Source organism: Ambystoma mexicanum, chromosome 3q, assembly GCF_040938575.1.
Source record: "Ambystoma mexicanum isolate Mex_15411 chromosome 3q, UKY_AmexF1_1, whole genome shotgun sequence".
NCBI lineage: Eukaryota > Metazoa > Chordata > Amphibia > Caudata > Ambystomatidae > Ambystoma > Ambystoma mexicanum.
The window spans coordinates 1,038,475,143-1,038,547,231 of NC_090926.1; positions in this window are offsets into that span (position 1 = coordinate 1,038,475,143).

Consider the following 72,089-nt stretch of genomic DNA (forward strand, 5'->3'; position numbering starts at 1 on the left):
TAATAAATAAATAGGGCCAGCTGGTGGCAAGTGCAAGGTAAGTGCAGACAAGTGCTGGGGGGGGGGCTGTAGTGATACAGAGACAGTCCCGCAGTGCAGGGGTTGCCAGGGAGGCAGTGCAAGTGAAGAGTGACTGGGCCCAGGACCGAGGTCGGTGAGAGTGGCCCAGTTGCAGAATCAGTGCAGTATTGGTGAAGAATTTAGCAGGGGAGAGGGAGAGAGAAAGCAGAAGTGAAGAGGAAGGTTTTGAGGTGCTTCCGGAACCGGAGATGGTTCTCCTCAAGTTTCAGGGAGGCAGGAAGGCTGTTCCAGAGGGAGGCCCCTGCCGCGGAGAGAGATCTACCCCCAGCTCGTTGCTTCGAGAAGCGGCTGACCCTGAGGGAGTTGGAGACGGATGAGCGTAGGGCTCGGGAAGGAAGATATTTAGGAAGAGAGAGTTGAAGGTATTTAGGCCCCAGGCCCCAGAAGGCCTTGTGGACAATGCAGAGGGTTTTGAACTTAATCCTCACAGCCACTGGGAGCCAGTGTAGAGATTTCAGTCCTGGAGAGATACGGTCCCTGGGCTTGAGGCCAAGGACAAGTCTCGCAGTTCTGTTCTGGATGAGTTGCAGAGGGCGGAGAGTGGAGGCAGGCAGATTAAGATAGAGGCTGTTACAGTAGCCAGCTTCGAGAGAACCAGGGCTCGGGAGACAGTGAGCTTCTGGGGGAAGGAGAGGAAGGGAAGAATACCTCTGAGGAGGTGCAGCTGGTAATGTGACTTCTTAGAGACGTCAGATATATGAGGAGAGAAGGAGAGTGTGGAGTCGAAGATGACCCCGAGGTTTTTTGCCTTGCAGGTAGGAGCAGGAAGAGGGCCAAGAGAGGCCAGCCAGAGAGCTGCAGGGAAGAAGGGAGTGGGTGTGCCGATGAGTAGGATCTCAGTCTTACTAGCATTAAGGCAGAGGTCATTGGCAGCACACCGTTCCTGGATAGCAGACAGACAGTCAGAGATGAGGGAGGGAGAGGAGGAGGCCGAGGGTAGCCTGAAAATGAGCTGGGTATCGTCCGCATAGCACTGAAAGTTGGGGCAGAGGGCGGCGATGCGGTGGGCAAGGAGTGCCAGATACTGGTTGAACAGCCAGGGAGAGAGATTAGATCCCTGGGGAATGCCACAGGTGGAGAAAAAGATGTCAGAGAGGAAGGACCCAAGTTGGACCTGGGAGGGTTGATTGGAAAGGAAAGAGGTCAGCCACGCCAGAGCCTGACCAGTGATACCCAGGTTATCACGGAGACGGTTGAGCAGGATGGCATGGTTGACAGTGTCAAAGGCAGAAGAGAGATCGAGCAGAATGAGAACACACGGAGTGTTGGAGTCGAGGTTCAAGAGCAGGTCCTCACGGATGTTCAGGAGAGCAGTTTCCGTGCTTCTGGCCGCTCTGAAGCCAGATTGATGGTCATGGAGACTATCAACAGCTTCAGCATGGAGGTTAAGCTGGGAGATGGCCAGTTTCTCCAGGAGCTTGCCCAGGAAGGGAGTGATGGAGATTGGGCGATAGTTAGCCGGACAGGAGGGGTCGGCAGAGGGTTTCTTAAGGAGAGGGTGCACAAGGGAGTGCTTGAGGGGGGATGGGAAGACTCCAGAGGTGAAGGAGTGGTTGTAAAAGTCAGCCAGGGCAGAAGCCAGGGAGTCGATGTGGTCCTTGATAATTTTGGAGGAACAGGGGTGAATCTGTTTAGACGAGACTTCCATAGATCGGACTTGTCTGGAAACCTCGTCAGCAGAAAAAAGGGGAAAGGCAGAGAAGGAGGGAGGAGGGGTGGCTGCAGAAGGGCCAGAGGAAGAGCAGGGAAGAGGGGGGGGAGGTAATAGGAGGAGAGTGAGGACAGGATGTCCTGAGTTTTAGAGATGAAGTGGGAGGCCAGTGCAGTGCAGAGGGCCTGGGAGGGGACAGGAGAGGTAGAGACTGCAGCAAGGACTGCTTTTCGAATCCTTGAAAGTAGTATAACCCATTATGCCGGATCTCAAGTTGTCCTATGCCTGGTGTGAAATAATCAACCAGCCTCGGCTTTTAGGGTCACATCCTATTACATGTTGCTAGTTACAGACGTGTATTTGCAAACAGTACATGCATTCGAAATGGCCTGTCCTACAGTGCTAGGATCTAAAGAACATGATTTGGGAGCACTGTCTCAGCATATTTCTATGACACAAGAGTGTGAATGATGTAGATGATACGCGTTTTATAGTTTTAGAATGTTTACAGCTAGCTGCTATTTTTCATCGAGATTACTGCTGTCTGGCAAAAGAGAAAACGTTTACTTATGTATGTTTGTTTGTTTGTTTGTTTATTTATTTTATATAGCGCTCCAGACCCACGGGTAAATGGGCGCTTAAGGACAGGTTACATAGGTACAATATTTATAGATTATGCAGTTATACAATTGCAGAGGAAATATGCAATATACAGTATATACAGGTAGGGTAGTTAGATCATGCGGTTAAACATGTCTAGATATGTACAGTATATACAGTTTGTAGTGCCTTTAGTCTATCTTAGGGTTGGCTTCTCTAGAAGCCAACTAATGACTAATTTCCTAAACAGATGGAAGGAATTGGTCGATTTGATGTTCAGTGGCAGGGTGTTCCAGAGTTGAGGAGGATCTAGTGATTCTCGTGCAAGGTTTCAAAGTGAGTTTGTTGGTGAGATAAGGGGGGGCTAAGTAGTTAAGGGCTTTGTAGGTAAGGCAAAGGGTTTTCAAGTCCATTATTTGTTGAATGGATAGCCATTTGCAAGATATTCTTATGTGGGAGATGTGCTCTCTTCTGGGAATATTTAGTGCTACTCGCAGCGCATTGTTTTGTAGGATCTGAAGTTTATTAATTATATCTTGGTTGGCACCTAGGTAGAGGCTGTTGCAATAGTCGAGATTCGATTGTATGAAGGCCCTGGCCAAAGTGAGGCAGCTGTTCATAGATCGGAAAGGTCTGCAGGCCCTAATTAGTTTTCCAGTGTAGGCGGTGGCAGAGGCGGTCATGTTGACTTGTTTGGAGAGGTAGGTGTTAGCGTCAAGGTAGAAGCCTAAGGTTTCCAAGTTTTTAACGACTGGGATGATGTTGCCATCTATGATGAAATTGGAATACGCAGGGCTAAGTTTCTGGAGGTTGTGAGGGGATCTCACTAGGAGGAGCTCAGTCTTCTCATCATTTAGGCAGAGGCCATGTGTGGCCATCCATGCCTGAATGATGGAGAAGATTTCGTTAATCCTAGTGGTGTCTGTACTGTAGTTGCCAGTAATGGTGAGGAGTATCTGGGTGTCATCTGCGTAGTTAGTGTAGGTGACACCCAGATGGTCCAACTTATCAAAGAGGGGTTTTGTAAAGATATTATAGAGGGTAGGGGAGACGCAGGACCCTTGTGGGACACCACATGTGATGGGGATGGGGTCTGCTGCAGCCACAGGTGAGAAACCCTCATGGTTCTGTTTTCACAGGACAGCAGAGGGGGAGAAGTGGGCAGCAGATGAGAGGTAGTTGCAGAGTATTTTGTAGTCAACCAGGTCGAAGGCTGCTGAGAGGTCTAGGAGGAGTAGGATAGCTGGTAAAAGAGGTAAAAGAGGTAAAAGGAGCACTATACAAATAAGGGGGAGAAACAAGAGGAAGAATGGAAGATCAATTATAAGGCTTGGTAGTGATGTGGCAGGACTGTTATGCTATGGTAAACTACATTATGCTCTTTCATACATTTAGGACTCAGATCCTCCATTGTGCCTTTGCCTGGGGTCTCCCTCTGCACTCAGCTCCTCTGATATGCCCACACCTCGTCTGGAGCAGATTAGACCAAGACCTTGTAACAAGGCAGAGGGACACGCCAGACCTTCTCTTCCATTTGCTCGCTACAAGTGTAGCATCAGCACCACCATATACGCGAGATAACAGTAGTGTTCCTGCAAATGCCGCTTATCCATATTACAACACAATGTAACAGCAAGGCTTCATCACAAGGTCACATTTCTGATGCTGACAGTTATTGCCAAATATCTGTCATGTCAAGTAACAACCCATTGTGAATGTGCTATAATATTTTATTGATTTGCTTATGATATGCTATATATTCTGTTCTCTAAGGGCCGTCCCTTTAGAGCTGAGAGTGACGACTGCCCGACACTTGTCCTTCTGTATTTCCCTGCTTATCAGCTGATAATTTCTCTTTATGATGTTTATTTTCTATCTAATACAAGCAGCATGTTTGATCCATCAGTCCGGTATCTAGTTCCTTATTTCTGCAAGCTGAGACTGGGTCACCAGCTGCCTTTCTTGGTACCTTTTGAAGAGATGGTGTCTACGGCGCCATTGTTTACTACATCACGCACGTCCGTGCATACCTCAGCAGTCTAGTTTTTTCAATTTCCCATCAGCGCTAGCCTACATAATCGCAGAGCGACTTTCCAGCGGTGCGCTGCAACCCGCTTCATTCTACTTTGGGTAAGACGCTGTTTCTGCCGTGTGCACTTCGCCCTCTCTCCCTTGTTTTTTCTGTGCTCTGCTGGCCCTCACGCCTACTTGCTTTCCTTTGGACTCCTGCATTGTGCTTTGCTGGCCCTCGCACCTGCTTGCTTTCCTTTGGCCTCCCGAATTGTGCTCTGCTGGCGCTTGTGACTGCTTACTTTCCTTTGGACTCCCGCTTTGTGCTCCACTGGCCCTCGCGCCTGCTTGCTTTCATTTGGACTCCCTCATCCTCGTGCTCCTGTTCCCCTTTTACTTGGGTTCGATTTGTTTTCTCTTGCTTCCCGCTGGCCTCCCTTTATCCTGCTGGTTATTGCAATTGCCTCTCTTTTTCTTCATTTTGGTGGGAACTTTTTCCTGTTACTGACCTACCTTTGGATATCAGTTGGAATGCTCCTCCTTTTCTTATTGTTCCTACTGTCATCCACTGTGACTGTGAGAACCTTAAAGTATCAAGCAACTACAATCCATGTCCAGGATTCTGCTGCTATTCTCCAAGAAAACACATTGCTTTGGAGAAGGTTTCTTTTTTTGCAAGCCTTTCCGTCTTTTTTCCCTTCAAAGTCCTTTCTGGCAGGAGTCTGTTGCTCGGGCTATAGCCATACAGGCATAGTGGCTTCTTCCCGAGATAGGCCCGACCTCTTCGAGGACTGGGAGACTTCAAGAAAAAAAGAAACCCCACAACCATTGGAAAAGACTGTCTTGCAACTGAGTTCAGATGAATCAGGTGAGGAGGAGGGTTGGCTCTGACACTATTGACAGTTTGCAATGCCAACAACCTACTAACGCCATGGCATCGGCAGAACAGGTCCAGGGACCGCTATCTGCTGTACAGGGGCTGTCCCTTGAAGTCAAGGGATTAAAAGCCAAAAACGCAGCTCTCAAATAGATTGTTTCAGCCAAAGATGAATGTTCTCCAGATCTTCCTCAATCTGGTCTTGTCTGATGGCTCACAAAGGAAGGTAAGGGAATTCATCGATGCCTGCATCGTTCACTTCACCTTTTGTCCTGCTACCTTTGCTACAGAACAAGCCAGTGTTGGCTTTATGATAACAAATATGGTGGGCAATGCATTGGCCTGGGCTACTCCCTTGGTTACCACTGCCAATTCCATCCTTCGGGACTTCAATGCCTTTGTCACTCTTCTCAAACAAAACTTTGAGAGACCTGAAGTGACCTACAAAGCATGCAAAGATCTCCTGGATATCCGCCAAGGATCTTCTGGTCTACCCACCTACACCAGCAACTTTAAGAGGACTGCATCTAAAGCTGGATGGCCTGAGGAAGCTCAGTTCTCCATCTTTAGGAGAGGTTTACATGAAGATATTAAAGATGAACTGGCATGGACCACACACCCCTCTTCTCTAGTTGATGTTATGTCTCTAGTTCTCCATGTAGGGTTCCGCTTAAAGGAGAGAAGATCTGAAGGAAGAAGGCAAGCCAAGAACACAGGATTCTCTCTTCCTAGCCACAACTAACCTCCTCCTCTTCCTAATAAAAATCGCAAGGAAGAACCTATTCAGATTGAGGCTGCCTGAGGACCTTTGTCGTCAGCTGAATGGAAGAGAAGAAAGAATCTAGGCTTGTGCATGTATTGTGAATCTGACAACTATCTACTTCGCGATTGCCCGGAGGTCGAGCAGATGAGGTTGGGAATCAACTGACCCCGACCCTAGCTTGGACCTCGGGTCGGGGTACCCAACACGGTCCTTTGAACTCTACTTTTACCAACGTAACTTAATCTGATACGCGCTTGATGGTGGTCAGGGTAGAGTTACAGATTGCCAAGAGGTCTATCGAAGCTTTAGCCCTTATTGACAGTGGAGCTGCAGCAAACTTCATGGATTTTGTATGGGCAAGGAAGAAATACATCCCCCTACAAATGTGCTGCGAGAATCAATCAGTTGACAGGATTGATGGCAACCCTCTTAGTTCTGGTCCCATAACCCACTGTTGGGGTCCAGTTGAGCTTTCTGTATTTCGCCACAAGGAAACCCTTTGTTTTGATCTGATAAGGGCAGCCCATTTCCCAGTAATCCTGTGTATTCCATGGTTGTGAACCCATAATCCTTGCATTGACTGGGCCGACAACACTCTTCGGTTTGATTCAGACTACTGTCTTGGAAGTTGTTTACAGCCTTCTGTCCAATCATCTTCTGTAACTGGATGTTCCGAAAGAAAGGTCTTCTGTCGCAGGGGTCCTCCGTTTTCCCACGCACTATCACAGGTTCAAGGAGGTATTTGAAGACAGGATTCCCAAATAACTACCAACACACCGGCTGCAGGACTGCGCCATAGAAGTGGAACCCAACGCATTAGTGCCCTTTGGCCTGAAAAGAAGGCACTGAGATTATATTTGGATGAAAATCCTGAGAACAGATTCATACGACCATCCAGATCTCCAGCTGGGCTTCGCTTTTTTTAATCCCTAAATAGGATTCACGACCCTGCATCGATTACAGAGGCCTCAATAAGGTTACTGTAAGAGATAGATACCCCATGCCCCTCATAAGAGATATTATCAAAGCAGTGGAAGGGGCTGTAATATTTTCCAAACTCGAACTTAGAGGAGCATATCACCTCCTGCGCATCCGAGCTAGCGACGAATGGAAGACTGCTTTTCATGCCCCGTATGGACATTTTGAATATGAAGTCACGCCCTTCGACCTAGTCAATGCACATGCCATGTTTCAAAGATTTATGACCTGTTGTTTAGAACCGTAATTGTATACCCGGCTGACATTCTGATGCTCTCTAGATCCACGGAACTCCATCAACAGCATCTCACGGAAGTCCTGGACTCATTACTGAAGAACCACCTATTGATTTAACCAGAAAAGTGTGCATTTGAGGAAACTACGGTTCCTGTTTGTAGTTATTTTTGGTGCCACCATTGAGAGACCCTTATGGTGAAAAGTACACATACAATGGTTTTTGGTAGACAAGTTAAAACATACAGTTAGATTTCCCACAATATTTTATCAGAGCAGGTCCCTGCAGTCACAGAAACAGTGGCAGGGTGCCTGCCACAGCCCATGACTCTCTCTCTTCCCTTTATCAGAGCAGGTCCCTGCAGAGGCGGAAGCACTGGCAGAGTGCCTGCCATAGCTCATGACTTCCTCTTTTCCCTCAGTGAAGATCTGCATAGTTTAAAGGGCCTTTCTTACGAAAAACTTGTCTACCGTGTACATGTCATTCCTGCATATTTGTCATGTTCTGTTAATGTTGTTTCTGCTGCTGTTCATTTTATGTTTCTGCTGCTTTTCATTTTATTATCTCACTATGTGCTGGTGATGTTTTGATTCTTATTTGTCTTGGTGGGTTGAACTGCTTATGTTGCTGTTCGTTTTGCTTCTCACACAGTTTTAAGATGGTGTCTTGATCCTCATTGTATGTTTTCTTGTGATTCAGGCCTACAGTGTGACATCACTGGCACGACAGTCTATTTTTGTTTTTTGCAAAGATAGGGGATATGTCACTTTCCGGTTATTAGGAGTTCTGTGTCAGCACACTGTTGCTGTAGCCTTAGGATTATTCTCTGTCGCTGAGTCAATTTTGACTTTCTCCACACCGTGGCTTGCCTTTGCCACTCAATCAAAGGGTCACCATTGTATGCTATTACCACACATAGTCTTGGCCTACTCCAGACATCTTTAAATGTCTGCCTGCAGGCCTGCCTTGTTTAGGGAATTGCCATATTCCCTTGGGGTTACTTGTCATTGTAATTTTTTGTTGATGAATTGATTTTGTGTTTTATTTCTTGATGTATATTGGGCATTGTGAAAATGTTGTGCTACTATTCACCAGCACCTTTTCCATGCCACAGACATATTAGTGCACAGACATACCTACATGCTTTGCTACCATGTTTGGGGCAGCCGTGATTGGCAAAAAGAAAAATGATGACTACATTTTCGTGATTGGCCCCCTTTATTACGGTATCTACTACAACATTCAGAGCCTTGCAGTCTATATTTATGTTCTTGTTTCAGCTAAAGAGGCGATGCTGATGACGCTCGGCCATTCGGGAGTTAAGTGCCTAATATTGTTCCTGGGCTTAACCTGAAGTGGTTCCTCTAGTTTATCTTTTGTATTACTTTATCTTTATATTCAGCAACCTATATCAAACCTTGCTCGCTCCTGTATCACCTTCTGTACCCCCTCACTTGTCTTTCTTCTGTCAACTGTAAATCCCAATTATCATTAGCTATGGCCTCTGAGCTATCCAAAACATCACTTGCACCTGCAGTAGGGACCAAGGCCTTCTCCATGTTTTCAACGTATGGGGCATTCACCTGTAAATATTTGAAAGATTGGAATTTGTATACTCAGTTTCAAAGGGTGTATCAATGGCCACTTAAGGGCTCATTTGTTGTCTTGCACGGGGCTTTGGAACAAAGAAAGACTAAGGTGTCTGAGGGGCATTCGTCAGCCTATTTCGCCTGGTACAAAGAATCTACAAACAGATTGCATTACAGACAAGATCAATTTGGATCTCTCAGGCTAAGCTAGAGAAGGAATTAGAACAATATAAGCATCCCTCCAAGGCCGGCTGGCCAAACAGTAAACACACTTGCAAAACAGGCCTTTACCCAAGTGTTTCAGCAAACACTGTTAAAGAGTCCTCTTCTAAGGCACCTACAGTGACACCTCCTGACCTTTTAGACAAACTATCACTGTACACGCCTCCCTTGATTGCCCGCACACCATCTTCTCTGCCTCAGATCGGGCCCACCAACCCCCACGCCACAGCATGCTGCCATGTCACTCGGACACCCGCACCCACCCCACCCAGAGCCCTCCTCTGGCTCCCACACCACCTCCTGAGCCCCAATCGCCCCTTCACATTTTAAGTTCTATCGCCAGAGCCAATCCTATAGCTGCCTCCAACCCCATTGTCCCACCCAACATCACTGCCATCACAGCCTGGAACGCAGGTCGACCACTGACTATTTACAAAAATCTCTTGCTGCAGCAGACCCAGGCTCGCCACTCTACAATGCATTGCAAAAACGAACTAGATAAGAACTCCAAGTGTCACATGCCTCCTTGTCTACACTCTCAGCATTGCACACTATGGATGACTCATCATCCACCACTGCTGCCACCCCCCCTTATGCCGATGCGCACCGACCCTCGGGCCAATATCGATGCTGACCCTGTGAGAATTCAAACTCCATGGAGCTCCACTGATTTATACAATATGGGACAGCAATTCCCCACTTTGCCTGACAAACCTTCGGCTTTCATGGAACATTTGAACACAGTCATTGCCTGTCATCATCCCACCATTGGTGACCTTAAGCAACTACTATGGGCGGTACTCAAAGGAGTTCTATACAAACAAATTATGGACAGATTGCAATGGTCAGACACACTGGGAGACAATGTTACTATTACTGCTAACATTGTAGCACTTGCCACCGTCATTAAAGAAAAATACCCGGCCAAATCTGACTGGACCAAAATCGCTGGTTGCGAACAGAAACAATCGGAATCTCCCTCAGAATACCTATCTAGATTGACTGACTGTTTCACTAAATACTCTGGTATTGCAAAAACTGGGGAACAAGCTAAACCTGCATTGGTGTCTTACTTTGTGACTGGTCTCCTTCCTGAAATTTCGAATAATATTGAAAATGTTGAAATTGGGTGGCAAGCTAAATCTATCGAAAAAGCACTGCAGGCTGCACAACCATTCTGTGACAAAATAAAAAGGCAAGAGCAAGAGGGGGTTACCCGCCTTATGTCATTACAAATACATCATGCTCAACAAAAGTCTTCCTCCAGCAACTGTGGACTCCCGGTTAACACACAGCAACCTTATTTCGAAAAGCCCTCTTCTCCTCCCACTTTCGCCCAGGGCGGCATGCAACAACAGACTTTTGCTCACCCATTTTTACCAGCGCAGCAGCCTCAGCCAGGCCAACATTTCTGCAGATATTGTAAGCAGACAAGCCATCTCATCCAGGAGTGTTCTACCAAAACTGTAAGGCCACAACAATATGGTCCTAGTACTCGCAATGATTTCATTGCTCCTAACAATTCTAATTTCTACTCTCCATCCCCTCCAACGCTACCTTCACCATCTCCTCTCCAAACAGGGGCTATTAAGATATGCATAGCTCCTATGGGCCACAATGACATTGCCAGAGGGACCCTGCTGTCTGCTGCTTTGCTTCCACCGGACCGGTCTGGTCCTTATCTCAAATATAAAATCCAAGGACAAAATGTACATTTTTTAATTGATACAGGTGCTAAGCGCTTGACGCTACACGTTTCAGAATTTCCACATGTTTAATTTTCTAGAGAAATTGTAAATGCGACTGGCATGTCTGGTACCACCATCCCACAACCGTTGTCCAATGAACTGTCTGTTTCTATTGGTCCCATTACTGAACATCATGCTTTTCTATTGAGCCCTTGCTCACCTGCAAATGTGTTGGGTATTGATCTCCTCTGCAAAATGCATTGTACCATTTACTGTTCACCTGATGGTATTTATCTAGTGGTTCCACAATCAAGACAAGTTGAATTTTTGTTTCTCCTCCATCAACCCACTCACCCGGAGCCTCCTACACAGCCTCCATTTCTCCTCACACTTGTACAAGGAACACAGGTAAAACACCTCATTGACTCACTACCCGTTTCACGCCAATGATGTAGGCTCCAATTTTTTTGCTAAACCTGTGCACATCACCCTTAATCCTGGGATCCCTCTACAGCTTGTGCCCCAGTACAGAATATCCCCTCAAGTCTGTCATCTCTTCCCTCATTGATCAGGGTATCCTCTACTACACTACTAGCCCCTGCAATACTCTGATACTGCCGGGGGGGACGGCCAAATTCCATTTTGCTCATGATTTACGTGCCCTGAATAAGTCTGTCATAGCCTTGCATCTGGTTGTCCCAGACCACCTCACCATTCTCTCCTGGGATGTATGTGATTATTTAGAATACAAACATTTCGAAAACAAAAATGTCAAATTCTAAATGTTCGTATTTGAAATAACCACCCCACAGTTGATTGACATTTTAGACCCTACTACCCCCACCCCTTAATTACCTTTTGGTGGCACACTTCGCTGTGTCCTTTTCTTTTTTTTCCCAAAACGTTATTGTTTTTAATGCGGGGGACACCTCCGCCACCCCTGATTCCATAATAGCAAACACAAGCATCCTTTGTTCGCTATAACGAAAACCGAATGGTTGAAATGTTCAGCATTTTGGACTCTACGTAATTTTGGTACAGCCGAAAACCGAGCATTTCAAACATTCATTTTTTTAAAAAATATTTTCGGTCGGTACCCTCTCCTGTATCCTGGCCAATGCCCAATTTTTTACTTGTATTGATCGTGCCTCTGCCTTCTTCTCTGTCCCCATCCAGCCTGACTCTCAGTATCTATTTGCATTCACATACAAGGGACCTCAGCTCAACTACAGGTCCCTTCCAATTGGCTTTATTGACTACCAGTCTCTTTTCTGCCTGATTCTTCAGGAAGACCTCCAGGATTTCTCCTTCCCGGGTGGCTCTACTATGATCCAATGTGTCAGGTCTCCCTGGATGACTCCAAAGTGCTCCGCACTGCACTAGCAGCAAAAGGTCACAAAATAAACAAAGGCAAAATTGCAGTTCTGCCTACCTAATCTGACAATATCGCCCTAGCAGACCACAGAAACATAGCAGTACCACACTATGTATTAGCACTCCTCCTCAGGGGTAAAACACAACACCTATCTGCTGCATGTCTCACCACCAGTATCACTCTCTTCAGATGCAACCAACTCAACCCTACCTCCCTCCTATGCTCACCTGCATGGCTGCCTTGCAGCGGTTGACATTGTATCCTCTCAAGAACCGACCTCAAGAATAGCCCCCTACCCGATACAGATTGGATCCTCTTTGTTGACGGTTCTTGTCTGAGAGATTCTGTAGGGGTACTCCAGGCAGGTTTTGCCGTTTGCACATCCTTGAAGTGCTATAAGCTTTTCAGCTCCCATCAATACGACCAGCACAAGTTGATGAACTTATTGCCATAAAGCAGGCTTGTATGTTCGCCACACAATTCACAGCCACTATATACACTGATTTATGTTATGCCTTTGGTATCTCACACAACTACAGGACCCTCTGAAACAGAGAGGTTACCTGACGACCCAAGGTGCTCCCATTCTTAATGTGCCTTATGTTGAAGCACTGCTTAACGCCACTCTGTTACCCACCGAGTTGGCCATTGTGAAGTGCAATACCCACACTCGATTTTCTGACAGCATTTCACAGGGAAATGCATTGGCAGACTGCCATGTGAAAAATGCTGATGCTGTTTCTCCTCTCATTTGAGGACCCCCTAGCATCTCTTTCCGTCCTGGTGGACCTCCAAGATGCGGTCCCACAGGATGAGAAACAGGGCTGGTAAACTAAAGGATGTGTTTGTTGCTCTGATCACCTATGGAGTGATAACTCGGACCGGTTAGTGGTCCCACTATCATTATTACCATACTTAGCATGTGTTGCTCACTCTGTATCCCATTCAAGCAAGGGAAAGAGGACCTCAGAAGTCCAGAGAAATTGGTATGCCCCTGCATTCCCCACCATTGCTCAGAAATACTGTGCTCCCTGTCTAACATGTCTCACGTTCAACCCTGGAAAGCCTGTTCAAACCACTCCAGGGGCATATGAAGTCCCTTATGGCCCCTTTGTGAATCTCCAAATTGATTTCATTAGCATGACCAAGTGCGTTTCTTTCGAATACGTCTTGGTGGTAATAGATGCATTTTCTGGATGGACTGAGTCCTACCCCTGTAAATATGCTGATTTCATTACAGTGGCCAACAAACCTCAGAGAATTAATCCTACATTTTGGCCTCACAGTTTCTATAAACTCTGATAGGGGTACCCATTTCACAGGACAAATTGTACAGAACATTTGCAAGGCCATAGGCATCCTACAGAATTACCACTGCTCACACCATCCACAATCGCCTGAATTTGGACTTGAAGAACCACCTTGCCAAATTGTGCCATGAACAAGCCTAAGTTGGCCTGATGCCCTCCCTCTTGTACTCATGGACATCATAAGAAACAATGTAAAAAGAATACATGGCCTCGAGATTCACATGGGGAGGCCCATGAGATGCCAGTTACTCTGCCACATTCTCCTGAACTCTGTGATTTACAACTGAATGATGATCTTGTTGTTTCCTATTGCAAAAGACTAATGCTCGTTGTCAGTTCTCAATTCCAGCAAGTTCAAGAAGCCTTCCTCGACCGCAGGAAATACTGTGCCACAACCTCTTACCTGGGGACTGGGTGGTCCTGAAAGTGCATCAGGGAAATTCATCCCTGCATCCTCACTGGAAGAGTCCTTTCCAGATCCTGCTGACAGCCCACTCTGCAGTAAGTTGTAAAGGCCATGACTCCTGGGTCCACGCCAGCCGTTGTTTGAAAACAGTAACTCCTGAAATATGCAGGGGTGCAGGATAAAGACACCCTTCTTCAGTTGCCCACCGGTGTCCCAGCTGCTAAAATCATGGTGACTCCAGCACACCTCAACAGCGAAGCTCTTCTACCTGTCCTGAGGTATAACTTACGGAGTGCTGCTGCTATCTCACCTGACATCAGCAGATGAACCACACCCACCAGAAGCATGCTGCTGCTACACCTGTCTCCTAAATTGGCCCAACACTCTCAAAACCTTTGTCACCAAGTAGCTACAATAACGCTGCGCACCTGGAGTATAGGTGTATAAGTCCTTCAGCCCAAGGGGTTTGGGGGCCAGCTGAATGTGTTCAACGCCTCGGCTGAAGGTGTTGCTCTGCAGGTATTGATCTCTGTACATGCCATCCACACCAGAACCATGTGAAGCATCTGGGTCTCCTACGCGCTGATGGGTGTGCCGGCTTCACAGTATTTCCCTTAGTTACCCATCGGGTACCGTTTGCCATGCCCACCTCTGTCTTCGACTTGCAGCACGCCAGGCTAGAATATTAGGACAACGGCCTGATTTCCTCCAGCTCTACGCATCTGTCATCTTTATTCTTGCTGGGATCCTGAACATTTGCATCGTTCTCTCTCCTGTCTACCAAGTCCTATAACAACTGACACTGCTTGGAACTTTTGGGCACAAGGCCCCAATCTACAAAGGGGTGGACTGCTAAAGCAAGGAACAATGCTGCTATTGCATTATTGAATCTGAATTATTTCCAATATGTTGCTGTTCATTTCCATGGTACTGGCTCTGTCTCACCCTATATATGCCATTCTACACCCAGATACATACACCTTCATCAACTTCTCTTTGGCGTACGCAGACCTATTGAATGCCTCTGATTGCTATATATGCTCCCACACTCCTATGTACGCCAGCGTGGGGATTTCCTTCATCCCTGTCCCATTCAATCTTGCTGAATGGTGTTATGACCTCTGGATCCATGACTCTTCTTGTCCCAATGTGACCCATCCCTTTCCCCAGAGACTCTTATACCCGAGCTTTGCCAATACTTTACCTCCCAAAACACTGACTGCATTTGTTCCGCACACTCGTATCTCTTTCACCGCAATAGGCACTCTGCCTTCAAAGGATATCACACCAGCCACCTATGTCCTTAACCAAAGTGCTACCACCACCACCTAAAACTCAGCTGTCAGGAGGATAGGACAATTTCATAGTAATTGCACACCTAGCACCGCAGGAGCACCCTGCACCCACAGACGGTTATATTTCTTTTGTGGGGCTAGCGCCTACCAATGACTACCAGCTAACTGGACTGGTCAGTGCACTATTGGGTTTGTTCGCCCAGCAATCCAACATGTGTACTTTTTTCCAAAAGCTCACTACACACCCTGACGTCCCAAACGCAATGCCTGGACAGGGTTCAAAGGCCTCCTGGGGTTCCTGGTCCTGAACATTGGCACTGCAATCAACAGGGCCAATCTTCATTCCCTATCACTCCTCCTCGAACAGGTAGCAAACAACACTGCAAAAGGACTACAAATACTTAAAAGCGAACAAGTTGCACTCAGAATGATGGTCCTCCAGAATAGAATGGCGCTTGATTATTTGCTAGCTACACAAGGGGGTACCTGTAAAATTATGGGACAAGAATGCTGCACCTGGGTTCCGTATAACTCCTCCCAGGTTGAGGACTTCATAAAACTACTCCAAGCGGTTGGTACCACCTTACACAAAATAAGCGAAGGTTATGCCGGCTTACTATTAACTTGGATTCAAAACATTTTTGGTTCACTGGGCTCTTCCATTATGCATTGTATTTTAATCATTGTTGTTATAATTGTCGCCATTGCAATGATAGTTTTGCTTTTTTGCTGCCTTCTGTCATGCGGTGCTAAACAGGTGTCTTGTTTGCCTGCCGAGGCCAGTCTGCTGCCACTTGAAGTAGAGTCACTTCTCATTAAGGAAGATGCCTCAGAAGGCTCCTCCAATAAACAGGAAATGGTAGATGTGTAAGGACAAATGTCTGATGCCAAATTGTATGAATTTTTTAATTGGGACTTATAGTCCCACGATCTCTGTCTCTAAATCAACATCCCTTCTGTGACAATCACTGTGCCTATCCACCCTATCCCCTATCCCTCTGTCACCCGTGTACATGGCTAAATTTAATTGGTGCTATGCACCAGTCCTGCTCTATGTGGTCTACACACTGTCACAGGGATGACCAAACGGGGGGTTGATGTGGCAGGATTGTTATGCTATGGTAAGCTACAGTATACTCTCTCATATACATAGGCCTCAGATCCTCCATTGTTCCTTTGCCTGAGGCCTCCCTCTGGACTCAGCTCCTCGAGCAGATTAAACCAAGACTCTGTAACAAGGCAGAGGGACACGTCAGACCTTCTCTTCCGTTTGCTCTCAACAAGTGTAGCATAAGCACCACCATATATGGGAGATAACGGTAGTGTTTCTATGAATGCTGCTTACTCATATTAGAACACAATTGCCCTCATTAAAAGTGTGCCGGTATTATGTTGGTGATTCCGGGATCCAGTGGCACTTTTTCCGGCAACCATAGCCACGGAATCACCAGCACATGACAACAACGCGGGAGCGTGCATTCCAGCATGCTGGTAATGGTGCGACCGGCATGACAGAAACACTATCATCGCCTGGTAAGATCGGTGGCACCCCCATCAACACAGTTTACGGCATGTCAACCACGGAAACAACGGTAACGGAAACACCAGCACTGGAAACAATGTCATCGTGGGAACTGGAAGTTGATTGGCAACCATTTTGGAAAACACAATCCATTGAAAATCACCCAGTCCCTGTTGCCGTCCAGACACGCAGACACCGGCATCTCACTAGCAGGCATGGCATCTCAGATCCCTGAAAGGCAGCAGCGGATGACTTGCTTTTCCGAGCAGGAACTAACCATCCTGACAGACAGCATTGTAGAACATGCTGGTGAGCTGTTTGCCACGGACCACCGGTGCAATGCACAACTCCATCTGGTGCAGAAAGTGTCAGCCGTGGCACCCGTTCCCCGCACAGTATGCGTCTGCAATAAGTGGTGGGATGACCTCTGCCTAAGGGTCGCAACCTGTTGTTGGCCCACCGCAAGGAATGCATGGCCACTGGCGGTGGGACGGCCTCACCAATTAAACTCATGCCATGGGAGCAGAAATGCAACAGTGCGCTGCACCTTGAAGGGATCGAGGGAGTGGGACTGGGAATAGTGGAGGCTGGTGCAGGGACACCTGGAGAGGGTGGTGATTACAACATGCCACACCAAAACAAACACAGCGAGCATGCAAATGCAGCACACAAGCACACATAGGTATGTCCAACTGCATGACACCAGACCATTTTCAACCCATACAGTGTCCAACGAACCATGGCCGTTGGCCAAGGGTGCACAAACATTGCCCTCCAAAAAATCCAACACACATATGCCAACATGAGAACTGGTCATGTGACGATATGAGAAGCAACACATACACAAGGCAAACACCCTCCAAGGTGGCATGCACGTACCATGTGCAATGTGCCCCCGTGACACACTCACATGCATGCACGCATCAAATCTGTCCTGACAGACCTGGCCCTGGCAAGGTTGACCTCCTACCTGTCAGACCAACACCCACAAGTGCAATAGTGACCTTTCCTCACTTCCACCTCACTCACCACCTGTGACGTCCCTCAGGACACCATTCAATCACCAAGGCTCCCCAACACTTACCTTGTCCCTCTGGCCCACTCGATCACCATCATTGCACCCCACTCCCAGTCTTATGCTGATGACACACTGCTCATCTTTAACCTTCCATCCTCTACTTCCTCTCCATCCTCTCTCATACATGAGTGCCTGACTGCTAATCATACAACATGCTCTTCTGATGATCCCTGCCTTAATGCCAGCAAGACAGAGAAGCCCCTCATCGTGACGCCTGTGCATTGTTACCCACCCATTGCCTGGCCACTCTCCATGGGCCCCCTCCCTACACCCTCCTGAGAAGCAACAGATCTTAGTGTCACCCTTGACTCATCCCACACCTCACCTCCACAAATCACGGACCATGGCAAGATGTCCAACGTACAGCACCAGCACCTCAGAGGCACCCTCCCTTACCTCACCTACCCCCAGAAGCCCAATTTCTCCAGTGCTCTGGTTCCCACTAGGCTTCGCAACAACAACAGCCTCTCACTCAAACTACCACTTACCTCCCTTTGCTACCTCAAACAAATCCAGAATAGGGCCACGTGATCCAACCTAGGCCTCAAGCCCTGGGACCACTTCCCTCCAGCCCTGAAATCACTCCACTGGCTACCTGTGACCGTAAGGATCAATTGCAAGACCCTCTGACTGGGGCCTAGTTCCCATGAGTCACACTGGTGCCAGCACATCCCCGTCCAGTCACCCCCAGCATCCCTTACCAGCACTGGTCCATGCACAACCTTCCCTGGACCAGCCCGAATCTGGACCATCCCACCCTTTGCACTGTACTCCCCTGCCCCTTTCACCCCTTGCACCTGTAGCTCCATCAACATATGCTCAGCCCCTTGTGGCCCCCATCCCCTGAACTACACCCCCTCCCATCCCAGTCCCCTCATGCCTACCTCCCCTGCACGACATTGTTCCAAGCACTTGCACAGTAACAATTACACAAGGCCCAGTACAGCCGAATCTCCTAATTTGTCCACCCATGTCCACTTGTGTATATTCGCCATACAATTTGGCAATGCATGGACTGTAAACACCAGGCACAGGCATCATGTCACACGCTGTTTGAACTGTCTGTTGCAAGACCATAGTATGGCACAGAGGTCACCAACGGCATGCCCATCTCACCCCCACAGGCACATCATCTGACAACGATCAAGTAGGTCCAAGCACCTCATTGACACCCACACAGAGGAGGAGAGCCATGCCATGCAAAACTGCTGCCAAGATAACACCAGCAAGGCCCAGTGAGCATGCCGCCTGCACCTGCATTGACACCTGCTGCCCCAACGGAGGCACAGTCAGCAGCCCCTGCAGCAACACCTGCTGCCCCAATGGAGGCACAAACTGCAGCCCCTGGCGCACAGCAGTGTGCCAACAAGACTGCCATTCCCTCCCTACACCGGCCACCCATTTACATTGGCGCATCTACAGACGACGACTCTTTGAAGGAGGCCGAGGACACAACCAAGGGGACACCAGAACACACACCCTACCACTGTCCCTCATTCAGCCCCTGCGACCTCCACAGCCCACCTCCACCAGCTCACAAAAGAGTAGCACAATCGGCCGATCCATTTACCTGTCAGCCTCACCACAGAAGGGCATGTCCGAAGCCACAGAAGTGAACCAGTTGCAGATATCAAGTGACACTGATGCTAACTAGGGAGGGTTTTTGGGATGGTGTGTTTCAGAGGGTTAGGTGAGGGGCGTTAATCAGGATGGTTAGTTGGGGAGGTTTAATCGGGGAGGGTTAGTTGGGGGAGGTTAGTTGGGGGGCTACTAGAGGGAGGGGTGGTGGGCCACACATTTTATTTTGTTAGTTCATGCAATAATACACATGGTTCTGCATGTAAATTCACATCGGGACATTCCATTTGTGTCATGGAGTGCTTTATTTTTGGGCTGCATCAAATGTAGTGTGTGCCATGGGCCGTGTGCAGGTGCTGTGTACTCAGAAGTAGTTCTGTATGAGTTCCTGGCAGGCTGCGCACTCATCCCTGTCATCCCTGTGATGGTGTATTCGCATGTCTGCAGCTGCATCCACATCACTGTCATCATCATCGTCCGCTGGAGGCATGTCCATGTACGGGGGCAGGGGAATGTTCCGCTGGATGCACATATTGTGCAACATGGCACAGGTCAGGACTATCTTCCCCACTTTCACTGGCCTGTACATTAGTGCCTCACCGGAGCGGTGTAGGCAACAAAATCATGCCTTCAACAGTCCAAAGGTCTGCTCAATTGACACCCTTGTTCTGATGTGAGCATGATTATACAGTTTCTTGGTGTCTCTGTGGATGTCTGTTAGGGGTCATCAGCCATGTTAGTAAGGGGTAACCAGAGCCCCCGGCATGAAAAGGAACACAGGGAGGGCCATATTATTGAGGTGGTTGGGCAGTGCATGCATGTTGGGATGTGGATGTGTGACACATGTATCTGGGTCTGTGGACTTGCAGGCCCTCATTCACCTTGCTGCACCCTGTGACAGGTAATGCTGGCCAGAACATGTGTAGGATCAGACTCCTAAGGATGGGTTGGTGGTGGTGGGTGGGGCATAGTGTGGATCTGCTCTGCTTTGTGACATGGGAGTGATGCATTCTGGTACCTATGGTGCATTACACAAGCCTGTCCATCCGTGCCCAGATTGTGCTGGGGTTTCCTTCCGTAGACTCATGTAGTACATGCCAGTCGTAGCCACCCACTCTTGCGTGCAGAATGTGTCCCTGCATTTGCATGGTGCCTGCGGGCCATGCACTGGTGACAGTGAACATGCCCCATGCCCTGGTGTACATGCAATGTGCTGTGTGTGCTGATCATTTGACTCACCCAATAGCCAGGTCCGCTGTCCACCGTAACGCGCCATGTACCCATGCAGCGTGCTATTGCGCAGGTCCATGGAGTCATGTGTTGATCCCAGGAAGTGTGCACAACAGTGTGTGATTGTCGGGTGCGCATCACAGACGACCTGCACATTCATAGAGTTCCAATACACCTCCTCTGTGGCATGGGCATCGACTAGCTCTATGTGGGTGCAGTCCACTGCTACCAATACATTCGACATGCCTGCAAAGGTATGCAAGCGGACCTTGGTGGCGTTCACCTGTCCCTGTAATTGGTAGGGCGATGTGCTCGGACACATGATGCAGGAGGGCATCCAGGACCTGCACAAACACAATTGAAAACATTGGCTGGGAGATACCATGCAGTTCCCCAACTGTGTTGTAGAATGTGCCCATGGCAAGATAATGCAGCACAGACACCACCTTCAACAGGGGGGCGTATGGCAGTCTGGATGCCAATGACGCTCTGGATGACGTCCTGGATGAGGTCCACTATTGCAAGGATGGTCTCCTGTTCAGGCGGTAAAGTGTGTGAATCTGCCTGTCAGTCAGGGACCAGTCTGGGACCCTTGTGCGGGGTATAGGTGCACACCTCTGGGGCACAACTTTCTGCCTATTGTTCCACTGAATTCTCCTTCTCATCCTCCTCATTCTACTCCACCCCCTGTCGGCCTGTTGCCACTGCTGCACCTCCTGCTCATCGAGCTGCTCCCCTGCATGCAGCACCTCCATGTCTATTACTGCTGCTACGAGTTGTGTTGGAAGGTGTGTGTGGTGTGGGTGTGGTCCTATTCAGCAGTCCCTGTGCTTATTGTGTGCAGCTGGGTCAATTGGGTGCACCTGTGGCCTGTTTCTCCACACCTGGACCTGGTTACGGCCTGCTCCACACTGCTGGTATTTCCTGAATGGTTTTCCCAGTGGAACCAGCATTTTTGTGCCAGAGTTTCTGGGAAATCCGGTGTTGTAATGGTGCCTTCTTTTTCGTGGTGCCGGAGTTTCCGGCACTTATTCACGAGGGTCCTGCAGTTTCAGTTACCTGTGCTACCGGCAGCGGTATGTCCAGTGTACGCTGTCACCAGCACTGTTGTTTCCGCCATTCCCTTTCGTAGTGCTGTGGTCCAGATGAGTGATGGTAATCGGAATTACTAGCACATTGTTTCTGGACTGCCACACTGGTAATGAGGGCCAATGTACCAGCAAGGCTTCCTCACAAGGTCACAAGTCAGATGCTGACAGTTATTGGCAAATGTATGTAATGTCATGCCAAGTAACACCCCCCATTGCGACAAAGCTTAATATATTAGTGATTTTCTTATGATATGCTATATAATCTGTGCTCTAAGGGCGGTCCCTTCAGAGCTCCGAGGGCCGCTTGTCTTTCCGGATTTTCCTGCTTAACAGCTGATAATTTTTATGTATGCTGTTTATTTTCTATCTAATACAAGCAGCATGTTTTATCCATCAGTCTGGTGTCTAGTTCCTTATTGCTGCAAGCGAATGCCAAAGTGACCCTTGGGAAGGGGCCCACCGTGGCTACCACAGTCCCACAGGTCCAGGTTTACATGTATATATAGCTCTTCAGAGATGCTTGTGAAACCTGCATGCATATGTTCACATTCTGACAGGGTCCTTTCTGCATTTCATCGTTCCACAGGTGATTAAAATGAGTGCCATTTAGCTGGCTGATAGTAAACTCAGTTATGTACTATGCAATGAAGATAACCTGTTAAAGTTTGATCTTCGACCTGTTCACAGGAGTGCGTAGTAGAAAACAGTCCAGCTAAATAACTATATCTCTCTTAGTTTATGACCTTATGCGAACCCCTACCCTACACTACCCCCATCTCAATGTGGTGCAGACCCACCCTGTACACTCATTCTGGCTACACCACTGCTCTTGGGGGCATCGTCCGGGGTTGAACAAGCACAAATAAAAAATTCTGGCACTAAAAGAAAGTGCCATAATGGACTTTTCCCAACACACCTTTTGAGTATTATCTGGAGATATGTTTGTTGAAATAAGGGTGCACCAGTAACATTGGCTAACAATACCAGCTGCACAGTGCACTAAGTCATTAAAGTATACCCCATTAGCCTAAAGAACTGCCCCACACAGGTCTATCAGGTTGACCCATCAGGCATTGCCATGTTGTCCTATGGGTTAGTCCGAGCCTGCCACATCCCCCTACCGCCCTATAGGCCAGTGTATGCCAGGCACATACAGAAGCAGAACAAGATAATTCAAGGTCACACGAGTGTCGCATGACTCTGTGTACTGAAGCTGCTTTCCTCTCACTGTCCTATTTCCACTTCTAGATATACCAAAGGCCTCCCGGCCCTACGAGCTGGACCACTCCAGCAAATTCTCCGAGGCCCTGGATAACCTGTACGACAGCAAGCTGGGCTGTGATCTAAGCATTGTAGCGGAGACCCCAGAGGTCAACGAAACTTCTCAGACCTTCTGCGTCAATAAGGTATTGCTCTCCTTGAACCCAGAGGCCGGATTCATGCTGAATGGGACGGAGGACACCTACACCATGAGCGTGGAGAAGGAGTGCACGCCTTACGTGGACAGCTTCATCAGGTAGGAGCAGGGCGGCGGGGCGGTGGTGAGGCCTCCTATTGAGTGCCAGTGTGATAGTACAGAAGCCAAGCAGGGCCTGTGATAATCATGAGAGGACCGAGCACAGTGTCAGTGAGTGGTACTGGAGGTCATGTCTCTGGTAGTGGATGGAGCCAGCCACGGTGTGAGTAGCTTGATGCTAAAGGCAGCACCTGCACTATCGAGTTAGGCTTGAGTGCCAGAGGCAGTATCTCTAGCACTTTATGTCATGCGGTACTGGAGTGGCCAAGCAATATGTCAACGAGTAAGTCATGTAATTACCTCTGAAGTAGTGAGCTACAGAAAGCTGCGCATGTTGAACGTGCTGTAGGTAGTCTCTCTAGTACTTAGCAGTTGATATTGATGTGAGTGCATTGATTCATCTGCTACTGAGGATCGGGCATTGGCGGCAATACTGTTGCTGAGTGGGGCAATCACGGTCCCGCAGCAGTGGGAAGATGCTGAGTGAGGGAGGCAAAGTCACCGCTAATGTCTGTTCCACTGGGACCACTCCAGCCTTTACCTGAACATCAACACCACTGGGATCCCAGGTCATTTGGGGCCACTCCAGCCTTTACCTGAACATCAACACCACTGGGGTCCCAGGTCATTTGGGGCCACTCCAGCCTTTACCTGAACATCAACACCACTGGGGTCCCAGGTCATTTGGGGCCACTCCAGCCTTTACCTGAACATCAACACCACTGGGGTCCCAGGTCATTTGGGGCCACTCCAGCCTTTACCTGAACATCAACACCACTGGGGTCCCAGGTCATTTGGGGCCACTCCAGCCTTTACCTGAACATCAACACCACTGGGGTCCCAGGTCATTTGGGGCCACTCCAGCCTTTACCTGAACATCAACATCACTGGGGTCCCAGGTCATTCCTTGTATCCAAAGGTTGCTGGATGAGTCCATGCCACTGGGGCCATGCTACTTTAGTCAATTTTTTCAATTCTTTTCAATTGAAGTGATACAAGACTACAACTCCCAGAATGCTGTTCATTGAAAAGTAAAAGCCCAGAACGGATGCCTGCTCTCCCTGATGACATGGTGTGATCTGGTAACTTTATAAAGTATCCGTCGTCTAGCCTGGGTGGATGCCGGCCATTGAAGCCTGCCATCTGAACGCCCTTGCTGCTATCATTTTAGAGGCAAGGGGAGGTGAGGCTTTAGTTAAGAGGTCGTAGGCCAGCCTGAAGGAAGGGTGATGCCACCCTCCCCAGAATCTTGTATTTGTGTTTATTAAAAGCCAGGATGTCATTTCGAACAGAAATAATGTACAGAATATACAGTTATAGTAAGCAGTGTCAGCTTCTAGGTAAGTTGCCTTTACACGTGACCTGATGATGATGTAGAGCTAATATAACAATGACCAGGGGTAGGAACTAGGCAAGAAAGTGTAAATATTCTGATATGCAGGATGTAGAGCCAATATACTTATGACTACAATGTGCCTAATTCTGTGACACGTTAACAAGTGAGGTGAGTTTGGAGCCGAGTTAAAAAATGAAGATGGGTAGTTTTGGGGAGGGCTCCTTCACTTGCTAGCACAGAAAAGTAGCAACATTTGGAGAGGTTGGGGAGTAATATGCTTTCACAGTGTGAGGAAATGATTACTGGGAGCTGTAGCCAGAAAGGCATTATGGGGGCAAGACCCAGGAAGGGGTTAAAGACGAGGAGCAGCAACTTGAAGAGAGAGCAGTGCTGGTAGGTCGAGGTGGGCGAGCATCTGGGTAGGTTGGAAATAGTGCATGTGTCAAAGTTAAGGACTTTGTCAAGCACAACACAGGTGAAGAGAGGAATACAAAAGAGTTGGCCTGCACAGTAATCCAGTCTATTGAGTACTGGGGTCGAAATCAGAGTTTTAGTCGAGTGGCACGTGAGGTGCAAGCAGATTGCTCTTATGTTTACCGTGATGATAGTGGCCGCCATGAAGTAAAAGAGTCTCAGGTCACTATCAAAGTGGTCCCCAAGGTTAAAAGACATGGTTGAGGGCATCAGGACATCGGGGTAGTGGAGATGGGAGATGGGAGAGAGGGATTGATGTGGAAGGCTGTGAGAAAGAGGACTTCTGTCTCTAAGTTGAGTATTTGGTGATATGGAAGCAGTAGTAAAAAGTGCAGATGCGAGAGTAATAAAATCTCTATGCAGGCTGTAAAAAGAGTAGGGCAACAATCTTTACACCAGCACCAAAAGCAGTGTCAAATGGTTGCCCCCAATCAGTAGCTAGGAGGATCCATTGTTGTGGCAATGGGTTGGAGGGGTAAATGAGTGGGCAGGGTAGTGACTGTTAGAGGGGTCTCTCAGTAAAGGGGTAATTTTAATAAAGGTATAGAGTAGGCAAGTGGAGGGACTAGAGGTTGGCTGGAGAAATTGACCCTGTCGAGATAGGAGGTCATGGGGTCAGGCTTTGAATTTGAACTTGTGGATGGATGAGGGATTGAAGAGCAAGAGTCAAGGGGGAACAGAGATTATGGCATGGATTAGTTAGTGCTCAGATGGGAAGGGACCACTACTCAGAGCGGAGGAGACCAGACAGACTCCAGTCAAGACAGAGCAGAAGCAATATGAGATCCAGAGACTTGACTTGGGTTTGGTTAATTGAATAGCGAGTGGTCTGAGAGGGTGGTGTGAAGTGGTAGTTGATGGGCCTAAATCATATTTACGAGAAGGAGTGTGCCCATTGTGATGGCAAGGACATTATATGGGAGCTTTCTTAGTGGCAAATTGAGATCACAGAAGACGTTTAACATCCCAGGTAGTATGATGATAATAAGTATAATAGGAGGTGTGGCAGCAAGGAATATTCTTGAGATATGTTACGAAGAATGGGGGACTGACAAAATCAGGGGCAGGAGGAAACACTAGTGTGTCCTTGCAGATCATGAGGCCGAGACCACCACCTTCTTTAGAGGCACAAGAGAAGTGTGAGATTGTAGCATAATCAGTGTGGATGGCTGAATGGTGGTGGTGTCATGGCGTGGTTCAGGTTTCAGTGACAGCCATCTGTGAATAATTCATATGGTGAAATTAGGAAGTTTCAGGGAATGGCAGAGACCCGCTGGCTGTCTGGTGAGGCTGGTCCCAGAAGATGGTGAAAGGAATTCTTCCTAAAATCTCTTCCATGCCCTAGCTTAGCCAGGTGAACCAACCCCCACCACCCATAACAGAATCTGATGCGAGCACTGTCTCAAAGTTTCTTGGGAGCAGCAGTGGTCCATGGGTTCTGGACCTGAACAGGAAAGCGATCAGGCAACCAAGATTGGCAGATCAAACTGTAAATGATCCTGGGCACTCATCAGCAGCTCGAAGATGCATCCTGAGGCATTTGTAGAGTCCGAACACATAGAGGTCTAAGACAACTGTGGTGGTTTGACCCTTGGAGGAGTAAGGTGGCCGTCTTTCCGGAGTTGGCTGCCTCCACAGCGGCAGTCATCTCCTTGTTGTCTTTCCAGAGTGGCCCGCCTCCACAGTAGCAGCCGTCTTCTTGTTGTCTTCCCAGAGTGGCCCACCTACACAGTGAAAGCCGTCTCCTTGTTGTCTTCCCAGAGTGTCCCGCCTACACAGTGACAGCCGTCTCCTTGTTATCTTCCCAGAGTGGCCCGCCTCCACAGTGACAGCCGTCTCATCCTAAATATGGTTCGTAACTGCAGATTCCTTTTCAGAGGCCCAAAGTCAGGGAGAGAAGCCAGTCAGGCTCACCCTCTAATCCAGGGTGCAGTTCTCTGTGTCCACACAGGTGTACATACCCAGGTCTCAATTACAGGCAAGTGGAAAGTATTCATGGGCATGGCAGCCGGGGCTTAGGGTGTGTGGGGAAGTCAGGAGATGATTGACAACTGTTAGGCAGCACAGAGGTGAAGAGGAAGCAGAACGAGAGACGAGGAGAGAGTAGGGGAGTACCTGGGAAAACAAACCTGGAAGAAGATTGTCAGCAGAGAGAGAGTCCAGAAGGTTTGAGGGAAGAGAGTGGATAAAAGAAGAAAGTACAGGTGATAGCAAGGAGGAAGGAACCCCAGGGGAGAGAGAACTAGTGGATGAAGTGTGGAGTAAAGAGAGCGGAGAAGCGGTGTGCCAGCAGGAGGGAGAGGAATGCATTTTAGGAGAGCAAGAGTAGGAAGAACACCCCCAGGAAGCGGCAGGAATAAAGGATCGGAGAATAGATTGGAGAAGAAGAAGAATCTATTCACGGTCATTCATGAGCCTCTGAGCTGTTCCCCATTCCTAGGCCTGTAAACTGGCTTCCATTCATGAGCCTCTGAGCTGTTCCCCATTCCTAGGCATGTAAACTGTGTTCCACTCATGAGCCTCTGAGCTCTTCCCCATTCCTAGGCCTGTAAGCTGTGTTCCATTCATGAGCCTCTGAGCTCTTCCCCATTCCTAGGCCTGTAAGCTGTGTTCCATTCATGAGCCTCTGAGCTTTTCCCCATTCCTAGGCCTGTAAGCTGTGTTCCATTCATGAGCCTCTGAGCTGTTCCCCATTCCTAGGCCTCTAAACTGGTTTCCATTCATGAGCCTCTGAGCTGTTCCCCATTCCTAGGCCTGTAAGCTGTGTTCCATTCGCGAGCCTGGCAGATGTTCCCCATTCCTGAGCCTGTGAGCTTTGTCACATTCCTAAGCCTATAAACTGAGTGCCATTTCCGAGCCTGTCATCTGTCTCTCTTTCCCGACCCGTGCCCCTATTTTTAGGCCTTTGAGCTGTTCCCCATTCCTGAGCCTTTGAGTTGATCCCCATTCCTGAGCCTGTGAGTTGTTCCCCATTCCTGAGCGCTGTTCCCAAATCCTGAGCCTGTGAGCTGTGTCCCATTCCTGAGCCTGTGAGCTATGTCCCCATTCTTGAGTCTGTGAGCTATGTCCCCATTCCGAAGCTCGCTGACTCAATTTTCCAAGCATGTGATCTATCTGTCACTCCTGAACATATATGCTTTTTCGCAAGTCTTGAGTAGTAGACACATTTTTGCACGTTCAAGTCTCTGTGCTGATTCCCTGACAGAGTTCTGCCTCTTCGAAGATTGATTGGACATTTCACTCTTCGTATGAAACACGGCAAGCTAAGGAAAATGTTTTTTGACTTGTGATTCACCACATTATATTAACGTGTCCCTAATTCCACTTCTTGCCATTTTTGTTTTGCCTCCTTGGGTCTTATTTCCCTTTTCAGTATGAGACAAATTTTCAAATGAAATAAAGAGTTAAGAGTGAGCACTGGTAGTGTATCTGGAGCAGTTGGAAGCAGAGCGTTGTGTCAGTGAGTCTGTACTCTAGGCACTATCTGTAGTACTGGGGTCATCTGAGGTTGGGGTCTATAAATTGGTACTGCAGCTAATTTCTCTTGTACTGAGCCAAGCTGAGCATGACATTGGTGAGTCCATACGGAGCTAGTCTCTCTAATATTGGGAAGAGGAGATTGATATCAGTGATTAGGTAAGGAGAACTCAAAAGTGGAGCATGTGTGAGAGTGGTTGGCTACTGGAGGTTGAGCGTCAGTAAATCATTATAGAAGCCAGTGTCTTTAACATTATATTTCATTGTACTAGTCCTTTGTATAGCGCCTTTTACCATTATTATAGTCTCAATGCACTGGTAGTGGGAACGCCCTCGGTGGACCGAAGTGCAGAGTGTTGGAGGTCATAGAGTAAGATTAGGATGCGTGTGTGCATTTGGCCAAATAAGTCTTTGCAGTGCTGGTCAGGCACCAGTAGAGAGCAACCCATGAGATTAGGCATGTGGTTGGGTGCTGAGAGGAGTCCAGGGATGGCGTGTGTACTGGAGACTCGCTATGTGTTTGTAACGCTCACCTGGTATCCACGGGACACCACCCAGTCTGGCTGGACTACTTCCGACCTTGGATCCACTCCCTTGGACTCTCGTTTGGCTCGGTCTGAAAACACAGGAGTTGGGTTTAGTTTTATTGTCTTCTGTAGCCCGAAGCCCACCTCCCTTGTGGACCCTACAACCCCTTGATGCTCTACTCACCTTGCTTTTGCGTATGGTGCGGTCTCCGTCCTGCTGTTCTGTGCAAGTGTGCATTTTGGATGGGCATGTCGCAACCTAGTTGCTTCACTGGTGCGAGCCCCTCTGAGTCCAGACCTGCTGCGACTCCGTTCGTCAGGTAAGTCTGCTGTTTTGGCAGTTTGACCTTTATTTTTGAAATTGCCTCTAATAATGTCTTTCCTTCTTTCGTAGGTGCGGAAAGGAGTTCTGGTGATGTCGTGCTGCCTGGGCTGTGCACGAGATGGTAAGTGAAAGTGCGGAGCGCAGCGCTATATGACCTTCTTGTGCTAACCTGTTTGTTGTCCTTTTCTTGCAGGCCGTGTGTTGATCCGTACGGTAAGCGCCAAGAAGATGGAGAGCAGTGAGTAGTGTTAAGCGAGCCGCCTTCTAGCACTTCTGACTGTTAATCGGCCTTGCTTTCTTATTGCAGGTCGTTGAATGGCCCGGAATGGACATGGACCCAAAGCAAGTCCAATGCAGGTAAGCATGCACCTTTTGCTTGCTTTTTGGTGTTAAAACATAAACAGTTACTAATGCTGCTTCTCTGTTCTCTTTTTTCCCAGGTTGCGGTTTCCCTGACGGAGCGAGAGTTCGCCGAGATGCTGGATGTTCGGAATTCTGGAGCAGAGGACAGGAGCAGGGCTCGCTAATACTAACGGTGTTCTTGTTCTTGCTCTTGCAGGTAATCGGGCCCGGAATGCAGAGGAAGATTCCAACAGACTGTGGTGGGTGTCACGCTGCGACTAGCAGAGCAACACGAAGCGTGTTCTGCAGCTTGAGCGTGGCTTATATAGCCTGCAGGTATCCCAGGTGCCCCCAGGCCTGACCACGCCTAAAATGCTAGACCGCCTGGCTCAGTTCTGGAACGGAGCCATGCAGGTGGCATCCATGTTGTGAAAATGCTATTGTGAGTCCCAGTTCTCTGGCTTCCCATATGAGCCTGGCGCCATAGGCGCCAGGACTCACTCCAAGAGAGTCTGGGGAAACGTGATAGGGCCCTTGAGGCCATGATGGAAGACAGTGGTGCAGCCCAGACGGCCTGACTGCTGAGGCCAGGGGCGGGGGTCATGACAGCACTCCCTCCAAAGGCCCCTCTCAGGGTGGTTCTCCTGACTGGTCCGGGTTTGGTGGGGTAATCACGATGTAAACGCCGTATCAGACGTGGCGCATGGATGTAGTCACAGGGATCCAATGTCCTGTCCTGCGGGCCATATACCTTCCAGTCGACTAAATAGTATAGTTTCACCCTGACGTACTATGAGTCCAGGATGTTCTTGACCTCAAACTCTGGTTTTTCATTGATCATTACTGGTTCGGGTGGTATGGTTACTCTGGTACCAGGTTGAACTGGTTTCAAGAGAGGCACATGGAACACAGGATGAATATGCATGTTGGCAGGTAAAGCCAGTTTAACTGCAGCTGGGTTTATAATAGATTTGATAATGAAAGGTCCTAAATATTGTGGGCGAAAGGTTCAGGTTCCTTTTATGGGCACGTGTTTTGAAATTAACCAAAATTCGTCTCCCACCTGGTAGTTTGGAGCCCTTTCACGATGTTGGTCTGCGTATTTCTTTTGGCGGTCTTTGGCTTGACACAAATGTTCGACGGCTCTTGTGAAGGCCTGAGAAATGATGGTGTGTAAGGTTTTAATGGCTGGCATTTCTAGAGTTGTGGGGACGTCCAGTTCAGAGGTGCGTGGATGTCTGCCATATATTGTGTAAAACGGGGTCTGTCCCACACTGCTGTGCAGGGAATTGTTATAAGCATATTCTGCTATCCACAGCAAGTCTTTCCAATTCCCTTCCACTTGATGTAAGATACAGCGCAGGTACTATTCGAGCGTTTGGTTTGTTCTCTCTGTTTGGCCATCTATTTGTGGGAGGTGGCTAGTGGATAGTCTGATGTCGATTTGAGCCATTAAACAGTATTTTCTCCAGAAGTTGGACACAAATTGGGTACCTCAATCAGAGATCAGCACAGACGAGAACCCATGAAGTCGTACGATGTGTTCAAGGAATACCTTCGCCAGGCTAGATGCATTTGGGAGACCTTTAAACAGCAGGCAGTAGGCCATTTTCGAAAACAAGTATACGAGCACTAGAATGGTATTGTATCCTTGACTGGCTGGTAAGTCAGTGATAAAATCAAGAGATAATGTATGCAAGGGTGCTGCTGAATTTCCAGTGGTCTGAGGAGTCCAGCTGGTTTCTGCTTAGATGATTTATTTTGTGCACATACGCCGCAAGAGATGATGAATTGAATAACGTTCTTACGAAAAGTGTGCACCACCAGTAGCTTTGCTTTATCTTGGCTAGAGTCTTAGCAATTCCAGGGTGGCCCTCAATTAGAGAGTCATGATACCCCGAGATTACCTGTTCCTGAAGCTCTTTCTTGGGCAAGAATAGACAGTTCCTGAAATATGGTAGTTGGTCCTTGACTGCATAGGGTTCTCCCTGCGAATCTCATTCTTGTAACAACTCGGGAGTCATTACGTGTCGGATCTCTTGCAGCAGCTCGTCCTGAGTCATCGTGGTTGTAATGCCTAGGAGGTTGTCACTCTGGATGATAGCCATGGGATTAGGGGTCGTGTATACCAGTTCGTCAGTACCCATGCGAGAAAGGGTATCGGCTTTTCCATTTTTGACCCCCGGTCGAAATGTGATCACATAATCATACTCCGCAAAGAAAAGGGTCTAGCGTAGCTGTCTAGAGGATTGAGCCATCGCAGTTTTTAGGTATTGTAGATTTCGATGGTCTGTTATGACGGTGATAGTGGTGGTCAGTCAAAATGTCGAAAATAAAATGTAGAATGACAATAATGTCGAAAAAAAAATGTCGAAAAAAAAATGTCGAATTCCCTTTTATTTAATTATATATTTATTTTGGGGTCCGGGAATAAAAAAAAAAATAGGTAAAACAAAAAAAAAAGAAAAAAAGGGAGGGTTGGGGGGGAACCCCCCCATTTCGAATAAAAAACGTCATAAAATAAAATTCGACATTTTTTTTTCTACATTTATTTTTCGACATTTTGACTTTCTACATTTTGTCTTTCTACATTATCACTATAAACTGGTGATAGTGTGCATGGCACTGAGAAGATAGTGTCGCCAGGCCTTGAAGGCTGATTTGATGACTAGGAGCTCCTTGTCCGTGATAGCGTAATTGAGTTCAGATGGTGAAAACCTACGGGACCAGAAGGCTACATGATGTAGCTGGCCGGTTAGTGGGTCCTTTTGCGAGAGAACAGCACCCATTGCCATGCTGGAGGCATCTGTTTCCACCACATAAGGAAAATCTAAGCGAAGGTGTCATAAGATCGGGGTGGAAGTGAATCTCACCTTCATTCTTGGAAGGCCTTTTCTGCCTCTTCCGTCCGCTGGAACTTCTTGTTGCACTTTCTCAATAATTATGTGATTGGATACACTATTTGAGAAAACCCCAGAATAAATCGGTGGTAGAAGTTTGCAAAGCCCAACATGCTCTGGATACCTTTGAATGAACTTGGGGCTGGCCAGTTTAGAATGGCGTCAACCTTGTGCGCATCCATTCGGATTCCCTTTGGAGTGAGCATGAGGCCGAGAAACTCTACCTCGGTGACATGAAATTCACATTTTTCGAGTTTGGCATAGGGGTGATGTTGGCGGAGTTTCGTAAGGACGGAACGAACATGCTTGACGGGGTCCTGTTTTGAGGGCGAGTATACTAGAATATCGTCCATGTAGACCAGGGCAAAGACATCAATCAGCTCTCTCAAGACATCGTTCATGAAATACTGAAAGGCAGCGGGGGCGTTGCACAGGCCAAATGGCGTTACCTGGTACTCATACAGGCCATATTTGGTATGAAACGCGGTCTTCCATTCAACCCCCTTTTTAACTCGGACAAGATGATGCTCCTCTAAGGTCCAATTTTGTGTAGATTTGGGCGTCTTTGACTTGGTCTAACAATTCCGGAATAAGTGGCAGGGGGTAACGATTTTTAATGGTGATTTGGTTCAGTGCACGATAGTCGATGCAAGTCCTCAAATCTCCTTCCTTCTTTGGCACAAAGAATAGGGGCGATGCTGCTGGTGACTTCGAGGGGCGAATAAAACCATTCGCCAGGTATTGCTCTAGATAGGACTTCAAATATTGATTCTCTGGTTCAGTAAGTGCATAGATTCGACTACAAGGGATTTGTGCTCCAGGTACCAGATCGATCTGGCAATCATAGAGCCTATGTGGTGGCAAGGTGTTAGCTTGTTCCTTTTGAAACACATCTTGAAAATCCTGGTATTCACTTGGTAGAGTACTGATCACACCTAGGGCTATTGTCGCTGTTCCATGGACAGATGGACTTGTATTTGTTGACTTCCTTTCTTTGTAATAGCAAGTGCGAGTACAGCCATCAGAAAAGACCAATTCCCTTGCATGCCAATCTAAATGCGGATTGTGTGCGACCAACCACAGCATCCCTAGGATCAATCAGAATTGAGGCGCCTTGATGAGATCGAAAGCAATAGATTGCCGGTGGCCATCCTGACACAAAAAGATTAGAACTGTTGTGCATTTCGAAACTGGACCGGAAGCGATTTCTGTACCATCTACGGTGGTCACTGTCTCGGTGGTAGATTTAGGGCATAGAGAGAGCCCCATCTTTGCTGCAAGATCCTGGTCCATATAATTCCCAACTGCTCCCCTGTCAATGTATGCTTCTACAGTGTGCATCTTAGATGGCTGTTGGTGGTTGATTAGGATCACGATGTCATGATCTCTGCTTCCAAAAGGTCAGGGTTTTCCCAACTCCCTTGGAAGCAGATCCATAACCCAGGTTCCGAGTGCCAACCAGTCCCAATTGGGACCTTTTGGACCCAGTCCTGGCACCAGTGGCACCAGGCTCATAAATATGCCCAGTCCCAGCGCTGGAAGCGCCGGGCTCATAATGCTTGGGTGGACTTACCTGCAGCCGACCATGCTGCTTACTTGCCTGCCAGTTGAGCCTCTGATCCTCTTCTGTTTGGAACTACTTTTCCTGTTGGGTGGGGCAGGAGCCACTCCCTAGATTCAGAACACTGGAACTCTTCTGGAAAGCAGGAACTCTTTTCTTACCTAGGCGTGGCTGTGGAAGGAGACACCTAAGCACTACAGGAGGCTATTTAAACCACACCCGATGGATGAATCTTGCTTTGCGTTATTCTGCATCCTCTGCAGCAGAACGCTCATCGTGTCTTCTGCATCTGATCCTGGGCCTAAGGAAAAAGGCTTACCATCCTGAATCCAGTCTTCAGCAACACCTATAAAGACAAGAAAGAACAGGTTAGCATTACGGTCTTCAGTGACAGCTCTTCACTTACCTGGTCCATCGACTGTCACCAACGCCTCGCGCTGCATTCCGGCATCTGAAAGACAAAGGCTTACCTACTCTTCGTGCGCTCCGGAGGTCTTCACACTGCATTCCGGCATCTGAAAGACAAAAGCTTACCAACTCATCGCACGCTCCGGAGGCCTTCGGCGCTGCATCCCGCATCTGAAAGACAAAACAAGGTGGGTTTAAAGACATTGGGGAACTTTAATACTCACGTGCCATTACTCCTTTCCACATCTAACCCAGTGGGTATTCCGGCACCCTGCAGCCGCTCCGAACTTGTACCTGCAAAATAAAAAGACAGTTAGAGCGCATCGTGAAGCAGGCAACAAGCGCTTACTTACGTGCTTCCAGGCACTTCTATTCATCACACGGGCTCCATCTTCAACTCACTTCAGCCCGTCATCCGCCATCGCCAGAACCCTGCAAAACAAGAAACATCATTACTAAAGACTTTAAAGACATTAGAATTACTCGAAACTTACCGTTCGTGCAGTAAACGACGGACAGCAGTCCTCTGAAGTCAAGAGGCCTGCTCCCCTTATCCAGTGAAGAAACTGGTTACAGCACCCTGCCCCGAGGCAGATGGAGAGCACGGCGTTCACTTACCTAAGGTGAGAGCGTTAACCTTTGGGGTTCTACAGGAGAAGAGAAAGGGAAGAAGAGAGAGACATTCAATAACCCAGTTCCTTAATCCCATATTTTCTATCTGCAGACATCTTACCCTTCGAGTCACACATACAGTGCACAGAGGTCCAGCCCAAAGAGCCAGCCGTGTGTTACACATCACCTTTGAAGATACGGTATACGCCCAGTCAAGTCCGGCGCCTCTACGGGAATCAGGTGAGCGTTACACACGAGCAACACAAAATGGGAAGTCTTTAGTTGACTTTCTTTGCTCGACAAATGGACCCCTACATTTGCCGGGCTGGGTAGTTTTCCGACTCTTCGTTCGTGTTTTCCTTATCCGTGGCTCCTACGGTTCTCCTTAGTGGCTTTACTGGACACTCTTTGAGGAAATTACCTGCTTTTCCGCAGTATAAACATAGCTGCTGTTCCCTTCTCTCGTCTCTTTTGGCTTTGGTTAAAGGGGGCCTCACCCCTCCCAGTTGCATCGGTTCCACCGAGTTATCTGCCATCCGTGGAATATGGTCCTTAGAACGCACAAACATAGGGAGAGTGTCTGGCCTGCTCCGATCTGCCCTTCGGTCTTGCAACCTGTGATCAAGTTGAACCACAAGGTTGATGAACTCTGCACAGTCTTTGGGTGGATCCACCACTTGGGCAAGTACATCCTTTAGCTCCCCCCGTAGGCCCCGGTGAAATAGCGTGGTTCTCTTCTCCTCCAGCCACCCTGCTTCGACCACAAGCCTGTTGAAGGTCGCTATATATGTTAATAAGTCTTGGTTTCCATGACGCAGGGACAAGAGTTCGTTGTCTAATGCCTGTCCATGAGTACGACGGGCGATCAGCTTTTCCATCTCCTGCTGTAAACCCCCAAAATCAGGTAGCAGTGGGTCATCCTGACTAATGAAAGGTACAGACCAGTCTGCAGCACTGCCACTCAAATAAGACAACACAAAGGCAACTTGCGACTGATCGTTAGGAAAGGCCCCAGGTCTGCAAAGAAAGTGGAGGCGACACTGGTTCATGAAGGTTGCATACTTCCTAGGGTCCCCTGTGAAACGCTGCGGTGGGGCTAAAGGAACTGCCCCTGGAAGAGTGATCTGTACTGGATTGATCGGCGGTGTTGGCATCGATGAAACGTTCCCAGGCAATGGGGCTTATCCGGCCTGTGATTGGAGGCGCTGTCTACTTAAATCGTCAGTGCATTCCTTAGCCACTATCAATTCCCTCCGCAAGGCGTTGGTATCCTGCCTGGCTGAATGCACCTCAGCGCGTAACTGCCCCAACATCTGAGTTAACTGGTCGGTTTCTGAGGTTTCCATGACGCCCAGTTGGATTGTGGTTTGTGAGGCTTTGCATTCTGTAATGCTCACCTGATATCCATGGGGACGCCACCCAGTCTGGCTGAACTGCTTCCGACCTTGGACTCCCTTGGATGCTCGTTCGGCTGAAGACTCGGTCAGAAAACACTGGAGTTGGGTTTAGTTTTCATGTCTCCTGTAGCCCGAACCCCACCTCCCCGGTGGTCCCTACAACTTCTTGATGCTCTCCTCACCTTGCTTTTGGGTATGGTACGCTCTCCGTCCTGCCGTTCTGTGCAGGTTTGCGTTATGGAGGGGCACATCGCAACCTAGTTGCTTCACTGGTGCGGGCCGCTCCATGTGGTTGGGTGCTGAGAGGAGTCCAGGGATGGCGTGTGTACTGGAGACTCGCTATGTGTTTGTAACGCTCACCTGGTATCCACGGGACGCCACCCAGTCTGGCTGGACTACTTCCGACCTTGGATCCACTCCCTTGGACTCTCGTTTGGCTCGGTCTGAAAACACAGGAGTTGGGTTTAGTTTTATTGTCTTCTGTAGCCCGAAGCCCACCTCGCTTGTGGACCCTACAACCCCTTGATGCTCTACTCACCTTGCTTTTGCATATGGTGCGGTCTCCGTCCTGCCGTTCTGTGGAAGTGTGCATTTTGGATGGGCATGTCGCAACCTAATTGCTTCACTGGTGCGAGCCCCTCTGAGTCCAGACCTGCTGTGACTCTGTTCGTCAGTTAAGTCTGCTGTTTTGCCAGTTTGTCCTTTATTTTGCAATTGCCTCTAATAATGTCTTTTCTTCTTTCGTAGGGGTGGAAGGAGTTCTGGTGATATTGTGCTGCCTGGGCTGTATACGAGATGGTAAGTGAAAGCGCGGAGCACGGCGCTATGTGACCTTCTTTGCTAACCTGTTTGTTGTCCTTTTCTTGCAGGCCGCGTGTTGATCCTGACGGTAAGTGCCGAGAAGATGGAGAGCAGTGAGTAGTGTTAAGCGAGCCGCCTTCTAGCACTTCTGCATGTTAATCGTCCTTTCTTTCTTTTTGCAGGTCGTTGAATGGCACGGAATGGACGTGGACCCAAAGCAAGTCCAATGCAGGTAAGCGTGCACCTTTTGCTTGCTTTTTGGTGTTAAAGAATAAACGCTTACTAATGCTGCTTCTCTGTTCTCTTTTTTCCCAGGTTGCGGTTTCCCTGATGGAGCGAGAGTTTGCCGAGACGCTCGATGTTCGGAATTCTGGAGCGGAGGACAGGAGCAGGGCTCACTAGGAGGTAAGCGAATACTAACCTTGTTCTTGTTCTTGCTCTTGCAGGTAATCGGGCCCGAAATGCAGAGGGAGATTCACAGACTGTGGTGAGCGTCATGCTGCGACTAGCAGAGCAACGCAAAGCGTGTTCTGCAGCTTGGGCGTGGCTTATATAACCTGCAGGTATCCCAGGTGCCCCCAGGCCTGACCACACCTAAAATGCTAGACCGCATGGCTCAGTTCTGTTACCGAGCCATACGGGGGCATCCATGTTGTGAAAATGCTATTGCGAGTCCCAGTTCTCTGGCTTCCCATATGAGCCTGGCGCCAGAGGCGTCAGGACTGACTCCAACAGAGTTTGGGGAAACGTGATAGGGCCCTTGAGGCCATGATGGAAGACCGTGGTGCAGCCCAGATGGCCTGACTGCCGAGGCCAGGGCAGGGGTCATGATAGTGTTCAGTGTGCCCGAATTTGTCATAAGTCTTCACTGCATTCTGATGGCAGAGGTGTTGCAGAGGTGTTGCAGCATAGTCTGGTGTAGGTAGGCAGAGAATTAAGTGACCAGCATGACCACATTTTGCCATAGTCCTTGCTGTATTGTGATGTGTGCGGGTACTCGTGCGGTATATACATTGAGAGAAGTTGAGCTTGATGCCAGTGGATGGGTAAGTTATCTGGAAACTGTGGTGTTAAGGGTGCACAGAACGCTGTGTGTCTTCATGTTCTTAGGTCTTTTGCATAGAACTAGCAGAACACCTTCCTCGCCACATATGTGTGCTCATGAGTTACCATCAGGGGTGGACTGAGCACCAAAAGAGGTCCTGGAAATAAAATGTCCCCATATTACACATTTTCAGCAAGCCCAACCCTTTTTGGAAATAAACTAGGTTACCACACAAAAGAGGCAGAGGGTGCACAGGCCTACTGGGAAATCTCCAGAGATCCCTATAGGCCAGTCCACCTCTGGTTACTATCGGTATGCTAACATTCACCAAAAAACGCAGGATTCAAACAGAGTGAGCACCGTGCCCTAAACTCCTATGGGTGGCCCTGAGCACCTTCTCAAGTGAGAGAGGTTGTCAGCTGTAGATCTCCAGTGCTGCAAAGCCGTGAGCCTCGACCCTGCACTGCCCTGCACCATTCCAAACCTCCCAGCATTATTGTTTTCATGATTTCATGTATGTACTGTCATATAGCCAAGAGGGAGACTCAAAGAAGCAACACAAGTAGAGTGTGAACGCTATTGAAAGCAGTCCTCCTCTCTGCCAACCCTTTCCCCAAACAGTTCCTTCCAAGTAAACTTACAACGTCTGATCAGCATCAGGGTTGAGGGTCTCTCAGACCCCGCTACGCTGATCCCAGGCAGAGAAGCCAGTAGGAAGGATGAAAAATGCTTCGCCAGCACTGCCGTAGAAAGGGATTAGCATAATTTACCTAAAAACATTTGATCGAATTTGTTTGACCTTTTTTTTGGTCAAATTTAATTAAATATGTATATATATGGGGTGGGTAAGGGTAGTGTATATTAGGTTACGGGGAAGTGGGTGGGGCGGTGGGCTCCGCCCCCCGCATTTTAGCCCGAAAAAAGGTCAAATAAATTCAATTAAATGTATTAGGTCAAATAGAGCCAAACCATAGAAAGGGCACATTAATGGCTGGATCAGTTCCATCGTTGGGTGCTTTACAAAGTCAGTATATAAAAGTGACTACATCAAACCTCATAGTGGTGGGGAAGGATCTGGAAACAGTGAATGGGGATGGCTTAATACAGACAGAAGTTTATCTTCTGGAATTGCAGTACTTTACGATATATGCAATATGGAATCCAGTGGTGACAGGCGTTGGGGATCCTTGGGGGAATAGCAAGGGGAGACAGCGCTTTGGGACAGGGCCATTTTAAGCACTTTTGGGGCCCTGGGCACGGACATCCTTGGGGCCCCCTCCACCAAACCAAAGGAATTAAGGGATCAAGAATACTGGTCGCGCCCCCCACCCTGCACCCATCACGCTCACATCCTATAGGTTGATATGCTGTCTCGCAGCATAATAAGCACGTCTACTCTCTGTAAGTCCCCTTGCCCTCTTCATTCTTGCTCTAATCAGAATGATAAACAAGTACCATTTGAAGACCAACTTTAGCAGTCAACAAAGGGGTTACTGTTCTAATACATACAGGATACTTTTTTATCAATAACATCCAGGAAGGTAGATGTAGTATTAATGCAGGACCGTATGTAAAAGGTACATGGAACCAATAATAGACAGAGAACATTAGCTGCCTCACAGAATTCAAAAGCGTTCATGCATGGATAGAGACCACCAATTGGAAGGAAGGAGAATGCTACACATGCCGTAGCATGGATAGTGGAGGCAGATTAGAAGCTACCAGGAAGGTGTCTTTATCCAGACAGACAGATTAGAAGTGGGATATGGTTTTCAAATAGTGTTGCCATTAGATATCAAAGGAACAAATACATGTGGTGTGCAATATAAATATGCTCACTATTAACAAAGTGAAACCATGATTAATGCTTTTATGAAGATCATACCATCAGAAGGAAATCACTCGGAAGGGCTGACAATTTTGAAAGGTTATTGGACTGGAAATATTGAGAGGTTAGGCAATATGAGATGCCCAGGATCACACATTGGTTAAGGGGTGAAGTTGGTGTGTGCCAACTGCAATTTCTGCATTTGAACACTTTCTTTTCCAGTTCCTAACATGAACGAAAACAATCTCATTTTATTAAAAAACTGACTTGGAAAGTACACAAATCACATTACCAAACATGACCATTTTTAAACAAAATATTATAGAAGGGTGTTATGCAAAAGTGGAATTATTCTAGCTTCCTTCTCTCCATCACCAGGGGAAGTATATAAGAACCAGCATACCAATCAATGTGATTTAATACATTTTATCTGGGTTTGTCTTTTGTATTTTAAAGCTTGAAATACTTTCAAAACAATGGCTTGTGACATTTTCATTTATAAATGTGCATAAAAACCTTTGACTTTTACCAAAAAGCAAAACGTTTTTTGTGTCAAACAAGCAGACCTTAAAATATGCTTGCCTGAGGCCTGCAACATATGGTCCGCTCTCTTCTGTCTACCAACCCTTCCACCCAAATTGCCTACGTAAGAAGAAAGATCAAGTAAAGTAAACAATACCAGCAGCATGCAAGAAGGCAAACCTCACAGAGGACAGCACAGTAATGTAAGATATATTAGATGATTTGACCAAGATCACTGAATCCTCTGCGGGCAAATCCAGGATACAAACATGAACGCTGTCGTTCCATCGTCTTGAATTTGGATATTTATTCACCTCTTGGACTAACAGTTTATGCCATCACTGGAGGCGATTGCCTAGGTTTTACAACACCTCATCTGAACAAACCAATTTCTAGACCACCATAAGGATGACATGTTCGTTTTTTTTATAGCAACCCCTATCTGGTGCAGGCAGATTGCTTACAATAGCAGATGTTGTAGCAAAACCAAGTACATAAGCAGGCAGGTTCATAAACTTCAGACATAGGAAAGGCTCAGACAGCCTTGCTGGAATGTGATATTCTAATTTTGCTTATGAACGCATATCTCTGCAATGGGTGCTTCACACTGAGCTAACTTCTTTGGCACTCAATTTCTCAATATGCATTTCACCATTGCCTATTGCACATGATCAACATAAATCCCAGAGGAAGGAAAGAATGCTACAGAGTTGTGCCATAAGGAACACACAAACTATGTATACCACAGTGAACACAGAACGCAATATATGATGAATTGATCAAGGCCGAATGCACTTGCCAAAACAGAAAGGCAATGGGTTTAGAGCCTCAGCAGCACCCCATAAAATATCCTGATATGTGCTATTTAAGACTGGTGAACAATGTAATCTTACTTCCTCAGATCAGCTAGCCTTGTGGGCCCCCCCACAAGGTGGGGGGCCCTGGGCAAGTGCCCCTTTTGCCCTCCCATAAAAACGTCTCTGCTTTGGGACCCCGAGGCTCCCTTTTCGGAGAGGAGGTGGTTAGGGGTGGGTCTGTAAGGCAGTCACTGCTGTCGCGGATCGGGTCATGTTTTCACAGGTCATCATTCTGCGAACCCTGTTTATGCTCCCATTCCCTCTACCCCTTTGCTGTTTAGTAGGGGCAGCTCCTCGCCCCTCCCTCCCATTGTGCTAATGGCACCCCCAAGATCCCTGTTTTTTTAAAGAAAGCATGTGAGAGTGGTGTCATTATGTCATGTGTATTCCACTGAATGGAACCTTGAGTTAATGTTGTGAGGGAGTATTCTGTTAATGACCGCTCATGGATAGTCGGCTAATTCATGCATGGTCTGGTGGGTGCTCCCAACTTTTCTACTCAAACGGACATTACTGTGATGTTTCTGTAACTTCAAGAATAAACTAGAAGTTTATCTTTTGTACAATAGCGGCCTGAATGTGTCTCCAAAAAGAGGGACACACCTGAACTCAAAATAGTGTCTTTAATTTCTGGACATAGGTAGTTTGAGTGACTGTAATCCAATTTGAAGGAGCGAAACCATGAGACAATGCATGGTGGAAATGGGGTGGTTAGGTTTGGGAGAATTTAGGAGTGTAGACTGCGAGGGACTGAGCAACGTGCGATAGATTAAGCCATGTCCGTGGGGAGAGGGGGCTAGCACATGGATGGACATAAACGCAAAAAGTGGGAATTTTGATGGGGATCTGTTTTGCATGGCTAGCCACCTGCTATGGTGCACACCATTGGGTGAGGAACGTGGGAGGTTTTAGAGGCTGCAGGTATCAAATGTCAATACCAAGTTGAGAGTAGCAAAGGATTAGAAGAGGCTCCCATGAGGAGGGTGGAGCATCAGTCCAGCCGTGTTTTAGTAGAGTGAAAGGTGAGTTGGGCACAGATTTCAAGGATAATAAGAAGGTTAAGACGGGTTGCACTGGTTGCAGGTTGCATTTAAAGAGAACCTACAGATTGCCATCTTTAGGGGTTGGGGAAAGGAGGTCAAGAGAAATGGTTATAGGAAAAGGGAGAAGAGGAATAGCATTAGAAGCCGGAAGGCGAATTGTTTCAGTTTTAGAGAAATTAAGTATCCAGCAATGCGGCATCATCCAGTGATGGGTAGCAAATAGGGAGTCAGTGAGGCAAGAGGACAGCTCAGATGTGTTATTGTAAACCAATTTAATAGTATTCAATTTACCAACCTCAGAAGGATGAAAGCTGAGCTATCCCTGACACAGAATTCAAATGAACACAATGCAGGCTGACCCTTTGCCTTTGCCTGAGTTGAGTGCTTGCCTTATGAGCCATCCAGGCCAACAGGGCCCGCAGCTGCCTAACCTTACTCCCTATGGTCCGCAGCATTCACTTTATTGCCCCCAAGACTGGCAGTAATTGTGAATAGTCAAAACCAGTTATTCCATTTAAAACACTAGTTCGTGTGCCATCTGTTAATGGACTGCAATTTCCATCATTGTAAGCGAAATTCGATGAGTGTTTGTTTTCTTGCTTATTTGTGTTTTTCTCCACATTTCTTCTGATTTCTGCCTGCTTTCCTGAGACTGCCTACCTAAACTCCTGAATCTGACATTGCCTGCAAGTTGTTGACCACTATTTGAATTTTCTAAACTAATAATTGAATCATCTGTATCTGACATTGTTCCCCTATTGCCAACTTTGACCTGCCTTCTTGATTGCCTGCCTTTGCTCTGCCCCTCTTATTCAACTTACCTATTTCTGGTTTTTGGATGGTTTGTCTTCTCCTTCGTTCTCCACTGCCTGTTGCAGTTGCCTGTCTCTTTGGGTAATGAGGTGAGGTCCCAGTTCCTAAGGCCTGGAAACACCACATGGAGCCACCCAGGAACCCCTTATTGGCTCCCCAATTGGAACACCCAAAATGAGGAACTGCAGCAGAATTCTGCAAACCCACAAATATGCAGGAAAATACTAAAATGTTTTAAAACCTATTTTTAAATAAGACAAACAAAGCAAGCCCCCTCTAAAGTACTTACATCTGCAGGAAACCACACAGGATACACCAGAAGACAGGCAGCCAAAGTTCATTCCGAAATAACTGCCAGCCTCAAAACGGCTTTAGGCCATCTCCCTGTTATCCCACATGACCCTGATCACAAGGACCAATCATAAAACGGAACAACTCCGGAAGCATAGGTGCAGCTAATGTGCTTGGACAACCTACAAGAGGACGGGAAATCACTATGTAAAAGCAAGAAAGCAGAAACAGTACCTGTCCATCCACAGAAGAGCTTCCAGGAGGAAGACTGGAGTTCCTGGGAGTACCCAAGCAGGAACGTTTGGCACGCAGAACTAAGGCCAAAGGAGGAGCCTGTGAACCTGGTACATGTGTGTGGTGAAGTGGAGGAAGTGTGTGGAAAGTTAGAGCTGGGATGGTCAAAGTTGTATGTAAGTGTATTACCCTTTGTGGGAGCTCTGAGCAGAAAGAACAGATGTAACTAATAATAAGGTTTTTCAAATTGGAGTGGAAAGAAAATGTAAGGTAAGTATAGAGAGAGAAAGTTGTTTAATGGTAAATTGTGGTATGGAATTGGAACTTGCAAAGAGAGCTTTACTGAATTTCAATTTGGAAGGAAGTTGTGATCCAAAAGGAAAAGTTCCCGTTAGTCAGAAATATAGTTACGTGAAGCCAGAAGCGCTGTTAGAGAGATATATTTTTGAGAGACCACAGAGCAGAAGTTACTCAGAGACAGATTTGAGTTGGAGAAAGTTACAGACCTGTGATGTATTAAGCAAGGTTCATTTAAGTTTGAGGAGTGAAAGCTTTGGGCAGACAGGAACAGATCTGATTGGCAAGGAAGATATAGAGCAGATACAGGAAAGCTCAGTTTGTGTAAGGATTTTGGAACAGAGACAGAGGGATATCACTTGTGGAGAGGAAGAGAAAATTATTGTGAGAATATAGAAAGAGACATTTGAAGAAATATTAAAAAGCTGAAAAAGAGACTACCAAGCGAGGCACAGAGGTTTGAAAAGACTAGTGAGGGGTAGAAACGCAGAGCCTCTAAAAAAAGGTAGAAAATGGGAGGCTTACTACCAAGATCGATGAAACAGGGAGGTGCTGAAGGCCCACATTATCGCAGGGCAGATTGTAAAAGGCAGGTGGAGGAAAGAGATGGCATGATTACACCAGGGGACCGAAAGATGAATCCATGCTGTTGGCAGAAGAATAGTCCCTACAGCAGAATTCAGCATATGCATTGAAACAGTTCTGCTAGCAATATATGACAGTTGCAGCCATGAGTAAGCTCAGGCACAGGTCTGTTCTGAGGTAGGGATAGAAAGCAACAGGTTTAGCTCATTAAAGAAACACAGGTAAATAAAAACGCAATTGAGAAACAAGTAGGAGAAGCATTGGAGGTACCAAAAAGGAAAAGAAATTCTAGTGGCCATTTCTAATAAATAGGAAGGGATTATTATTATTAGGGTATGTATTGAGCACGGCCCGCATTTCCTTGAAGAGGAGGGTCTTGGGCTACTTCCTGAAATGTAGAAGTGAGTGGGCGAGTTGGGTGTTGATGGTGTGTAGGTTCCACAGTCTGGGGGCATAGGCAGAGAAGGTATGTCTTTTGTTTCCTTCCTTCTTGCACCGGTGGTGTTGAAGTCTGCATATGCCCTTTCTTCTGCTGGATCGTAGGCCTTCAGAAATGCTGAGTTTCTCAGTGAGGTAGCCAGGGGACTTCTGGGTGACAGCCTTGTAGATGATGCAGCAGGAATTGAACATGATATGTGCGTGCTGCGGGAGCCAGTGCAGCTCTGTGAGGGTCAGGGCATTACCATCATCCAGGCAGGAGAGGACCAAGGCTTAGACAACAAAAACTGAAGCTGTTTCCAGGATTGAAGGTCTTGATTTTCCACAGGAGAGACAGTTGGTACCAAGACGTTTGTGTCTTCCTTGCTATGTGCTAAATGAAGGAGAGGTGTCTTTCGATGCAGAATCCAAGAGACTTGGCGCAGATGGCCAGCTGGGGTGTGAAGCATTCAGGGTTCATAGCGGAGAGACAGGACTGGTAGTCAGGCTGTTTGGTGGTATTGGTCAGCAGGAGGAATCCAGGACTGAATAAATGTGAGGCAGTCTGTGGGCCTGTGGATGTCTTCAATAGGCTGTGTCATCTGCGTATTGGTGGATGTTATCTGGAGCCAGGAGTGTTCAGAGCGTTTCCATGTAAAGATTGAAGACCACAGGGCAGAGAATGGATCCTTGCAGGACTCCACAGGTGATGTGTAGAGTTCATCACCTGGAGGAATCCATTTGGACCAATTGTGGTGGTTAGCAAGGTAGGATTTGAATCAGCTGAGGAGTATCTCGCTGACCCTGCGATCCCCCCCCCAGCCCATATGCGCTATGCAGAATTTCAGTGAGTGTCTGGTATGTATTTACAGCTCTTTTTTTCCTAGCACCTTCATAGTAACGGTACCCAAAGACGCACACACAAAGACATTACTGTGAAAAGGGTCCAGGGGTATTGGTAACGAAAGGGGAGCCTCTTGAGCAGGGACCCTCCTTTAATTCCCCAGTCGAGGGAAAAATAATCTAAGGCCCACACTTGGGAGGGAATCACAACAGACAGGTTGGTCTTGCAAACTATGCCACAGATACTGCATCAAATTCATAGACATATAAGGCCACATTCCACTAAGGAAAACAGAGCACCTACAGATCATCTCCCTCTACTACTTGCAGAGTAAACAAACTCGTTCTTGCAAAAGAGATGGAACTTTGAGACCAGTCATAGAAATGAGAACTGAGAAAGCCAAAGACTGCAAATGACAATATTGCAGGAAGTCGTAACTCTGCTCATATAAGGAGTCAACAAGATCAAAATAGGAAGAAAGATGCTCATTCAAATATCCATGCCTCACAATTATTGAAGTAACCTTTACTTGAGGATGAGTGGCCATCAATATAATTTAAATGTCTTCCATTCGGAATAACATCTCCAGGAAGGGTTTCCAAAAAGGTGCTACTAGTGTTTGAAGCACAGGCCCATACATCCAGTGCATGCGTTCTCATACATCAATGACTGCTTTATAAAGGGAAACACAGCCACTCAATGCAACATGCAACATGCATGCTGTGTAAGGCCTACATTAGCTGCGATTCATAATCAGCATTGGGTAACCAAGTCTGATCTCAAAACATGCCTTTGTGGCAATGGTTCCAAATTTTACAGCCCTCGACAGGAGAGCAATATAATCGAGATGTTCAGTATGATGGCATCATAGGACCACCGAGCATCAATGCACAAAAGACCCACGCAGGCATGGCTCAGTGCACAATTCACAGGCAGAGGGGGGCAGGGAAAACCTAGTGATTGCAGCACCAAAGGCCAAGCAAACACTGAGATGGTGGAAGAAAGAGAACCGCATGAGGAAATATCCTTTCCCAGTCTCTAGACCTCAGGTGAACATAACAGCAGACGCCTCTCGCAGGATGGAGATCGTATATGTTGTCAGTGATATCACAGTGTAGGCAATGGAGTCACAGCAACAATAGACACATTAGTGTGCTAGAAACAATGGCAGTACCTTTAGCACTGCCAGGTTTCTAGCACAGGACAAGGGGACACATGACCTAATCAGAACAGACAATGCAACAGCGATGTATTATATCAACTTACTGGGGAGAACACAATTCGAACACAGAATCGCTGTGGAGATGCACTCATTCGTCAAATACAGAAGGCGCACAAATGTGAGCTACATCCCAGAATAGGAAAGGACATTTTTCACAAACTGAAGCCCACCTGTAATTGTAACAAGAAAGAATGCAAAACGTTCAGCACTTGCCTCCAGAGAAGCATAACCAGTGTCTCTGGGCAATGAACTGTGCCCTTTGGATCAGCTGCCCAGGAATATCTGCAAGGCCTGAAGGCCAGATGATCAGGAATGCTGCCTAGGATAACTGGAAGGGTAAGCCAGGCTTCAGGGGAAAGGACCCTTCTGCTAGGACTTTGTCTTTGAAAGTAGGGAGCTTGTAGCAGAAAAAGAAGGTGAAGCTTTGTTTGTAATAAGGAGTGAGGGGGTCATTTCCCCTGAAAGGGTTGATGTGCTAAATGTATAACCTGAAACTAAACATGGACAGCCACCACTAGCCTGTGTAATTGGTGTAGAACCAGGGAGATATGACTGTATTTCTTTGAGCCAGATAGCAGGCACCTGGCACTTTCTGTACTATCTGGAGGCATATCAGGTAGGCTGGACAGGCAATCTAGACACAATTACAGTAATCCCGCTTTGAGGATTTTGTGGTGACCACTGAGATTCAGTATAGGGTATTGAAAGGACTCATCTCATACATTACCCAAAGATAGTAGAAGTAGAAGGGCAGCCCAGCATTAATTTGACAGGCAGGTCAGTTATAACTCATCATCATCATCTTCAGACTATTTTTTGAGCATAACAAAATCCAGAAAACAACATAGATAATATGTTAAAAGTCCATACAATCATTATATAAATACTTAATAAACCTATGAAAGATATCATACCCTAAATTAGGCAATACTATTGAGCATGCCTTGTCTTAGATCTAAAATCTAGGTCCAATTCAGATAATTAGCAACACCCTGCACCACATAGGATAATGATGCTGGTCTATGCAATAAAAGGCCTGATGCAACAGAGCAAACATTCTGTTGTCCCAAGACTAAAATCAACCATTATAGTCTAGCTGTCATTTAAAGGGGACATTTGAAAAGAAAATGCACAACATTCTCTTTCCTATTTCCGCCAAAATAGTAGTTGTCAAATCTCTCATTTTGCCAGCCATACATAAATGCTGCAAAAGGCTAGCAGGCCACTCTGGAATTTCAGGGGAGCTGCTATAGTACCAGTGTCCAAGCTGAGCAGGATTTGCGTAGCCTCATTAGGATTAAACCTAGCCAGGGGCTAGGCCTATATATGAAGGAGGATGGGGGATAAGGAGGATCCCTGGGGCCCGCTGCTTCTAGTGGCAAGGTTTGAGGTGTAAAGGCGAGGACCACTCTGCCTGCAAACTAACAGGCAGAAATGATTGCAACCAAGGCTACGATGTGTTGCAGAGCCTGCATCCTCTAACAGAAGAAAGGGGGTCTGGTGGTCGATGGTGTCGAAAGCTGCAGATAGGACCAACGCCGTCATACCCCCAATCCCCAACCAAGAGTGTGAACTCATTGTATGCACACAGGGGGAGATGCTCTAGTTGTGAAAGAAGACAAATTAATATATAGGAAAATTAATGCCTTAAAGAATGTCGATGGGGAATGTATGAGAATTTAAATGCACGTGGAAGACGTATACTGATCTGAGAAAGACTAGGCCACTATATTAACTACTAGGCCTAATGTAGTGAGATTCTATTTTGAATTATATGCTTGCAGTCAGAATGTAAAGATGAAACTTGCCAACTAATACCATGGCCCATTCTGATGCATCAGCTTTGGCTATGAAAGACAAACAAGAATCACGCTGTTGCAGTACAGATGCTGATATTAAGCATGAACAATGGTCTGTCAGCTGCAGTACCTCCTTTGAAAATGAAACCTTTTGTCAGAATTTGGGTGATGGGTAAAACGATGTTAGCGCATAGGTAGGTAGGTTCCCACTCAGGAGGGTCTACAACCACGTTTTAGCTCAATGTTCCTTTCACAGAGGAGAAATATCCATTTGCATATCAGTCTGGTCCCACCCATCCGGGCAGCCCGGCACCGAAATACTAGCCAATTCTCCTTCAAACATGTTGCACAACACAGAAACCACTGAATGTCCTTCATGTTTCTTGGACGTGGACCATCCATCAACACAGAGACCTTTTTGGGATCCATTGCTATACCATCCTGAAACAGCACATATCCCAGTTAGGAAACAGAGGCATTATTGAAGAGGCAGTTTTCAGGTGTGGGTAGCAGATGATGCTTTCGTAGCATTAGCAGCACTTCTGCTACAAAGGACATATGTTTATTCTTAGTCTTGGTGCAGATAGGAATGTCCTCCATATAGACCACAATGGTATGAAAAAGTAGATCTTCCATATGTGATGTGTAAATCTCTGAAATATTCTATTAGTCGGGCCAAAAGGCATCACCTGGTCCTCATAATGCCTGAAGGGTGTCCTAAAATCCACCTGTCATTCATCTCTGGCTTTCATACTTATGAAATGGTAGGCCCAACGCAGAACCAATTTGGTTTATACTGTGGCTCCATGTACTGCTTCTAGAATATCCAGAATCAGGGGTAGGGGTGTTTGCCCTTGATGGCGATTTTATTTAGCCAGCACAAGTCAATACTAGGGTGTAGCTCTGCCGTGCCCTTTATGGGTGAAAGAAAAAAGGGAACACACCCGTTGGGGAAATGGATTCATTTATGAGGCTGTTTTTAAGGCTAATCTGAAGATACACCTTCAAAGCCGCTTTATCTGAAGGCGTCAAAAAGTACATTCCACTAAAGGGAACCTTGTTGCCTGGAAATAGATCAATGAAGCAGTCATCGGAAGGGTGAGGAGGAACACATCTTTCACCAAAATCGAGGAATATGGCCAAGAACTATTGTATTAGTAGGTACACAAGTCAAATCGGCTAGCATGAGACTAGAAATGAGCACTAGTGGAATTCCCTCGACCACTACTGTGGGAAGGGACACACAATCATCCAGACAATGCTTTGATCCTAAAAAGAGCATACAAACTTCCCAATTCATTAAAGGGTTGTGCCTTTGAAGCCAGGGCATTCCTACGATAACAGGATGGTAGGGATCTTTGATAAAAATCAAACATCATTTCTTCTCGATGATTGTTAAACCTCATGCGATGTGGTGTAATTTGCTATATAACTAAGCTTAGGCACAGTTTCACCTCACTGATGAGGCCCAAGTAGGCCGAAACACGTGTTTGGGGTTGTTGCTAGTACTCTTGTTTAGAGGAGAATTGCCTAGCATTTCGGTGCTGGGCTGCCCAAATGGGTGGGACCAGACTGATATGCAAATGGATATTTCTCCTCTGTGAAAGGTACAGTGAGCTAAAACGTGGTTTTAGACCCTCCCGAGTGGGAACCTACCCTGAGAACAGGTTATTTGGCAGTGTTCGTTCTCAGTAGAGGGGCTTCCAGACCTTTTGCATGTACATAATAAAATACAGGGTAAAAATACATAGTAAAGGGATATAGACTAAGAACTTCATTCACATCACTACACAGTATTGAGAAAACATTATCATATGCACCAACTTATCTTCGAACCTAATATCTCATGCCAATGTCCTATAAATTGCATTCTTCAGGCATGACTACTGCTTTAAAGTGCTTTAATACAGAAAGTTTAAGCAAAGCGAGCGGAACAGGTTCAACAAATATTATGTTACTGGGTCTTTTTCGCATGTTTTCAGTATTTAAAATGTAAAAGAATACCACAAAGAGATACCATATAAAATATCTTCTTTTAGAAAAATTGCAAAGAGCTCAAGTGCAGTGAGTTTAAAAAAACAGCTATGCCCAACCCAATCCGTTGCTGTATTTCAACGTAGACACATTTTCCATATATTTTCGTTATTGGCCCATTGAATAGAAAAGAACGGTTTCTTAAAATATGACAATCTTTTTTACTGTAGTGCTGGGCATACAAGTAATAAGTGGTTTACAGTTTCGATAATTTCTTTGTCTCCACAGAATCGACACTGAGAGTCAGCAATACAAATCTTTCCTCTCCTTGGCAACACCTCTTTCATGAGCAACAGGTTACAACTAAATTGCATTACAATCACTCTCTAAAAGTGATTAGGGAACAGGTGCAGATAGGGAACAGGTGCAGATATGGAGCACCTTTGTGCTCGTGAGATGTGTCAAGGACCAGTATCCATGGAAAGAATCTATTGTGTTGATCCAATCCCGTTATCAAGTGCATTTTCTCAGGGATAACGATCAAGGCCTCCATGTCAAAGTTGAGTTCGTTCAGCATATTATTACAGTGTTCCTTTAGGTTGCCAATGTACTCCAACGAACCACCAAAATCATGCTTCAATACCATGCAGATCTTTATTTCAGTATACAGTGACACGCTAATCGGGAAACTTATTTTACGAAACAAGGGTAGTAGTCGCCACTGAACACTAAGTGATAGCATCCCCACTTTGAATAGAATTTTAGCCAGTGGGACTGCATTGGAAATATTCAACACTCGTCTCCACATAGCGGCTTCTAGGCTGACCACCAGAAGACTATGTGCCTACATTGTAATAAAGCTATCACTGTAAAACACTGCAATCAGCGTGGGAATTAATTTATACACAGGTTTCCCAAATCTAAGAACTGCGAGGTAACCAGGACTGACTTTTTATATATATAGAACGTTGATCCAGGAGAAAACAAGTCGATACCTTAATTAGGCTAACAAGGTCATTTATCTTGCATATCTTCCTTAGAATGAAACATTTGCCAAACATCACAGCATTACAGTTTGAAAGTAGAGTACAGTGCCCCATTTAAATCTTTCAAGCTGCAATGCATAGGCTGTAACTTCTGAACTGCACGGCTCTTCGTGAAGAAACCACAAATCAGAAACACAGATAAGGAATTCCAGAGGTGAATTCCAAGGCTGTCCTGTTTTTCCAAGAGCTTCATTCTTTTTATGCCTGATGAAGTGATCTCTGTGGGCGAGCACTCGCTGCTGCGATCTGTGGGTGATCTGCTGGTCTCAGGTTCCGATCCTGTAAAATGCAAAATCAGCCAAAGTTGATGAATGAGTATGGCCTTTGGTTGGATGATATTGATGTAAATATGTTCTATGTGAAGGGCTTTGGCGAAAGCGCTATGTAAATAACACATCATTATCATTAACTAACGTATCACCATGTTTTCTTTTTTTGATCAACCCTTTTTATATACTTATACTCTTTGCTTTATTGCAAATATATTGACTTTTAAAAAAATAATCCGTACAATATTCTTCCCCCCCACATGTTATCTGCAATTCTGGTTGAAGATCCTTGTCATTGGTGTTGCAACCCACAATTCATACATTTGTGGCAATTCAGCCTTTAGAATATCTTGCCTAAAGCCCAGCAAAAGTATTTCAGATATTATCCAGCAGCTATCTAGGCACTGATGTAAAGATATGGATCTTTTCCATTTTCTGCTGTCTTCTTTCACCCCTCCCCTGTTCATACTCACTGCTTCCAAAGCCATGTACTGTAATGTGATAATATATTCAATTTCACCCCCACTGCAGGTATCTTTACATCAAAAAAATTAAAATCCATCTTCCTTCTGTGAAGTGCATTCACAAGATGGCCTCCATGTATGGTGTCACGTCGTTGCAGAAGCCTTGTGCCCATCTTTACAGACAGATCTTGCCAGGAGACCCAACTTTCAAGAACCAGTTGGACTTGTACAACTATGCACTCTCCAGCAAAGACCCTGTGCTGGAGGACCTGTGCCTGCAGTACCTGGCCTGGAACTGTGAGGCCTTCTCCCAATCTGCTGCCTGGTTGAACGTTAGCTCTGAGCTGCTCCACACCCTGCTTTCCAGGTCTGATGTGGTCGTTCCTAGTGAGATCTTCCTCCTCAATGCCCTGCAAAGATGGTGCTCCATGTGGAATCCTGGGGAAGAGATCATCAGGAAGCTGCTTGGGGAGATCAGATTTCCCATGATGCCACCCGAGCAGCTGTTTGGGCTTAAGCTTAATGTGTCTTTCTACAAGGACTTTGAGCCTTTCTTCCAAGGCAGGATCCTCCAGGCCATGATGTTCCACACTCTGACTGTATCCACACTGAAGCAGCACAGTGATCTTACTGAGGACATGTACCATCCCAGAATCTACACCTCCCCCACCTGGAGCCACCACAAGCCAAAGCAAGTTGACTCAACGGCAGCACCATACCAAAGTTATAGGAGGTACTCCCCACACAATTATGACCAATTTGGTCAGAGCCGCCCTTCCAAACAAGCATCCTTCCAAACGCCAAAGCACCACAGCTTTGCCTTCGACTTTCAGATGAGCAATTGGACCGCCATTTACCTTCAAAATTCTGCAAGCTGCAGTGCCAATAGCAACATGTGTATCTCTTCACTGGGGCTACGTCTAAACTCCAATGCAGATTCCAGTGTTCAGTACGATAACAAGGCTGTCTTCTTCTGCCAGGGTTCCTACGTGTCTGATGTCCTGGACTTCAAGAACAGCATGTCTATTGTGCCTATGAATAGCAACAGCTCCTTCCCATGCCCTGAAGGGTATGCCAAGTATGTGTATGTGGTACGCCCGCTATACTCATGGAACAACTAACTGTCACACGGGTAGCCCAGCAATGGCTTCTGAGCCATTTCATTGTCCTACACAAGAATCTTTAAAAGTCACATGAGTATCTCAGACTTACAACAGGCATTTTCTGAGATAAGAGAAACCTCTTCTCAGAGTTACATTAAGACGCCCTCTTCTCTGACACCAGAAGAAGCATCATAAAGTAATATTAAGCATCTTTGAAAACACCAGAACGACATTAACGTTACACAGTCTCTTTGCATACATCAGAAGCATCTTATGTCACATTAAGCCTTTTCTCTGACACAGAGCATCTGACAGTTGATCCGAGCCTCTACAGACACCAGAATCAATGTAGATAGAAGTCCCTTCACAGACACAGAGGTATCTTACAGTTAAATGAAGTATCTTTCCAGATACCACAAGTTCTCATTTAGACCAGGCCTTACTGAAACACCAGAATCATCACAGAGCTATGGCATGCCTCCACGCGGGCACTAAAAGCATCTCAAAGTTACACTAAGCCTCTTAACAGACACTAGGAACATCATAGAGCTACACTAAGCCTCTCCACAGACACCAAAACATCAGAGAGCTAAATTGCAGTTCTTCAGAGTCATCAGAAGCACTGCAGTGGCACCACACATAGCCTATTCTCAGACAAGAGAAGCATCAAAGAGGTACATTAACCCTCTTCCCAGACACCAGACGTATCTCAGAGTCACAAGAATCTTTATAGACAGCAGAAGTGCCACCCATCTACATCAAGCATCTTAACAGACAGAAGAAGCATACCAGTTGAACTAAGTTCCTTTACAGACATCAGAGACATCTTAGAGTTATACCTAGCTTCTTCACAGAAACTGGAAGTATTTCAGATACCCTAAACCTATTTCATGACACGAGAGACAGCCTAGATCTACATCAACCCTTTTCACAGACACCTGAAGCAGCATAGGGTTACTTAGCGCCACTTTACAGACACTGCAAGCCTCTTACAGATACATCAAGCCTCTTCACAAACACCCAGATCATTGCAGAATTACATTAATCGCCTTCACGGACACCAGAGGCATGTGTGAGGGAAGCATGGTATCACAAGTAGACGCTAACACAAGAGCTGCAAGTTTCAAAACCTTTATAAATGGTTTATAAGGGGTTGGAAAACTCCTATCTTGCCCTACAACTAAGATGGGAGTGTTCTCGATCATCAAACAAAAAGAAAATACAGTCCTTAGTCAAAATAAAATGGCCTATGGTAATAAACCTAATGCCTGCCCTATTTCTAATACAATATATGTGTAAAGGGAATGTGTAATGTAAAAAGCAAAATCAGTCCTCATAAGAAATGTCAGTATGGCTGAGTAAACTCCCTTCGCCATGTTTTGTAGCACGGGGTAAAGTGGCACACTTGGAACATGCAACACACTCTGGCATCGGACACAAGGATGCAGTTTGTTTTGTGGACCAGGGCCCACTTGGCCTTCCACGAAAGGTCACTAGTTTATACGCTGATCCTCTCGACTTTCTTTCACTCAACCCAGGTCACCTTTTAGCTTGTAAAACAGATCAACAAAAGTGTGTTTCCTTCTGGCTACCACAATTCAGTACAGGTTTCCTTTTGTCGGGCTCAAACCTTTCAATCACGATTTGTGGGGTTCCCTTCCCCAAGCTTCAATCACACCTTCATAGGCTTCCCTCCTTCAGGCTCAAGCCTCTTTTCACTTTCCTTCCGCTGTCAAAGACTTTCGAAACTGCAAGGCTTTTGCTCTTACCTCGGCATGACCACTTGAACCTTCTTTCCTCAAACTCAAACATCACTTTTTCTCTCCTACACCAAGACCTCTTGGTAAATGTGATTTCGAACACAGTACTTATTTCCATGTTCAAAGATATCTCTCACATCCAGGTTTCCCTCGGCCGGGATCAAGCCTAACAACAGTTAAAATCTTGCATCTCAGTTTCTTTCTCTTCCCGCCACTTCTACGGCATCAGACATTTCACAGAGACATTCCATTGGGCAATCTTCTTTCACCAGACTGCTCTGTTAATTTATATCTTTAATTTACAGTTCTTTACAATGCTTTGCTTTGTCTCCGTCTTATCGGTACACGCGCAACCTTAATTCCTCGGATACTGTTGCCATCAAGTTTCATTTAACACAGACCGGACTTTCATTGCTTGCATAAACTCACCAGCTGCGTTAATCCATTTTCATCTTTCGCGGCTTTGATCCTGAAGTCAAGGCTGATACCGCTGCACCTCCCCAACTACCGCTGCACCTCCCCAACTCTGCCGTTCACCCAGAAGGGTGACTGCTATACTTGAAACAGAAAAGAGGTTTGAATCTTCTCTCCGGTGGGGCTTCATTACGCAACCTTCAAGGCCCTTCGGAGGTAATGATCTCTCGCCGGGGTGTCCAAGGTTTCTCTGCACCTCAGTTCCGTCGCTCTGCCTGTCGCTCTGCTCCGCCTGGTTCGCCGTCACTCGGGAGGAACTGCTCCTTCTCGTGCATCGCCTTGCTCGCGTTGTCCAGAGTGTGTCTCAGTGTTACACCTTTTAACCATGCGGGGAGAGCTAATAGGTAACAGGTGTTTGTAATTAAGGTCAAGTACCTGACCCTACCTGATTTTATTAGTGGGACAGATATAATGTATTGCATGGGTGGTACTCCTTTTAGGCTCAGATCCTCATCTTCCTCAGATCAGTGCTTGTGTAGGAAAGGGGGGGATCTGGGAAGTTGGAGTGGAGGATGGAAGGGTGGGACAGGGTTATTTGGAAAGGGGGGTCCCATGTCTCACCATTGGGCTTCCTCCCCCACTCCCAGAGGACCTCTCACCCAGGTGATCCTCCTGCACTTGTCCACCCCCAGGGTCTGGATCCAAAAGCGATGGCCGTGCCCTGGCCACCTGAGTCAGGGATCCCTGGGGTTTAGGCAGTGAAACCCCCTCTGGTTTTTAACACATGTTAGAGTTACACTAAGTCCTTTTGCTGACACTAGAAACCTCTTACAGTTACATCAAGCCTCTTCAAAGACACCACAAGCTTCTCAGAGTTGCATTTAGCTATTCACAGACATAGGGGGCATGTTAGAGTTGTACCGAGCCTGTTCAATTACACCATAAGCCTCTTAACGTTATATCACACCTCTTCACAGGCACTAGAAGCATCTTACAGTTATACCAAGCCTGTTCACAGACATTAAGCATCTTAGAGTTACATTCGGCCTCTCCAATGACATAATACTCCTCTAAAGTTACATCAAGCCTTTTCAAGGTCCCCAGAATCATCCCAGATATGCACTTTGTTCTTCAGACACCAGAGGCATGTTTTCTAGCACTGTAATTCAGAGATGCTCGTTGGCATTTCGTAGTGAATCCACATGCCATTTTCACAGTTCTCTAACATTTGATTTTCTGTATTAATTTTCAGGGGAATGACCACCAATGTGTTTCTGACATTGAACATTGAGATCACAGGAAACCTTAGAGGTTAACGGTAGTAAAAAAGTAAGATGTAAAAAAATGTCCTCATCCACTGTGAACACACAGAAAGGCGCAAACATATATCTCAGAAGTCTGCTTAGCTGATCATCTGTTTTCATAATGTTGTTGTGAATACATTCATGCTTATTGGTTTCGGACTGATTACATTGATCACGTGCTGTGCTGTTGCCACACAGTCTTGCTTGTAACCTTGCTTGGTCTGAATAAACAGCCTTCTGGGTCTCGCCTTGTCTGGGTCAAGTGTCGTAAATCATGTGCCCAGGGCGATACAAAACAGCGTTAACCAAGAAGTCAGTCCACGCTCTGGGTTTCTTTATAATGTATGTGTGGGGACATCACGTGATTGCGGGAGCGTGTTCTTGCGAGATCTCGGCATAACGTGATCTCGCGAGCCCACGCTCCGCGGGAAAACGTTCCCGCCAGTGTTGATGCAGCGGCAGACCAAGCAGGTCATGCCACAGCGCTGCTCCTGATAAGGAGGCAATGACAGGAGGTTTTGAGCAGCCTCCAGTCACAGCTTCTAGGGCATAAGTCCACAGCCACAGGAGGCTACATGGGGGCCCTAGAAGCTTGCAGCGTGCCATCATTGTGCACACCCTTCCCAAAGTGAGTTAACTGGGAAGCCATGAAGCTGAACTGAACCGAACTGTGAGTAAATGTTTGTCCCGAGTTAAGGCAGTTTAAGGTCCACCCGTTTATCTTACAATATAGACAGTTGGAACCTCTTACAGCACCCTGTCGTCCTTTAAGGCCACAACATAATTGGCGACGATGATATCAAAATACCCACGGGCCCACCATGCAAGGCGCCACACCGCCCCCTGCCTTTCTCCCTTCACCGGGGACACCAGCAATTCCATGGATGCAGTGGGAGCCCCTTTTCTCCACCTATCTGGAAGCAGTGGGCGGCACACGGTATGCCTCCGTCAGGAAGAGGGCGATGCTGTTAAATGCATTGGGGGTTGAAGGTCAGCGCATTTTTGCCAGTTTGACGGCAATACCTGCGGCCGATGATGACGACGACGACGACGTCTACAAGGAAGCGACTTGTCGCATTGTGAAGAGGTTCACCAATAAGGAGAACGTTGTACTGCACAGGCTGAGGTTCTACACCCGCAAACAAGAAGGGAGTGAACCCGTGGACGACTACATCACCAGGATGAGGGAGCTGGCTTCTCTTTGCGCCTTTGGCGAAAACGCAGAACAGATCATCTGCGACATGCTCGTCGTTCACACTAACTCTAGGAAAGTGCAGGACAAGTTCATACAAGAAAAGGAGGTCACCCTTGACAAGGCCATCCAAATTGCCAGGGCGGAGGAAGAAACCTCCAGCAGACGCAAAGAGGGGGGATGTCACCTGCCCGTGCCCGAACTTGCGGCACTACAATGGAGAGGGCGCAGAGACAAGCAGTCCCGCGACGGCCCCAGAGACAAAGGTCCCAGGCAAAAGGAGGCACCCAAATGCTATAGATGTGCCAGCACCAAGCACATGGCGAACGATCGCGACTGCCCCGCCTGGAATAAGGAGTGCTCTAAGTGCGGACGCATTGGTCACGTGGCTCCGGCATGCATGTGGCGGGAGAAAACTGTTTCCCGTGTCGATGGTGACTGCGCTTCGAGAGATGATGACGATCTACATGACAGATCCATGGTCGTCATGGTGAACGCCCACCATACCAGGAGGGAAAAGCCCCACTGCACCATTAAGGCTGACGGAATGGAAACGTGCGTAATGGCAGACTCGGATCTGACCTCACTATCCTCCCCATCAACACATACAAGGAGATGATGGGACAAGCAAAAGTAGAGATCAGAACGACCAGGCAAAAACCGACGGGGTTCGGTGGTGCAACTGTCGACCTTTTAGGCTACATCAAAGCCCGGATCGATTTCAAAGGGAGGTCTACCACCACCAAAGTGTATTTCTCACCCAAAGGCCCAGCCGTGCTGGGATGGGACGAGCAACACAAACTCAGCATGAAACTGGATCCCAGCACTCCGGAACAGGTACTCATGGTCTCCTCAGGAGCATCGCAGAATTTCAAGGGGATGTTCCCGAACCTGTTTTCCGAGAACTCAGGGAAGGTGAGAAACTTTGTCCACAAGATTCGCCTGAAACCCAACGCGATCCCGGTGAAACACAAAGTCAGGGCACTGCCTGCCACAGCGAGACCCGCATTGGATGCCCACCTTCGGAAGATGGTCGAAGAAGGAACCATCGAGACCGTGGAATCCTCAGAGTGGCTGAGTCCAGTAGTTTTGGTCAAAAAGAAATCCAGCAACGACCTCAGGATCTGCATCGACCTAAGAAGCCTCAATCTAGAGGTAATCACGGATAGCTTTCCACTCCCCAGCATCAACGAAATCGTCCTCATGATGAAAGAGGCGTCAATCTTCTCTAAGCTGGACATGCGTGATGCCTATCACCAGATCCCCCTGCACAAATCCTCTCGCCTCCTTACAGCGTTCATCACTCCCTTCGGTACCTTCCAATATACCCGCATGCCATTTGGGTTGTCGTCGGCAGCATCCGCATTTCAGAGGATGATGAACTCCTTACTTAAAGGACTCACGAATGTTTCCTTCTTTCAAGATGATATCCCCATGTATGACCCATGACAAGGCACTCAGGACAGTCATGATCAGGCTTCAAGAGGAGGGCATTCACCTATGCCATGAAAAATACATCTTCTGAACAAGGTAGAATACCTTGGGTACTGCATCTTGGGTACTGCATCTCAAGTGACGGCGTCAGTCCCAAGAAGAACCTCATGCAGGCCATAACAGAGGCCCCGGCTCCGATGTCCAAAGAGGAGTTACGCTCATTCCTGGGCCTAGCGGAGTACTATGCCAAATTCGTCCCTAGATTCTCCGAGACCACGGCTCCCATGAGGGAGCTTCTGAAGAAGGGGGCAGCCTACTCTTGGGGCCCAGAACAGAACGAAGAGAATTCTACACGCGCCGTGCCTGAAACCATACAACCCTGAATGGGACACCTGCATTACCACAGACGCCAGCGCGTATGGCCTGGGGGCCACCTTGACCCAGAAGAAGGGAGACACTGAGAATATTGTGGAGTTTGCATCCAAAGCGCTGTCATCATCGGAGAAGAATTACTCCACGGTTGAGAAAGAAATGTTGGCATGCGCATGGGCCGTCGACTACTTCAGATCGTACGTATGGGGGACGAGATTGAAGCTGATCACCGACCACAAACCCCTCATTCACATGTTGAGCCCGGGCGGCACCAAGACTGCCACCCCGAGGCTGGCCAGGATCGCCGCAAAGCTTCAAGAATATACATACGAGATAGCCCACATTGCGGGTTGGAAAAACGCACAAGCGGACTGCATGTCCAGACTCCTGAACCAAAGCGCCCCCGGTACCACATTCTTGGAAGATGAGTGTGTCATAGCCTCCATCAGTGACTTAAGGAACGGTGAGTACATGGACCTGAGTGAGCGCCACTGGCAGGAGGAGTTCGAACAGGACGATGCCCTACGGCACGTTAGTACCTGGGTTCGCGAAGGATGGCCCAACGAGAGAGCGATCCCCGAAGGCCTTCGTCCCTACTGGAAAGTGAACAAGGGTATCACCACCATGAACGGTCTCATCCTCAGAGGCGATCAAATCATCCCGCCCAGCGGAATCCGCAAGGTGATACTGTGCAGAGCACACTCAGGCCACCTAGGATGCAACATGACCAGACACAGGATACGCGACACCTACTGGTGGCCAGGCATGGACCAGGACATAAGACAAATGGTTGAAAGGTGCCATGAGTGCACCAACAGTGACAAGCGCCTAGCTGTGAGGAAAGCCCCCATGCTGCCCACCAAAGTCCCCAAAGGGGTGTGGCGAAAACTAGGTTTGGATTTCATTGGGCCCCTGGACAACATGCCCCCAGAACACAAATACGGGATAGTCATGGTCGACTACTTCTCCAAATGGGTGGAAGCTGACTTCACCTCAGGCATCACCACAAGCACAGTCATTGAAGCACTCACCGCCGTATTCCAGCGGGAAGGTCTACCAGAAGAGCTCGTCACAGACAACGGAGTCCAGCTAGTCTCCCGAGAAATGGAGACATTTCTCAAGCTCAACAACATTCGACAGTGGAGAGCAAGCCTATACCACCCACAGGCCAATGGCCTGGTTGAGCGGGCAAACCGCTTCATCAAAGGGGCGCTACAACTGGCTCATGCCTCGGGCCTAGACCCGTACAAGACAGTCAAGGAAGCTGTAGCAGACCACCGCCTCACCCCCAACGCCGTCACAGGTGTTTCGCCTTTCCATCTGCTGAGGGGGAGAAGGGCAGCATCCTCACTGGTACCACCCTGGCTCCATCAAGTGAGGGCTGACGAAGACGTGGACATGGATGACGTAGCGTTTTGCATGCAGCGCAACAAAGAAGCCATGAAGACCCAAGGGGACTTGCGTCGAGCCGCACGACGCACAGCAGTTAACAGAGGTGACCTGGTGAAAATACGCCTTCCCCACAAAGACACTTCGACTGGCTCCAAATACAGCAGTCCCATAGAAGTCATGGAGAGAGGGTCAAACCACATTTGCACCAGTGACGGAAGGAAATGGAATCGAGAGAGAGTGGCCATGTACCGCAGGAAGGAAGACAGGGAACAACCACACTGGGATACCGGAGAAGATCAAGACCACCAGGGGACATTCGAAAACCCTTGCCTCTCAGAAAGAGATGCCTTGGAGCCACACCATGGCAACGAGTTCTCAAGCCCCAACTCTCCAACTACACCCAGAGAGGCACAGTGAAGAACAAGACAAGGAGAACTCGAATCACCCGCACCTCCTCAAGAGTACTCCAGCAATCCTGCCCCAGATACAGATCTAATTAGACCTCAGAGAGAGAGAAGGAAGCCCAGCAAGTTTGCAGACTTTGTCATGGAATGACCATCCATCCTTTTCCCAGCAAAGGAGCTATGTGGGGACATCACGTGATCGCGGGAGCGTGTTCTCGCAATATCTCGGCATAACGTGATCTCGCGAGCCCACGCTCCGCGGGAAAACGTTCCCGCCAGTGTTGATGCAGCGGCAGATCAAGCAGGTCATGCCACAGCGCTGCTCCTAATAAGGAGGCAATAAAAGGAGGTTTTGAGCAGCCTCCAGTCACAGCTTCTAGGGCATAAATCCACAGCCACAGGAGGCTACATGGGGGCACTAGAAGCTTGCAGCGTGCCATCATTGTGCACACCCTTCCCACAGTGAGTTAACTGGGAAGCCATGAAGCTGAACTGAACCGAACTGTGAGTAAATGTTTGTCCCGAGTTAAGGCAGTTTAAGGTCCACCGGTTTATCTTACAATAAAGACAGTTGGAACCCCTTACAGCATCCTGTCGTCCTTTAAGGCCACAACAGTATGTAATCTTTAATCACATCGACTATATTCAGCACAGTAAACTGTAACAGTGCCTGAGAGAATCAAGAACATTTAGTGGGCCAAGCAGTGATTTCCCCTGGCCTGCCACAAGGCACTCTGACAGCTTGAGCGACCCAGTGTGAGCAAGCCACCAAGACAGGTACTTGGAGGGGGCATTTTTACATCCGACTCAGAACCATGCAGCACATGTGAAAAACTAGCCAATTAAATGCCTTGATGAGATAAATCTTCATTACTCAGAGTCCAACTCTTCCTCGTCCCAGTCCACAGTATTGGCAGGCACCCGAATTCTTTACAAAGGTATATTAACTACTCAATAACTAACAGACCACATGACATCACCCTCAGGAAAGTCTTCCAAAGAGTACCCAGGAATAGTGCACACATTTGAATGTCACTCAGGGATGGAGGGAAAGGTAGTAAGACTAGGTCAAGGAAGAGTGTTGTGGGCTATCTTGGACCCATCGACCAGGAAGATTGCAGAAAATGAGATGACTCAGGTACGTGAAGATGTGATCACCAGTTACAGCATCTTTCTTCCCCGGTCCAAAAGGGGTTGTCCTGACCACCGGCACCAGCACCCAGGCTAGTCACCTCCCATCAAGTGCCCAGGTTTACAACCACCACTCTTGGAACCTTCAGCAGGTCAAACCCTCAACCATCTGCACAGGTACTATAGGTTAGAAACCTCTTCAGTATTAAGCGCCTTATAAAAAAAGATTTATAACATTCCAACAACTACAGGAAGTATAGAAGATTATCAGTGAGTAATAAGGGCATTAGCCCTTTGTCACTGTCCCTTGCCTTACTGTACATTGTTGTGGATATAGAGCCAGAGATATTCACAACTGAAACCACTGATGGCAGAGATGCAACATCAGGGATCTGCAAACTTTGGCTCACCAAATGATTTTGACTACAACTGCCATCAGCCCTAGCCTGCATAGTTAATAGTGAGGGGTCATGGGAATTGTAGTCCGAAACATCTGGAGAGCAACAATTTAGCCCTACACAATCAATGTAAGTTTAATCAAACAGAGCAGGTCACTGATTAAAACAATCCTGCATAGCTGCTACAAGAGAGGCAGAAGAACCTAGCAAGGCCCACTTACCGTGAGATTTAAAGGCATCAGGTGAGGCTCAGGTAGGCGCACAGCAAATGTTTGATAGTAATTCCCCTAAGAAGAGGATCCTGAGTAATCATTTACGCTGCAGAGATAATCTGATGAATCCACAAGTCTAGGTGTAGCAGAAGGATGGGTAGAAGTTGAATGGCTAGGACCAAATGAGACCGCAAGAGCGTCCGCGAGACAAATCTACGCAGTTCTGTCACTGTAAAGCTTTAGGATCTGTCTACATCTAGTGCATGCACATCCATCCCTCTCAACAACCCATACCGGCATTCAGCAGAATCCCAAAATATTTATTTTTTATTTTTTTATATATATCTGGCTAGATGGAGCTTGTTCTTTGCTAGAGCTCCATCAGCTACATATTTAGAGGAACCCTGGCGCCAGTCAGCTTCTCAGTGATGCAAAACACAGTCAGCTCTTGTATTTCTGTGTCGGCCATATTTGCAAGTTATTTCTATGAGTCCCCCCGCCCCACCCAGTATCCCCCTTATGCCCCACCCCAAGGTGAGCAGCATAACTGCTGCTTCTCTTGCATACGGATAACTGTCAGCTCTGCTAAGAAAGGAGGGCGGGAAATAAAGCACCGGAAAGCAAAGCAGAGATACAGCATGACTGGTCGTCCAATGCTGTCGTCCTCCTTTTGTTTCCACTTTTAGAACAAGGCATCTTTATGTCCTGTTCTTCTGCTGCAGCATATGCTCAGAAACACGGACAGTTCGGTCAGAGCCCAGTTTTATGGTGGACATGCATGGTTGCCTTCATTGCTGAGAAGAGATGTATTTTCTTGCTGTAGAGTGAAGCAAATCATTGGAAAGGATACTGTCTCCTGGCAGCAGGGTGTATAACCTTTGACACTCCACGGCACGTGGCCCTAACACTGATGAGTTCCATCACTTTCATACCCCACCAGCTTTGGGCTATATGTGCTGTGGATCTTCAGAACCGACATCCAAGTGTCTATCAAATCGATATTAAGGGGGTTGCAAATCAGCTTTTTATCCCTGCAGCCAAGGAGGCAGAGCACAGAACTCAGAGAACACACTTTGAGCCACTAAAGGCAGGGGACAGGAAGACACAGCAGCCATGCCCAGGAGGATTTAGTGGCACACGGTTCAGTGCCTGCCTCACCCAGCCCGCTCCCACCAGTCCTGACATTTCCGGAAGGGGTTCCAAGTTCCAACAGTCACATTCAGAGCACTCAAGTTGCCTTTTTATCAAGCGTTAGAATGCCATCCAGTCCATTTTTTTCCTTAGAATTCAGGAACTTGTAGTTTTCCTCAATTTAAAATGGGAAGAAAAACACTACAAGTCCCAGCATTCCAGTGGCGGATAGTTAATTTGTTTGTTGGAAGGGCATAAATGTTGCCCAAGAGTGTATGTGGAAGCAATTGAGCGCAGCTAGGGAGCCCAAACCAACAAATTGGCTCGACGAGAGTTACAATAAAGGGTTGAAATGGTGTTTTCGACTGCACAATTTGTGTGAAAATTGGATAGTAAAAAGCCACGCAGTTTGCAATAGGTATTGTAGGGTAACACATGAAAAAATGAAATAAATACCAAGTCAGAAACAGTGCACAGGGGCATTTTCTAACGTATTTGCAGGATTATTATTATTATTTTTATTAGGGTATTCATTGAGTACGAATCTAGCTTCGGGAAGCAATGGCGTGCTTTACAGTCATAGGGGGGAAAACACAGTGAAGACTCAGAGAAACCAGAAGCGGGGAGCTAACAACAGAGGAGGGCAGACAATTTCTCAGCAAGGAATCCACAAGCAACCAAGGGAGGAAACAGTGGGTAGAAGATCACCCAGTCTCAGATAAGGAGGGTTTGAGCTTTTCCCTGAAAAAGTGAGGGGGTGAATCTGATGCTGACGGGGAGGAGGTTCCAGAGTCTTGGGGCATAGACAGAGAAGGCCTGCACCTGTGGAGGTCAAGTCTGCACATGTCCTTACTTCTGGTGGATCATAGGCCTCGGGAGTTGCTTTGTTTCTCATTGAGGTAGCTTGGGGACTTCAGAGTGATAGACTTGTAGATTTGAAGGTGATACAGGTTTGCAGTGGGAGCCAGTGCTGTTCAATGAGGGTCGGGGTGATTTGGTCTAATTTGTGGAGTCCTTTGACGAGTCGTGCTGCAGCATGTAGGACATATTTCAGGGGTGCCAGGTTAGTGGCCTGAAGGCTTTCCCAAAGGCATGATACGTTTGCCCACAATATAGGCCAGTATAAAAAAACTGCCCATACACGTTCATGCTGACTGCACTAATATAGCCAGTATCCTTATATACTTGTTTGCTCATAATGGCAATAATGAAACTATAAAAACATTTCCATGCGGTCTCTGCAAATATATGCCAGCATCCCCATGTAAGAACATTCTCCTGTTGGCTTTGCCTGTACAAAATGCCATGCCACAGTAAGAAAACATGCACAGAATGGCTGCTCCAATGTCGGCCAATATGGTCAGGTACGAACATTCATGTTGGCTTTACTTTGGTGGCAGTAAATAATGCCATGCTACGATAAGAAAACATGTCAGGACTAGCTATACCAATGTGGTCCAGTATGGGCAAGTAAGAACAGTCATCATGTTGGCTTTATTCTTGATGCCAGTAAAAGTGCCAATGTTGTTAGAAGAAAATATGTCCAGGCTGGCTGGCAATCCAGCGACTCTCTCATTCATATGTGCACCCATACACCACACACTCTTTCATTCACTTGCGCACCCAAACAACAAATGCTCCGTCACTCGCACATGCACGTGTAGACACAAAACCTCACATAGAAATATACAAACATCAATTTCTTTTGTCCTTATCTGCAGCCCTGGCCCGGATTCTGGATGCAGCACAGCCTCATACCAATTCGGGCTCCCACAATGGTGTTCCAGTATGCAACAGGAACCAAGAAGCATGAAGAGCTTGCTTGATCCTAAACATATTTGGTGGAGCTGGAGGACCTCTCTCTCACTACCTCTCGGCCTCTGAAAGTGATGGAGATGTCCAGGACCCCCGAAACACATTCAGCCCTGCTGTACCCCAGCCTGCGTGCCCAATGGGCCATGCGATGCATTCAGCCTTGCATGGCCCATTGGGGATGTGCGCTGAGGTACTTAGGCGTCAATTAAAGCCAGCTTGTAGCAGCTGAGGGAGCGCTCAGTGTTTTCACTGGGCTGGATTTGCTCTTGCATAATGGGTTGAGGATGAGCTCCCCGTTACCCATCTTGAACAAGCCCCTTTTTGAACACCTGAGAGAATTAAAAATAGAAAAAACAGGAGTGGATGGCCTTCTCGCGCATTGGCCAGGCGAAACTTAAGAGCTCTGAACATACAATGTGATGCAGGCAACGGCCCGAAAAAACACCAATGCACAGACCGCGGAATGTAGCTACAGTGCTGACCAGACATGTTTTCTAATAGTCAAAGTGAACATGTCATACTACATGCCACGAACTGAACGGACTGGAGATATTTGGTGTAGCTGTTCACTAAGCTGAACGCTTATCGAACATGCTGCAGTGCACCCTTTTATACCAGTGCTAAGAACTAAACTTTTGAAGCAGCCAAGCCAATGTTGTCCTGGGCACAAACAATATTAATGTTTGTTATTAATAATAATTTGAACAAGAAAAGGAATTATTAATAACAAGTGTTATTGAACATATTAGCTATTATTAGCAATAAGAATAATAACAAGCATTGGCAATGCCAACCGTTTTGGTCCTTGTGCTGGGAATGGGAAAGGCACTTGCCAGGCACAGCCGTAGTGGTATTAACTACCCATTGTTGGTAGCAGGTGCAAAATGGTGTGAGTAGCTGGCCATCTATTAGCAGTGCCTGGCAAAGCGTATGCACAAGCCAAAAATGTTGGCTTTGCCAATGCTTGTTTTAAACAGCACTTCAGTGTCTTTGCCAATGCTTGTTTTTATCATGCCTTCAGCAAAGGACACGCAGAGTACTTATAAATCGAGTGGCTGAAGGCAGGCCTGGTCGTTTTTTACAACTCCAATGAAGTCATTAACTCTCAGAAGACTGCTTCAAAGAAGCACTGGCAGGCACTTTGAATGCAAACCATTTATACTAAGAGGAAGCCTGGTATACTTATAGCTGCAAACAAATAGCTAAGTATACTTTGTCTATGTCCAGGAAAACAATAGCCTATATATATAGAGAGAGACAAAGCTAGAGTGTAGATGCTGGGGGTGCAGAGAACAATTTATCACATAGGGGACCAGTCACAATTAAAATATAATTTTAATGATGAGTCAAAGAGGTTAAAAGAACCAATTAAATGAAGTGGTCCATAGTACAAAACATACAATATTCCAAACATCAAAGCAAAAACTAAAACAGGAATTACGTAACAGACTAGTTCGGCTAGTTATAAAACCAAAGTGTTGAGAGAGCCCAAGTGGGTACCTATTAAACAGATTATATAGTACCCTACTTTCGTAAGCATCAATGTGTCGTAAGTTTAAATCTCTGGTTACAGTTGACATATAGCACATAACAGTGAGCACTCCCTAGCACAGGCGTCATTTGAGGTATTTGTTTCCCCCGGATGTACGCTACGTTCATACTTTATGAACCTTTCATAGTATCTTGCTACTCAAGAGCTAACTATTTGTTTTTTCTGTTTTATTCCCGCAGGTGCTAGGGAGTGCTCACTGTTATGTGCTATATGTCAACTGTAACTGGGTTACGTTAATAATTTCCTCCTGATGAATGTTCCACACTTGTTTTAGGAACAGAAACATGTCGAGATACCTCTCTGTACTGTAACCAGAGATTTAAACTTACGACACATTGATGCTTACGAAAGTAGGGTACTCTGCACCCCCAGCATCTACACTCTAGCTTTGTCTCTCTCTATATATATAGACTTTGAATGCAAAGCCTGATGGTAAGGCTTGATTAAAGTGAGCTCAAAGAGTTCCCATGAGGTGTTTTGGGCGGGCAGAGGCAGGAATGGGTGGGAATGGCCATAGAGATTAGCATGGCCATTGGCAGGCAATGGGTGGGCACATAATCAAACAACACCTACAGACTCTGTGTCCCTCCTCATATGTCCTTCCTCCCTATGTGTACTCCAAAGCAATAGTTTCGGCTTATAGGTGTTACTAACGGCACCTAATAGCCCAGCATAATAATGCTAAAGCATAATAATGAGACGTGATGATAGGTAATGTCTGATTGTTTTGGATTATTACGTTGTAATATCTGTTTATTCAGTCGCCATGTCGGGTATGAAATAACTCTTGGTGCACAAGCTTATTAGCATAGCATATCATAATATAAATTAGTACCCGGCGAGAGTCAAGCAGAATGCAACACGCATTCTGATTGGCTCTCGCCGGGTCCTTACCCGGCCGAGAATTCTTTGATTCTCGGCCGGGGTTCCAGCCGCCTTGTCCTCGGCAGGGGCGGGGGTGTGTGGCAGCCCCTCAGCCAATGAGGAGGCTGGAAGCGGGGCCATCCTCGCTCCGAGCCTCCCCACTGCTGAGAGGCTGCCTTCGCCCCCTGCTGGGGACTCAGGTAAGCTTTTTTTTTTTCCTTCCCCCCTCCTCCCTACCCAACCCCACTTACCTTCTTGCTTCTACGACCATGGTGGGGGATGATGACAGCCTCCAGCAGTGTGGAGACTCCGCGCCTCCACACAGCTGGAGGCTTCCATCGTCCCCTGCCGGGACGCAGGTATGTTTTTTTTTTCTTACCCCCTTACCCTCCCTCTCTCCCGCCCTCCCAACCCCACTTACCTTCTGCTTCTTTTTTTTCGGGAGCGGACGCGCTGGGAACACTTGTGTTCACAGCGCGTCCGCTCCCGAACGCCACCATGGAAAGAGAAAACGGACTCCCGTTTTCCCTTTCCCGGCCATTTTCTTGGTCGTTTTTTTTTTGTTTTTTTTCTGTCCCGAAATGCTGTGGCTTTTCGAGACAGAAAAAAATGCTTTTAGTGCCCTGGTCACGCATATGACACATATGTCTTCGCTCGGGCCTATAACTATGGGCCCTGGGGCATTACCTGAGTCGGTAATGCCCCCGCGGCGAGGGTCATATTGCTTAAATAGAATGTTTTAGTCTGACAGTTAATATCTAATATGCCCTAATATTCTTTGAGCAATGGCCAGAGCACTCAAAGAGGCCTCTGTCTTGCCAGTTCTTTTATTTTAGTGTTTTTTTCTTTTTGTGGGACTTGCAGTTTTACATTTTATTAAAAATGTAGGACTTCATGCCCAGAATGCAAAAGAAAAAAGGGATATGATGGGCTATGCCTGCCTGACATGGTACAAGTAATAGCCAACTGAGAATGTTGTACCTTGCCACTGGGACAGATGCACTTCCTAAATCTGGAATAACAACCGTTGGGGGCAGCAAAATCAAATGTGTACTTAAATTGTGCAGTTGCTGCTCTAGGGGATCTCACTAACAGTAAAACACAAAACAACACCTTCAGTAATGTATATGTAAGCGGATCTATGTGATCACTGTGACCCCCAGAAGTCTGAAGGCCGAAAATACGGACCCCCCTTACACCACATACATAGACCCCTGCAGCCCCTCCATACTACTAGTATATCCCATACCCCCTCCCACATATATATGTGGTGTAAGGGGGGTCGAAAAAAAATTAAAAAGTCGGAATTTTAGGGAGTCGGAATTCTGGGGGCAACATTATGGTACATTTCCTATGTAAGCCTTTAAGCTTCCCCGGGCCATGCATGACTATGTCATCGAGTTCTAGAGTTTCTTTACATTCTAGGACGTTATCCATTCCTGCATAGGTCGGGGGAGGGGGGGAATTGAAAGCACTGTGCATGTAAGCACGTTTTATGACTTTAAACATCACAAGTAAGGGTACTTCATTGACCTGACTATAATTTAAAATCAGTTAATCAGCCATATAAAACCCTAGATCTAGTAATACCAATGTTACCACTACACCTTGGAAAAGATGATCCCAATGAATGTTTGTTGTGGCCTCAGAACTGGAAGAGTCCTGACCCTTGATACTCCAGGCATACCTCTACTGACATTCCTCCTGGTTCCACAAATTGACTGTAATCATCAAGGTGCCTTCTAAATGAACTTGAAATAAGACATGAGCAAAAGAATACATGAGTGCACATGTAGTCAAGGTTGGTGGCACCACCGACAGAAAGTGGCTAGGAATGTGTCTGCACAACTGAATTTGAAAAAGATCAATAACACAAATATTGCCAATATGGCATACACACACACACACACGTGATTTGCACCAGGCACTCAAAGTATCTTTATGCATAAGAACAAAGAAGAAAGGCTTAGCTTAGAAAAAGCACATTCTGAAATTCGCGGTGCTCTCCATTTAATCATATGCATTAACTGAACACAACAGGACTAGTATATATTTACAGCAGTAACACAACCTATTGTATGTGTTGTCCAGGTTCAGTTTATTTGCAACAAGAAGCTTTAATGCTCCGTTAAGGCCCCAGCTGTCTCCTTGTGTAAATTTGTGATCCGTTTTTAATATGTGCCACTATCTCCTGTTTTTGTTAAGGGACTGCCACTCCCTCTATGCAGACAGCTCAAGTGCTTCACAGCTGGGGGCTGAGTAGGACTTAAAAATGAAAAAAAGGTGACTGGCCAGCAAACAACAGGCTTCAATCAGTCCTGTCTCCCTGGTACGCCATGTTTATCTCACGGATCATAAGCATCTGCCCACACTCTGCAGGAGCAGATACAAACCATCCGGCAATCCAAACAAGGCACTAGAAAAACCGCCAGTCCGGTCTAAATCCGGATTGGTAGCAACCCTAGGCACAACATAGAATTTTGTGGCCATAATTTATCGTCGTCATGATGAAGCAGTCCGAAACTTGGTTGACTCAGCAAGGCATTTAGTTGAACACCATTGCAAAATGGAAGAACTCCTTTCGATTTACATCACAGCCACACAGCAATGAACAGAGCAGGTGGCTGATGAGGACAGAAGGGCAGTGACAAACCCGGATGACATAATGGCCATACATAGGGGCATTTCCAATGCAGTAGCATAGATGCAATAATCTGTGGCCATGCAGATAGAGTTGGCAAGGGCCGGAACTACCGTTAATTGTCCAGTAGACTAGGATGATATCACTCTGCATGAAATGCAGCAG